We start from the raw sequence: 71,282 nt of genomic DNA, 5'->3' as shown, positions 1-71,282 counted from the left end.
TCACATTTATGCTCCAGAATTGAATATGTTTGAGTCCCTCAAAGTCAGAGCAAGAGATTGAGGTCAAGAAGCCTTCTGTCCCAGAGCCCTTGTGTTCCATACCCACCTTCTCCATGCTGGAAATAACTCCTCTTCTTCCTGCAGGAGTCCCATAGAGTTTTGGGCATCAGCGACGAGGAGGGGTCTGGGATCTGCCCCCTCGTGGTGTGCCAGCTGGTCCCATGGAAGTCTCTCTGAACACACTCTTGTGGCTCAGTTCTTCATTCCTTCTGTTTGGCACCTGTCTGGGCTGGAAGGGGCCTTGGCTGGAAGGCTCAGGGCCTCTGTCCTCAGCCAGGATGACTCTCTCTGCATCTCATCCTCCCTGTAGTTGACTTGGAAGAGAATAGAACAGGCCCCAGACCCATCTTCTAGCAGCCGCCCCATCAGTGGGAAAAACTTGGCTCCCTGTGCCCCATTGCAAATTCAGGAAGGACGCTGTCCTTCTTCAGCCTGTCTTTCTGCTCTCTTGTTTCTCTGGGTATAAGGCAGTTGATGATTTTTGGGGGGGGGGTCCGGTAGTGGGCCTGACCTCTGGGTCTGGGCGCTGTCCCTCAGCTCTTCAGCTCAAGGCTAGCGCTCTACCACTTGAGCCATAGCGCCACTTCCGGCTTTTTTCTTTTTGCTTATGTGGTGCTGGGGAATTGAACCCAGGGCCTCAGGCATGCAAGGCAAGCGCTCTACCACTGAGCCACCTTCCCAGCCCGATTTTTTAAAATTGAAATATGCCCAGCAACTCTGGGCGCCTCTCAGCTCCTGAGAAAGTACGGGGTTTGTCAGTTCTGCATCTGTGGGTTTAGCCAAACTCAGAATGAAACTACTAGAGAAAAAACTTGCCTTTCTGCTGGATACATAGACCTTCCACCCTTGTCACTATTCCCCAAACAAAGCAGTGGACACACTCGGCCCAGCCCTTTCAGTTCCCTGGGCGTCACACGCAACCTGGAGATGACCTCAGGTATCCAGGGGTGTAAGTCACAGGCAAATACTCTGCCACATAACAGAAGGGACTGGAACATCCCAATGTGAGCCAGGAGACTGAACTCCACCAATTCCAAAGGTGACCAGCAAGTCATTCAAGAGACTCCACTCCACCATCTGTCTCCACTGCTCACCTCCTGGAATTTCTCCTCTCATACTACCTACTGGCAAAGGATCTCAGAAAAGCTCTATACCCTGTTCTGAGGCTATGCTTGTTTTTTTCTCCCCCCCCCCCAGACACCTTTTTTGGTAGTTCTGGGGTTTGAACTCAGCATCTCATGCTACATAGATGCACTACTACTTGAGCCACATCTTCATATCCTCAGTTTTCCTTCCTCCTTCCCTCTCTCCCTCCTTTCCTCCTTCTCTTCCTTCCTTCCTTCCTTCTTTTTCTTCCCTCCCTCCCTCTTTTTCCCCTCCCTCACTCTGTCCTTGCTTGCTTTATTTTTAAAGTAAGATCTTACAGTTTTGTCTTCACCAGCCCAGGATTGGACTGTGATCCTCCTGTCTACCCTTCTCTAGTAGTTGGGGTTACAGGCATGAACCACTATGCCTATGCCTGAAGCTCATTTTTCTCCTGGAAGGTCTCTATCAAGGCAGGGTTATTACTGCTGGGTTTCAATGCCATGCCAGCCATTTGTCATCCTCTAGGAATTGCCTTTTGCTTACACAGAGGTCCCAGCATGCTGTTTGCCTGCTCCTGGCTACAAGTGCCGGAGATCGCATGGGTAAACAAGTCAATACCAGAATCAATGTACCACTCCTCCCCTTGTACTCAGCAGGGTGAAAGTTCATGACCAATTTTTATCTGACCGAGAACCAGCCACCTTAACTCCCAGATGGGAAGGTGCACATCTATCTCTGCAAAGCACATAGGGAATGAGAGCTGAGCTCTGACAGGTAACCAAGGATAGCAAGGGAGACCCAAGCCCTCACCAGGACTGTGATCCACCTATTTTAGCTGGGATGGTGGGTATACGCCTCCATGCCCAGCAGTTGGTAGGGAAGGGGTCTTGCCTGATGTTTTCCTGAGCTGACCTCATATGGTGATTTTTTTTTCATCTCAAGTAGCTTGGATGTCAGGTATGAGCCTCCGCGCCTGGCTACTATTCTTACATTTTCCACTACAATTTCAAGAGAGTGAGTTGGTCCTCATCATCTTCAAAAAAATAAGACAAATAGGTTTCTACAAACACTGTGAGCACCAGTGTTTAAACCTATGTTATACGTGTCAGCCTGTGCCATCCTACCGCTCACACCCGGGCTGTTGTTCCATAAGTGTGAAGTTGGCACTTCTAGAACTTTTCCAGCCAGTTGTGTTTTGAAGCATCGGCTGGGCAGAGCTGCCAAGGGGGCACAGGTTGGGGGTCCTGGAGGCATGCTTGCATGAGCAGCTGGAACACACAGCTCACTGTGGGGAAGCTGGGTTTTGAAATAAGACAAGGGTCTCAGGAGTTCCAGCCCATGGCCAAGGAGTTTATAAGAAAATGCAGGTAGCTGGGGCAGGGGAGTTGAGGGGTGGGGAGAAGCAGCCCTGAGACTGTGAGGGAGGTGCAGGGGTGAGACAGGATGGAGGAGGGAGAGAGAGCATCTGGGGAGCGGAGGGGTGGCTCGGCGGCGGTGGAGGCCCGCTCCTGTTCAGGTACTTCCTTCTCACCCGGAATCATTTTATGGCACATTTATGATGTGCCTTACTCCATTAAACACTTTCATTCCCCTAAAAGACAAATTAATATACTTTGCTATGTAGATAAAGAGGATATTAAACCTAATCATGGCTTTAAAAGCAGTCTCCCCTCTCGGAAACTGTGCTGGACACTGCCCGGCAGCTGGCTGGGCCTCCCCAGGACCCCCTGAGCCCTGGCATCCAACACACAGTGGCTGAAGGAGGCCGAAGGAGGGAGGTTCTTGCCCCTTACACTGGCGTTCATCGGGAGTCATCTCTGGAGCTTGGGAGACTCCTCAATGGGCCCAAGAGAGCCTCGGGTGGAGATGACCCCAGAACTTGACCTCTTTCTTTTAGAACGTGCCCCAAAGTGCTGGCTGATGCTGCCCACTGCGGGGCTGGGGGGCATCTGTAGTGGTGCTGAGCCTGGGGCATCCTGATGCAGGATGGTACCCACAAAGCACTCACGCAGCCCAGGGCAGGGTGGAAGGGGGCTAAGGAGGTGGGCCGTGGGACCAGCCTTCTCCACCATCTTGGCTGACACAGAGTGTGGAGGGGTCTGAGAAGTGTACATTCAAGGATTCACACAGCCCTTTCTCAAGGGAGAGTTACAAGAAGAAGGGCAATATCCACTGAATTCTTCATACCTTGACCTGACTCCCCCAGAAAGCCTCCATAGCTCTGTTTGTGCCTGGAATGCCTCTATCCTTGTGAGCCTGTCACCTCGACTTCACTGAAGGTAGAAACAGGGAGAATCGAGGTATCTGCTCAGCTTGGCAAAGGTATGTTTGTGAGACCCCCCCATCTCCATGGAAGAAACGGGGCGTGGCGGGGCATGCTTGTTAGTTACCCCAGCTAAGATGGGAAGAGAAAAGATGGAGGATTGCAGTCCAGGTATATGCCCCAGCAGGAAGTGAGACCCAATCTTAAAATAACAGAGTACAAAAGGCCTGGAAGCTTGGCTCAGGGGGTGAGCACCTGTCTAGTAAGCACAAGGACCCGAGTTCAAACCCCAGGGGTGCCATGGGCAGGGGCAGGAAGTTGTAGAGAAAGAGGAAGGAGTGTGGTAGCCATGGGATGGCAAATGAAAATTGAGACAGTTCAGACTTGAACCATGAGATGGGACTCAGGAGGGAAGAGGGGAGGAATGCAGCCGAAAGGGAAGAGCTGTACCACATTATCCGGATAGGGCTGGGGGCTGTCCGAGCTGGGAGTTGGGAAAGCCCCTAAGGGTGGTGGAGGAGAACACAACCAGAGAACGAGAAAACCATTGTGGACACAGATCAGGAAGTAGATGGCCCCGTGTTCTGTGAGACATGCTGCAGGGACATTTACGTCACGCTGAACACGGGTGCTGGGCTTGCTGAGTTGTGGCTTACTATGCCTGATAAGCCTTGATGTGAAATAATTATTTTCTGAAATAAGCACACAAGAAAAGGCCTAGGAGCACAGGTAGGAAAGTGTTGCTTGTGGACATTTGTCCCTGTGGGGCACAGGTGGGCAGGGTCACACATCCAGGGCTTTCTTCACAGGTTGTGGCTAAATACTTCCAAGGTTCAGGCCATCGATCACTATTGATGCCACTGTGTTTCTTGTGGTGCGGGAGCATTGAGGTCCTACAGAGAGGCATCCAGCATACTACCTGGTGAGTGACTGTGAATGTATGTGTACACACACACACACACACACACACACAGAGGAACAGACACACACAGGAACAGACATATTAGCAAAAGGCTCAGTGTTGTCTGGCAGAAGGGAGAATTCAAAGCAAAATGAAGAGCAGTTAGTGAAGAGCAGTTAGTGTTCCTGTGAATTCATCTCTATCTCTGTGTCATGCTGACCTCGGGAACTGTTACAGGTCCTAGAAAAGAAGAGGAAATGAAAACGAGTCATGTTACCTAATCACTGTGAGCTTGAAAGGGAGAGGGATGGGAGAAAGTAGGACAAGCCAGTTGCTTTGCTGCTGCCCTTGGCTTTGACAGGATGGTGTGTGTGTGTGTGTGTGTGTGTGTGTGTGTGTGTGTGTGTGTGTGTGTGTGTGTGTGTGTGTGTGTGACAGGGTGGTGTGTGTGTGTGTTTGTGTGTCTTTATTATGTAACCTAACTTTTAACCTGGTAGGTTCCCAAAGATGTGCCCAGTGTGGATCCCATTTACATAACGATCTCACGTTCTTTTACTGTGTGACCTCTTGTGATGGCTCTTAGAAGACAGAAAGCCACCCAGTGCTTTCATCAAATGCCAGGACAGGCCCAAGAACACACTCAGAACTCAGAACAAATTCCTCATGGTCTGCTTGTGGAAGAAGCTTGCAACCTGTGGCCAGCCTAGCCCCGGAAGCGAAGGGCACAGTGTGGCCTCTGAACTCCATCTTTGGCCATGTCCTTCCAGTGCGGGACATGACTCCAGTCTGGAAGAAAGAGAACTTTGATTTCCCACATTCTGGAGCACCAGTTACACTGCCAATAAACTTCCATTTTTGTACAACTTACCGAGTTGTCCTCCTAGTGCCCAATATTTTTAGCAATTGAAGTCACTCGGTTAAATTCACTTTATTTAGTGTTACCATCTACCTATTGGTGGGACACAGACCGACACCAGATGCCATCTGAAGAGCTTATATAACTTGCTTCACAAACACAGCCTTAAATTCAAATCCTAGTACTGCAAACACATACATGAGTATACATATATACAGTAGTTGTGTGTTTTCTCCAAGAGAAAAAATAGGAAATAACTATAAAACAAGGTTTCTAGATTGAATTCAAATATTTGCAAACTTCTAGTTTTTTTTCATTCTGGAAGGTATTTGGATTATATTATGAGTACTAGTTGCTATTAAATGCCTTGTAAGTTCATGTTATACTTCCAAGTGAAAAGAGGGAGAGTCTCTAGGAGACAAAGGAGGAAGTGGGCAGGAGTTCTCTACTTTGTTGGGGGGGAGGAATATTGCCTTAATTGCCCCAAGGAAATCTCTGTGTTGATATAAACATCCTAAATTAATACAACTATCCTGATGCAGCTAATTATGAGTTTGGGAAGCAAGAGTCTGGGTTGTGTGCAATAACTGGCTTCCTCTAGCAATCAAGAGTGGAGCTGGGTGCTGGTGGCTCACACCTGTATTCCTAGCTACTCAAGAGGCTGAGATCTGAGGCTCACAGTTTAAAGCCGGCCCAGGCAGGAAGTCTGTGAGACCCTTATCTTCACCAAACTACTGAGAAAGCTGTTAATAGAGCTGCTACTTAAACAGTACAGCAGTAACCTTGAGCAAAAGAAGCTCAGCAACAGTGCACAGACCCCGAATTCAAGTCCCAGGACTGCCACACTTTCACACACAAAAAAAGTGTGGCTGGGACCTCTGCTGCCTCCACCCCTGAATTAACCCACAGAGTCCACAGGTTTGTCTCCAGCACCAAAGATTACACACTTCATATTCGTGGAAGTGAATTCCAGATGGCTGGACCTGCCATTGGAAATGGGCTGACTGTACAGGATATGAAACTTCTTCCCTAGAAAATGACATTTCCCACTGGGAGCTGGGAGCTCACGCCCGTTATCCTAACTACTCAGGAGGCTGAGATCTGAGGATCGAGGTTCAAAGCCAGCCCGGACAGGAAAGTCTGTGAGACTCTTATCTCCAATGAACCACCAGAAAACCAGAAGTGGTGCTTTGTGGCTCAAGTGGTAGAGCACTAGCCTTGAGCTGAATTGCTGAGGGACAGAGCCCAGGCACAGAGTTCAAGCCCTACGATCAAGAAAGAAAGAAAGGAAGGAAGGAAGGAAGGAAGGAAGGAAGGAAGGAAGGAAGGAAGGAAGGAAGGAAGGAAGGAAGGAAGGAAGGGAAAAAAGAAAATGACATTTCCCCCCTTGTCTCATTGGCTTTCTTCTCTTTTCCTCCTCAGCAATGGCTAAAAGTGAAACCATTCTTTCCTGAATAGCAATATCATTTATGTCCTACTGATGCATCTGCACTGTGCTCTTAGTGTCCAGAATGCTCAGCATGGTCTGGGATGGGCCTGCTTCCGTCGTAGGCTTCCCTCCACCATGGGCTATGACCCTCTCACTCCTGTCCACTCTGGTCTCCAGGAGATGCCAGCAGTGACTTCCAGAAACTGGAGGCTGATTCCATCCCCACATCTGTAGCCTGTGGCCTGGCCATCTCTTTCCCCCATCAAACTTGCCTGTATTGTTTCTTCTAAATCATTCCGTGGTACCTTGTAGAAATTTCACATGGCAGGTGTGAAGTAAACTCTCTTGCCACTAAGATATCAACTCTCTTCTCCTAGAACAGACACTTCATAAGGCCCATGTCATATGGCTCCTAGGATTGGAGAGAGAACAGAAAACGCTGACCATGTAAATTTGCCAGGCAAGAGACTCAAAGAGCTTTCATGTATCAGTTTAGCTCACCTTTTGAATAACCACAAAGAGACACTTAGCTTTAAAAAGTCAGGCATGACTTCAATGATAAACACACTCTTGTAACCCTAGCTCTTTAGGAGCCAGAAGTAGACAGATAGAGTTCAAGGCAAAAACAAAATCTGTCAAAAATAAAACAAAAGGGCTAGTGGGTGTGGCTTCAGAGTTTGTGCCCTGCCTAGCCTTAGACCGATCTCCAGCACCACAAAAATAAGGAGTGAGAAGGAAGGAAGGAGGCAAAAAAAAAAAAAAAAAAGGAATGAGGGAAGGGTATGTTTAAAGAAGAAAGAAAGGAGAAAAATATACAGAAATACAGCCCCCTAAAAGCAGGCACACCCTATCATTTCAAGTCTGGCCATGCCAGACAAGACTGCAGAGAGCATGTATAATCCAGTGCATTCCCATGGTAGCAGGATGGACACCTGTGAAGAGGTCCTTTCTCACGTGCATGAGCAGGTGAAACCTAGGGCCTAGATTCCTGGGCGTTGGGGCTTCAGAGGCTGTGGATTGCCACATGGATAGATGCTGCTTTGGGCTGCACCAGCAGCAGCCTGGGAGGGAGACTTATTTTCCAGTACCCTGGTAAGTACTTCCTCATTGTGCTAATCTGATGGTTAGCTACTGTCCCACACTGTGGTTTTAATTTGCATTTATCTTTTTCCAAAGAAATTGTGCAAGCAAACTTTCATGTGTTTGAGGCTTTCCTGCATTCATTTCCACTACTGGAGACTTTGCGTTCAGATAGCCTGGTTTTGCAATATGCTTTGGGCGTATTTTATTATCTTGAAGGGGATCTTGAGATAATATTAAAATAACCATGACATTTGTACTCCAACCATGATACACTGGCTGCAATTTCCTTCCCTTTTGTAATTATACTTTACCTTTGTTTCTGCTGGTCCTCATACAGAACTCTATTTTGTTTTTGTCTGTTTAAATTTTCAAATGATCTTTAAGTGACTGTACAAGAGTTTCAATTCAACATGTCAGTCTGTGAGTACTATGCATCTCGAGCCATGTTACCCCTTCCAACTCCCCCCCGCCCCCCCCCCCCCCGCAATATGTTCCAACCCTGTCCACCCCGTCCAGTACAGAATTCTGTTGTAGAATGTCAAACTTATCGATGTTTTCTTCTTTTCTCCTAAGTGGGGATAGGCTTATGTTTTAATAATTATTTCATTTACCTGACACTTCAATGAAAGCAGGACCAAATGCCAGTGTGTGTTTCAGTTAGAATGACCCACTGTGGAAGCTTCTGTCTGATCAGTTGATGCAATGGCACGCCGACTTTATGACATGTCTGCCTTCTTGACTCATGTTTATTTCTGTGCTTTCCATTGGCCTGTGATGTTATTTGCTTGGAAGATCTCCCCCTCTCACTAAGATTGTGTACTTCCTGGGCACTTTCTGGGACTAAGAAGTCATCCACTTTCTCCTGAGGGAAAGACAGAGCGTTGTGAGCTGGATGACAGCAGAGGAAGTCTCCTGCAGCCCAGACACTCCTGGGCAGAGCTCAGCATGACTTCCATGGCTCCTGTGTCCCCAGCTCTGGGATGTGATATACTAGCACAAGGTGCCCCACCATCAGGGAGCGCCACAGCGAGGGCCCAGTGCAGGCATCTACCTCAAATAAGCAGGCAGCCCCTTGTCCTACAGACCCACCTCATCCCATAGGGGGACTTCACTGCAAGTATGTGACTCCTAGTACTGTGGCCAAGTGCCTGAGCAAACAAGGAATGGAGAAACTATTTCTTTGGGCTGATGGTTTCTGAGGTTTTGCCCACCACAAAGAAATCTAAAGAAGCACATCAAGACAGTCAGGACACACAGGGAGAGAATGGCTATGCTAGCTGGTACCCCCTTTTCCCTCCTATATTCCATCCAGGCTCCAGCTGAGGCATGGCTCAGATGACATTTAAGGTAGATGCCTCTCCCTAGCTTCTGGAAAAATCTCTCAAACATACCCAGAAGCGTTTCCTGAATACCAATGCAATCAAGTCGTCAGTGGAGATTAAGCATCACACCTAGAAATGGCTTGAGATTAAGGAAGTTCAGGCTCCTGCATGTTTAACCAAGGGGCAAGAGGAGCAGAGCCATAGAAAGTGGGGAGCTCTGCCTCCCCATGGCAGAGCTGTAGGCTGTTATTATTATTATTATTATTATTATTATTTTGTCTGCAGGACCAGCATCCAGCACAGATGATTGCTCAAGGCAGACTGATGACTGATAGCATTCAATGTCATTGAGGTATTAGGCATTTATCATCCGCTAACCACTAGAAAGTGCATCTTCAGTATGTTCAGGAGACAGCTTCTGGTACTGGACTCCTAGGAGGTGTCTGCAGTGGGAGCTTTACCTTTGAAGAATCAAACATAAACAATCATTAAACAGAGTAGCTCACGTCTACTCCTTTAAACTAACTTGCACGAAGGGAAAATTTCAGACTGTACTTAACTATCTCGGGGTCAGCAGGTATCTTGAGAAGCAAGCACTGGGTTGAAGAACCCTGAATTAAATTGTTTTCAAATGGATGAGCCTTGTTTGTGAACTGTGCTCTCTGTTACTGCAGAAAAATGCAGCATGGTGCTATAGAGGATGCATTATTATGTATGACACCATAATCTTGTGTGACCAGGAAACATCCAGAAAACAAACCTCCTATGAAATCAACCAGAGGTGTCAATGTCATTTGCAAATGAGAGGAGCAGACTTGTTTACCACCTTCACAAGCCAACACCACAGTGTCACTTTAGTTATACTTAAGAAATATTTGGAAATGGAGGACAGAGAACGCAGTATCATTGAAAATACAGGGTTGCTGCTCGTCATTTACACGTTGAATAGTATTGCATCTTAAGAATACTATTTCCCCAGAAGCTTTCTCTCCTGTGTGGGTAGATGCCTGAGAACCTTACTCCCTCAGAAACCGGAGTTCAGGGCCATCTCCAAATCAGTTTAAAAGTTAACTGCTCTTTTTAAATGCCAGTATATTTAACTAAGATGGCAAGTAAAACAAGACTCACCTCAAAAGATGCTCTCCTGCCCCATCCCCTCCATCCCTTTTCTTTCCTTTAAATACAAACATAATTTTCCTCAGAAGACAAATCCACTTGCTCAAGATGGAGGTGAGGTTTTGTTTTCTTACTATGTCTTTCTGTTTCAGATTCCTGGAACTTCCCTGAATGTGAAATCCAAAGTGATATTTAACACTGTGTAAAAACCTCCAGGCACAAAGGTGAAATCACTTTCTCTACCCTTGGTAAGAAAAGGCTAAAGCAGCCATGGCAGGAATTAAAACCTCATACAGTTAAGGAAAGGTGAGGTGATATCTAACATGACAGTTTCTGTTTCCAAATTGTGTGGCATACTATTATAATAAAAGGCACTTATAGAAAAGAAAATGGAATACGTCTTCTTTGGTAGAAAGGAAAAGGAGGAAAGCTCTGCGTAATTGCTGAGGTGTGAGATTTAACAAATATCAACCACATGTTCTGTAATTTACCCACCGCTGACGGTTGTGTTTTGAACTGTAGAGAACATAAATAACAGTCTGTATGCTAATTTCCTTTTAAATTTATATTGGAAATACATGGGTGCCATTTCGAAAGTTTTAGTATGAAACAATTTTAAAATGAGGTAAAAAAATATACAAACAAAGCCCCCAAAGTATCCACCATCCAAGCATCAATAAACCTCAATATTTGTGTGTTTTTAGTAACTCACAACATGGTTCTCTAAAGTCTTCCCTTAACTGAAAGAATATTCTTGCGGTATAAAAATATAATTTTAAGATAGTTTTACATCCTTGAGGCATAAGGTAATTTTGAGACAGTTTTAATATAGAAATCTTAGTTCTCTCTCTTTCAGCAGGAGGGCATGAAGCTGACATCTGAAACTTCCATGAAGAAAGAGCAAGCACTGAAATACAGGAGGCTGTTTACCTCGGGAGTAATTCTTAGAATGTGTTTATCTGAACTGAAATCTCCATTCAGGGAAAGTGGACTCTGCTTCAATTTCACAAGCTGTTGTTTTACTTTCTTGCAAATTTCATTAATGCATATCTCTTGTTACTTTAGTAACATTGTGTTACAAATATTTAAAGCAAGGCAAAAAGTATACTATGTATGTAATTAGTTTCTTTTTCAGAGATCTGAGGGTTGAACCCAGGCCTTCAAGCCTGTTAGTAAAGCAGGCTGCCACTGCAGGTACCCTCAAGTTCTAATTGACTTTTTAACTTTGTATAGATATGGAAGTGTGAACTCAGGAAGCAATCTGTTGAGAAAAAGAGAACAGAATGAATTGTCTTCAGATTAACTCCCAGTTGTATTAGAAGTATACATTTATGACATCTATTTCAAAGGGAGAATGATATATGCATACATATATATGTATTTATACTACTTATTACTAAAATTGGATGTTACAGTGTATGTGAGTGCAGTCATATAGTCTTCTCTCCTGTTACTACTATTCTTGATACTTTATATGTCTGTTTTGGTTATGTACATCGCTAAGGTACCTAGGGATCGTGGCTGACAAGACAGAAATCAAGCTTTGGTGGATTCCTTCACTCTCCTTAAAGAACAGTTTTATCCAAACTGCCCTTGCTGGACCTGACAGCACCCCCAGTATGCAGCACTATTGTCTGTACACTTAGAACTGCCAAATGCACACAGGCCTAAATGCTTTTATTTGATTAAAAAGACAGTCATTGGGGCCACTTATTAACTGACATTTAGCATGTATAGTTTTAAAAGTGTTTTTTGAAGTGTTTTGTTGCTCATCTATCCTTCTACTAATTGTGATTTTCATTATCTTTCAAAATGATGTTTTTAATCCTAAAGAATGTGGGGTGTCAAGGCCAATGTAAGATGTGGGGTGGGGGGGAAGGGGAATATAATGTGATCTTACCTTGTGTTGGAGCTAGAACACATACCAAACACTTCTAGGTTTAGATAAGTTTTTCTGCTGGCTTTTTTTTTTTTCTGTTGTTAGTTTTCTAAAGTTCTAAATAAACAATGATGTTCATTTTTTGCTTCAATTGTTCTTGGCAAGTAAGTGTGCAAACTGAGAAACACAAAGTGGTAACATGTGGACACATTATTCAATCATAGGAAGAAAGAAAGAAAGAAAGAAGGAAGGAAGGAAGGAAGGAAGATGTTGTCCTTCCAAAGTGCTCATACTGCACCTTGCCTGGCCATCTGATACTGTTCTTGCTCACCCCTTGTGTTTTTCTGTTTTATCCCCAACAGTTTCTATCAAAGTCCTTCAGGATCTGTGGAAGCAAATTGACATCAGGGCATAGGTCCCTCTGTATAAAATCAGCCAGCGCACCACACAAGCCAGCCAGCGGCGGTTTCGGAAAGAGGCCTTTCCAGTAGGTGGCAGCATGGCCCGCAGTGGGTCACATTTCCTCTGTTATCTCTAGGTTGGGTTTCAAAACAACTCCAGACTCTGAAGGCAGCCCAGGAGGACTGCAGCAAAGTGGAAGGTTTCTGACTAACAATGAGACAGCTCTGCAAAACACCAGGGCACCTGGCAGGAAGCTGGGGGCTCCTGTTGGCATGGTTACCTCCTGAGCACTCTTCCACACCAGGGAGGGCAGCGTGCTCCGCGCTCCCGGAATCCACAGAGGGACGTTGGACACAGGCTGACCTCCCCCTCCTGTGACCCTCGGACTCCGCACAAGGTCGCTCCCAGCTGGCCTTGCCACACACCCCTCCCTCTCCCAGAAAATCTAGCTGTGTCATTTCACTGACATTTTTAATGCCATCCGCTCATGATGTGCAGACAGAGAGGCAGGCAATTTTGTTCTGCTCTGGCAGAAAAACAAAACAAAAACATTTTAGCACAGTGGCCGTCCACAGAGCAGCAGTGTGATCCTGCAAGGTGGGAGAGACTGTTACTTTCTCAGCCAGCCCTTCCAAGAAAACCGATGGCCAAGAAGGAGCTTTTGCACCATTTCCCACTACTTCCTCCCGCCAGCCATCATTTGTTTGGGCAGTGCCTTAGAGAACCCAGCACCTCTAAGGTGCCAGGCGAGTGCTCTACCACTGGGCTACACCCGGGCACTCATGTGGAAGGCTTCACTTCATCGACAGAAAGCCTTGCTAAGAAAAGGCTTCTTGTGGCTTTTTAAAATATGGAAATGCATTCTCAAAATTCAAATGTAACCAAATTTAGAGGCTTGTCAATACATTTTCAATTCTTACCTGCAGTCGCTTTGTGAGTGTGTATAATTGTTGACGTAATGGTATTCAAAATGATTATCTTTGGGATGCTGAATTAGCTGTATTTGTACCTATATATTTTCTAAAGAGAGCAGATTTCTCAGAGTTCTTATTTTAAAGGTAACTACCATATCTACGTATTAAATAAGGGTTTATTTTAAAGAAAAGATTCTTCCCCAAACGAGCATGGAGAGCTGTTAGGAATATATAACATTCTTTAAAAATTTTTAAAAATCATGTGTAAGTAGTTGTACAAAGGGGTTTCAAGTGAACATGTCAATTTATGAGTATAACGCATCCTGATCGGTGGGCAGATTAAATTTGAAAGTGGAAGGAAGTCTTTACAGTTTCCAAGTAACTGATAGAATTTGTTGGCAAATCCTAATTCTTCAAACGTCTGCAGTGCCATCCTCAGATAGTGAGGCTCTGAACAGCGCTGACATTCTCCAATGTAATCATTGCATTGCACACACAGTTAGCACAGTTGCAAAATTCTTGTGCAATGTCAGTTGAAGCACATTAGCAAACAGATCAGAGCAGCAATAAGCCCCCTAAAGAATCCTAGAGGGGCAGAACTCTCTGTGGAGCCCAGACTTTCCCCACATGGAAATTTATCCAAGGAGCTACGGAACCCACTATTTAGCACAGTAAAGTAGGAGGAAGTGTTGCCATTCTTGCTAAAGATTAAATATATATCTTCTGACACCAACCAGGAAGCTCAACTCTGTGCCTCTGAAACACATTTAGGCCACTCTCATGTAGCATTTCCCTTAACAACTTGTTTAGTCAGTTTTAAGGTGGACACAAAACACTGTCAAACATCAACAGGGGAAAGAATTAAAGAGAACCAATGACTGCCAAACCCTGGCAGACCATGTGCCTTTTCTTCTTGGACACATGCCTGTCTTCCATGAAATGAAACAAAGGCATTGGTGTTTCCTATTAGTTAGCAGTATTTGTGTTAGGGATTTGGAACATATTTTACCTTTCTATAAAATTAATTCCTTTCTGAAAAGTAATTAAAGTATTACAGAAAGAACTTTCCCTTTTAGTGAGAGGATCGTTATTGCATTAGTCTATGTTAAAACTCCAAATTAAAAACCTCCTTGCTAGAAGAGATGGCTATTTTGTGAGCTCTGAAAGAAAAACAAGCTTCCCACCCAAAGATCTTGAATCACAAGGGAAAAAACTGCATTAGGCTGTCTGTTGGCAAAAGGTCAGGAAAGAGGCACATAATTTTGGGTGCCAAGCCTGTCTACAAATGTTATTAGCTAGCATTTGCTGAAAGAAGTACAGGAGGACAGTTAAGAGAATCACAAGGTGCAGAAGAGGCTTTCAATAAATAAATAGCTTATTTGGAAACAGAAGAGGGGAAAGTATTCTTGGGTGAGGAAGATTGGGGTGCTTCTGGTGAAAAGGGGTACCCTCCACAGGCTGACTGCTACAGAGAGGTGACAGGAAACCTTCCACGTGGGTGCCCACAGGTCCCAGGACCTCACAGTTACAAATGGTGTGCAGTTGGCGGCAATCTTCCTGAGACGAAGCCGCCACTCATTGTGATCATTCTTCACCCTTCCTTCTTTGGCCTTTGGCTTGGTAAGGAAGGCAGTACCTGGGAGGGTGCTGCTCCTGACACATTCACCAAACATCCTGTCATTCATTCTAAAGAGCTCCAAGGGAAACACAGTGACACATGTTAGCATCCACTGGCTATAGCAAGTCAACTCTCAGTGCATACATGGATTAAGTTTTCCATTAAAAATCCATCACAGGGCTGGAGGTACATTCAAGAGGTAGGGTGCTTGCCTAGCAAGTGCAGAGCCCTGAGTTCAAACCCTAGTGCTGCAAAAATAAAAGAGAAAGTCCAGAGCCAAGAGCAAAGCAATCACAAAAGAAAATCTGGCACATTGCTGGTGAAAGGTGGTGTCAATGTGGCTCTGTGATATTTAAGGTTGTAAAACATGGAGACAGGCCCAGTTGGCCCCTTAGAGAGCTACTGAGAGGGATGAGAACCATCACAGAGCAGCGAGCTACCTTTCCTTCCAGCTCCAAAGTAAGATCTTCTGGTGCTATGCCCGTCTGTCTGTCTATCTATCTGCCTACATATATATGTATAGAAATGGCAGCAAAACCTTATAAAGACCAGAGATCCAGAGCATATCGTCCATAAAGACAGTGCCCCAACACACACAGCCAGCCACACACTGTTACACACACAGGTGCACATATACATTGAAATCCATTACGTATTTTTTAAAATTCTGGCTAAAATATGTAGGAGCTCTTTGAAATAAAATGTTTACTTTTCACTCAGTCCTATTTATGCTACTCATAACTGTATACACACACACACATATATATACTAAAACCAAAACTGCCTTAGTTCTTAAGTCACAGTGAAAATACATATATATATTTATATGTATATACATACACACATACATATCCTTTCAAGAACTTAAAAATCTAAAATGCTCCCCTTAGACTTAGGATTCTATTACAAGAGAAATTTATAAACATGTGCGGGACATTCTGAGACAAACTTCAAGGTCTTAATAAGAAAATAACCAACACTACAGTAAGACAAACTATTCTCACACGTATTTTTTTCACGAGGCCATGTTTTTGGGGCTGTGGGCTTGCTTTGGTTTGCGGCTCTGTTCTGAACTCCAGGCCCCCCGACCTCCGCGGGGCCCCCTGTCTTCTAGGAGATGCAGTTGTTTTCAGTGCTGACTTGTCATCCGCTTCCCCAAAGCTAAGGGGATCCCAAATTCCCAACTGTGGTTCAAGGGCACCACCGTCCTCGGGCCCAGAGGCGCCTGCAGGTCCGGGAACGCCCACCCGGAGCCAGGGCGCGGGCGCGGGCGGGCTCGCGCCAGGCGCACGCCCGCCACGGGGACCCGCGCCCCGCACCCCACGCCCCGCGCCCGCCGCGCCCAGGCCCGCCTCGCCGCGGCTCTATGGAAACCGCATTTTCCTACGCCTCTTCTCCCTCCCCTGACATCCCAAACAGACGACTTCCACTTCCCGGGAGCCAGACAAGTGAATGGTGCTGATGACGCCCCGGAAAGAGCCCACGGCCGCGGGGTGCGGGGGAGGGGCGCCCCCGGGAGGGCGGGGCTGCGGGAACCGCGGGTGCGGCTCGGGTTCCGGGGCGCCGCGCCCGCGCCCCCCATTCGGGCATCGATCGGGAGCTCGCGGGCGGCTCCGGAGATGCTCGTAAACAACTGGGGCCGCGCGCCCGCCCGCCACCTCCGCGGGCCCGGCGGCGGGCACCGCCCAGTGCGGAGCAGCCGCAGGCGGGGCGCGCGCCCCCCGAGCCTGGCGCGGGATCCGCCCGCCGCAGTGGGGAGGGGAGGGGAGTGGCGGCGGGCGCGGGGCGAGGACGAGGGCCGCGCCGCCCCCGCCCAGCCCCGGCCTGAGCGCGCCCCACAACCCCCGGATCCCTGCCGGCCCCCACCCCGCCGGCCCGAGCCCCGCCGGCCCCCGCCCCGCGCCCCCTCCGCGGCGGAAGCTGAGAGCCCAATTAACTGAGTCAAAGGCGGGAGGGAAGGGCCCTCCGGGCTGCGGCCCGCCCCCGCCCCTCCTCCGCGCCCCTTTTCCCGCCCTGGGTGGCATCTCCTCCGCCCGCATCCACAACGAGCCCCTGATTAATGAAGCCGGCCCGGCCCCCGCGGTGCAGGGCCCGGGCCTCCGCGGGAGCTGGGGGAGGGGACGGCGGGAAACACGGCCCCGGGGAAAGGGGGCGGGGCGGGGGCGCCGGGCCCGCCTCCCCTAGAACGCCGCGCCCATTGGCCGCGCGCGCCGTCCGTCCGGGGCCGCGGCGCCAATGCAGCGCGGAGGGGCGGGGCGTCCGCGCCGTGTGTGCCTGCGTAACGCCGAGTCACATGTTGTTTTGCTCTTCTTAGTTCAGTCACTCGGTGCGCGATGTGTTACTCACTGTGCGGCGGGGACCGCGACGAGCCCGGGTCGCCGTTGGCAGCAGCAGCAGCCTCAGCGGCGGCGGCGGCGGCGCAGACCCCGAGTGTCCGAGCGCGCCTCGTCTTCTCTCCGCCGGGCACGGCGACAGCACCGGTGCGGCCGCGCGCGCCCTAGGCTCGGCCCCGCAGCGCAGAGACCCCGACTCTCGGCCCAGCCAGCGAGTCCCCGAGGCAGCGATCGCGGGCGGACCCGGCCGGGGGGGCGGCCACCGCCCGCTCCCGGCATCCTCGGGACCCGCGGAGCGCGCTGCGCCACCGGAGCCGCGCGGACCCGCTCCGACCCCTCCCCGCTGCCCGGGCCCGGAGGGACTCGTGCTCGGCCGGGCGGGCGACGGGTGGCGGGGAGCTGTCCCCTCCCGCGCCCCTGGGCCTCGCGCCCCTCCGCCTTCCCCCAGCCTCTCCGGGCCGGGCCGGGCCGCGCGGCCTGAGCGGCCGGCGATGGCGAGCCCTCCGCCGCCTGGGCCCCCCGGGCAGGCGGGCGGCGACGGCCCGAACCTCAACAACAACAACAACAACAACAACCACAGCGTGCGCAAGTGCGGCTACCTGCGCAAGCAGAAGCACGGCCACAAGCGCTTCTTCGTGCTGCGCGGCCCCGGCGCGGCCGGCGACGAGGCCCCGTCCTCGGCGGGCGGGGGGTCGGCGCCGCAGCCCCCGCGGCTCGAGTACTACGAGAGCGAGAAGAAGTGGCGGAGCAAGGCGGGCGCCCCGAAGCGGGTGATCGCGCTGGATTGCTGCCTGAACATCAACAAGCGCGCCGACGCCAAGCACAAGTACCTGATCGCCCTCTACACCAAGGACGAGTACTTCGCCGTGGCGGCCGAGAACGAGCAGGAGCAGGAGGGCTGGTACCGCGCGCTCACCGACCTGGTCAGCGAGGGCCGCGCGGCCGCCGGCGACGCGGCCAGCGCCGGCTCCTGCAGCGCCTCCCTGCCTGGCGCCCTGGGGGGCTCGGCCGGCGCGGCGGCGGCGGGCGACGACAACTACGGCCTCTTCGCGCCCGCCACGGCCGCCTACCGCGAGGTGTGGCAGGTGAACCTGAAGCCTAAGGGCCTGGGCCAGAGCAAGAACCTGACGGGCGTGTATCGCCTGTGCCTGTCGGCGCGCACCATCGGCTTCGTGAAGCTCAACTGCGAGCAGCCGTCGGTGACGCTGCAGCTGATGAACATCCGCCGCTGCGGCCACTCGGACAGCTTCTTCTTCATCGAGGTGGGGCGCTCGGCGGTCACGGGCCCCGGGGAGCTGTGGATGCAGGCCGACGACTCGGTAGTGGCGCAGAACATCCACGAGACCATCCTGGAGGCCATGAAGGCGCTCAAGGAGCTCTTCGAGTTCCGGCCGCGCAGCAAGAGCCAGTCTTCGGGGTCGTCAGCCACGCACCCCATCAGCGTCCCCGGCGCGCGCCGGCACCACCACCTGGTCAACCTGCCGCCCAGCCAGACGGGCCTGGTGCGGCGCTCGCGCACCGACAGCCTGGCCGCCACCCCTCCCGCCGCCAAGTGCGGCTCCTGCCGGGTCCGCACGGCCAGCGAGGGCGACGGCGGAGCGGCGGCGGCGGCCGCCGCGGGGGTCGGGGTCGGGCCCGCGGCCGGCAGGCCGGTGTCCGTGGCCGGGAGCCCGCTGAGCCCCGGGCCGGTGCGCGCGCCCCTGAGCCGCTCGCACACGCTGAGCGGCGGCTGCGGCGGCCGCGCGGGCCGGGCGGCGCCGGCGCCGGCAGGGGGCGCGCTGCAGCACAGCCGCTCCATGTCCATGCCCGTAGCGCGCTCGCCCCCCGCCGCCACCAGCCCTGGCAGCCTGTCGTCTAGCAGCGGGCACGGCTCGGGCTCCTACCCGCCGCCCCCGGGCCCGCACCCGCACCTGCCGCACCCACTGCACCTGCCCCCCGGCCAGCGCCCCTCCAGCGGCAGCGCCTCCGCCTCGGGCTCCCCCAGTGACCCCGGCTTCATGTCCCTGGACGAATATGGCTCCAGCCCCGGCGACCCCAGGGCCCCGTGCAGCCGCCGGAGCAACACGCCCGAATCGATTGCGGAGACGCCGCCCGCCCGGGACGGCAGCGCGGGTGAGCTGTGCGGCTACATGACCATGGACAGGGCGCCGGGCCCCTGCGGCCGCCCATACCGCAGGGTGTCCGGGGACGGGGCGGACCAGGACCGCGGGCTGAGGAAGAGGACCTACTCGCTGACCACACCCGCCCGGCAGCGGCCTGCACCGCAGCCCTCCTCCGCCTCCCTGGACGAGTACACCCTGATGCGGGCCACCTTCTCCGACAGCTCCGGGCGCCTCTGCCCGCCCTTCCCGGCGTCCTCGCCGCGAGTGGCCTACCACCCCTACCCCGAGGACTATGGGGACATCGAGATCGGCTCCCACCGGAGCTCCGGCGGCCACCTGGCGGCGGATGACGGCTACATGCCCATGAGCCCGGGCGCCGCCCTCCTAGGGACCGCTGCCCTCCCGGGGGTCGGCCGGCCGGCCGGCCGGGGCGACGACTACATGCCCATGAGCCCCACGAGCGTGTCGGCCCCCAAGCAGATTCTGCAGCCCAGGGCCGGCCCCGCCGCCGCTGCCGGCCTGCCCCCCGCGGGCGCTGCCGTGCCCGCGCGCCCCTTGGCCGCGGGCAGGACCTTCCCGGGGGGCGGCTGCAAGGCAGGGTCCCCCGCGGAGAGCTCCCCGGATGACAGCGGGTACATGCGCATGTGGTGCGGGGCCAAGCTGCCCGCGGACCACGCTGACCCCAAGCTGCTCCCCAACGGGGACTACCTCAACATGTCCCCCAGCGAGGCAGGCCCCGCGGGCACCCCGCCTGACTTTTTCGAGGAGGCGCCCCGGGGCGCGCCCGGCGGCTTCTGCTACAGCTCCCTGCCCCGCGTGCACAGGGGGCCCTGCCCCTGCGGCGGCGGCGACGGCGACCAGTACGTGCTCATGAGCTCCCCCGTGGGGCGCATCCTGGAAGAGGAGAGGTCGGGGCCCGCGGCGGGGGGCCTCGGCCAGGCTCAGCACCCCTCGGGGAGGCCCGGCGGGGGCGGCGGCCGCGCTGAGGTCCTGCCAGGCCCGCGCTGCCGGGCGGTGCGCCCCACGCGCCTGTCCTTGGAGGGGCTGCAGACCCTGCCCAGCATGCGCGAGTATCCCGCGCCCCCTGAGCCCAAGAGCCCCGGCGAGTACATCAACATTGACTTCGGCGAGGCGGGCCCGCGTCTGTCCCCGCCCGCGCCGCCGCTGCTGGTCTCGGCCGCCTCCTCCTCGTCGCTGCTGTCCGCCAGCAGCCCGGCCTCATCGCTTGGCTCGGGCACCCCAGGCACCAGCAGCGAGAGCCGCCAGCGCTCTCCACTCTCCGACTACATGAACCTGGACTTTAGCTCGCCCAAGCCCGGCGCCCGGCGCGGCGGGGACCCTGCAGGCTCCCTGGACGCGCTCCTTTCCCCGGAGGCAGCCTCCCCTTGCCCGCCCCTGCCGCCTCGCCCGCCAGCCTCGCCCTCCGCCCTGCAGCCGCCGCCCCCGCCGCCCCCCGCCGAGCTCTACCGCCGGCCTCCGCCCGCGCCCGCGCCCGCCCCCTCGGACCCCGGCGCCCCCGCCGAGCCCCTCGGGGACTCCGCCGGGGACTACACCGAGATGGCCTTCGGCGTGGCCGCCACCCCGCCGCAGCCCATCGCCGCCCCGCCGAAGCCGAAGCCCGACGGCGCCCGCGTGGCCAGCCCCACGTCGGGCCTGAAGCGGCTGAGCCTGATGGAGCAGGTGTCAGGCGTGGAGGCGTTCCTGCAGGCCGGCCCGCCCACCGACCCGCACCGGGGCGCCAAGGTGATCCGCGCCGACCCGCAGGGTGGCCGTCGCCGCCACAGCTCCGAGACCTTCTCTTCCACCACCACCGTCACCCCCGTGTCACCCTCCTTCGCCCACAACCCCAAGCGCCACAACTCGGCCTCCGTGGAAAACGTGTCTCTCAGGAAAAGCAGCGAGGGCGGCGGTGGCAGCGCCGGAGGGGCCCCGGTGGACGAACCGGGTCCCGCCGCCGCCCCAGGCCAGGCCCCGCCGCTCTCTGGGCCCCAGGCGCCCCCGGCCCGCGCGTGGACCCCCGGGCAGCCCGGGGCCTTGGCGGGCTGTCCCTCCGGGGCCGGCGGTTCGCCCCTGCGCCGAGAGACCTCGTCGTCGGGGTTCCAGAGCAGCCTCAACTACATCGCCATTGACGTGAGGGACGAGCCACCACCCGCGCAGCACCCCCAGTCCGCAGACAAGAGCTCCTGGGGCCGGACCCGCAGCCTGGGGGGGCTCCTCGGCGCGGTGGGTGGCGGCGGCCCGGGCCCCGGTGCCCTGCCCGCCGCCAGCGCCTACGCCAGCCTGGACTTCCTGTCCCATCACTTGAAGGAGGCCACCGCGGTGAAAGGTGAGGCTCCGGGGTGAACGGTGAGGCCAGTGCGGCGGGGGGGGGGGGGGGGGGACAGAGGCTGCCCCTGGGCCTCCCTCCTGGCTGGACGCCGGGGCACGGGCGCGGACACAGGTTCACGCCCCCCCCCAAGAGCGCAAGGTGGGGGGGCGGGAAACGACACTTAGGTGGGCCCTGGGTTTCAGTTGATGCCTTCTTCCCCTTGGGAGGGAGACTCGGCCTTGTTTCAGCCCCATTTGTCTTGAGTCCCTTCCCCACCCCTTGGCTCTGAGGAAGTTCACCAGCTAGGCCCCACTCGAGGTCGAAGGTGAGACATGGCCAGAGGCAGACCGTTGGGGGGGCTGCTTCCTCGTGGGCCTGGCCCCACCCCAGGTCGCTGTTCAAGCCACAAGGCTTAGGAGAGGCCTTGGTACATCGGTTTGGGTGGCTGCTGAAAGGGAGCATCCCAGATTTGCAGGAAGCCGGAGGAGCCTGCCCATGGGGGTGTGGTTGTCACTCGGAACGCTTGCAGCACCCTGCATGCTGTCTGGGAACCCTGGTTTACCACCCAGGGTGGGGTGGTCAACTAGGTGGGGCCTAGCCCAGAGCCCGAAGGTCTTTTTATTGGGTTTGGTTTTGTTTTCGTTTTTTTCTTTGAAACACATCTCATGGTAGCCCAGGCTCTCTTCAAATTCTCCATCTTCCTGCCTCAGCCTCCTGAATGCTGGGATTAGAGGGGTGCATCACAGAAGGTGCAACTCTAGTCAATCCTTAGGTTATGTGTGGATGATGGAACTCGGAGAAACCAGTGGGGCAGTTTTAGAATTACAGACCCTGTGATAGTCAATCATGGGCTGACAGAGATCAAATGCTGGTGTTTCTCACAGTAGCCTGGTGGTTTAAAAGTGCAGCCAGGTCTCAGGATCAGTGCTTTAAGGAAACAGGGCAAGACAAAAACACAGGTCTTTCCAAGAACAGCTGGACATGAGGCTGCTCAGCGCTCTTCCCATCTCATTAACTATCCATGAGCAACCAGAGATGGGTTTGCGCTCTCTCTGCAGCTGGCCAGCCCTTCTGGCTGCCTTGGACTGAGAATGGGCTGTCAGGGGAGGCAGGAGGAGCTGGAGTGTTGTTAGAGTCAAGTGTTGTTAATTGTGTAGCTGTTGGTTCGGGTGTTAGCAGGCTAGGCTGAGGGAACCGTTCCCTCCTACTGGTGTGGGTAGACCCTGTACTGGGTGCTGGTGTGAGCTGAGCACTGACTGGCAGAGGGGATGATGGGATGTTGCGGGGGATCTGCATGCCTTTTGTTTGTAAACTGAGCAGACCAGATGAATGCTGCTGAAGTCCAGCGTGGATGATGTGAAATGATAGCTGCAGGCGGAGTACCCTTTGTTCTATTTCCTTTCCTATTACGGCCGTAGAAAGGCAGAGGCAAAGTCAGACGGAACGATCAGATTCAGGGCCTGAGAGGTTGCTGCCATGTTCTAATTCAGGGGACTTCAGTTGAAGGTCACTTTGCTTGGAGTTATATTAAACACTGTGAAATTGTGAGGGTGCCAGGGAATCAAAGTGCTAGCTGCCATCCAAGCCATCAACCATGTAAACAGAGCAGCGTGGAAGGGGATGCGGAAGGAAGATGAGGGCTCGCGCATGCGTGCACCCACTTACACGCAAACATATGGTGTGTCCACGTGGGTATACATCAAAGTCAGATGGAGGGAGCCTCTTTTTGCCCATATCTGCTTCTAATTAGATGTACAGCCTGAGGATGGAACACCTCCCTGTCTTGATGAAGGGGCAGATGGAACCCACAGAGCTGAGGTGGATGGGTCCAGGACTGTGATTTTTTTTTCCCATGGAAGCCTGGGCTACAACCCAGCCCACAGCCAAGAGGACTCAAGGCCTCTGGAACCACTGTATTTCAGCTTAAAATTCCATTGTAGGTGGCCTCTTGTAGAATAGTGACAGTTCTGATCTATAGCAGGTGAGTTTGCTTAGACACCTGTCTTAGTCTGTCCTATTTAAGGTTTCCCATAGGCGTAAAATTGCTCTCCACCTATAGGATTCACAGTTCTGAAGTCTAGGCAGCAGTTTGCTTGCATGTTCCATGCTGAATAGAGGTCATTTTAGGTGCTGCTCTTTTTCCAAAGTCTGTGGTTATCATGGTAAGCAGCCTTATGAGAAGGAAAAAGACAATGCTAAAGGAAAAAGATAGTTCCAATTTGTCCAACTGCGCCCAAACCACATGTTAAAAAGAAGGCACATAGGCCAAATTGGATTTCTAGAAAATGACTTCAGGGAACAGGAGAAAGGGAGAGGCGAGCTTGCGGTCCTTGCTAGGGAAGCCTGTTCCCTGCTGTGCAGTACATACTGGACTTCATGGAATGTTCCTTTCTATGGAACTGAAAGAGGATGTTTAGAAACTCAGAATGGACATTGACTTTCATGAAACTCACACGTGCAAGTAGAAACTTTATTTGGGGTGCTTACAGATTAAAGGTTTTTCGTAGATGACTGTCCTTGGGGAAAATGATTTATAAAGCTGGATTCAAGTACTTCTTTAGGGGGTGTAGCAGGAAATGGGCTTCGTTTTGCCCGAACTCTTAGAAGCTTCCAACCAAATCAGCGGTAGATCAGACCTTGTCAGTGCCTGGGAAGCAAAATAATGGGGTGGGGGCTCGGGGTGTTCTGTAGTGTTGAGTGTTTGCACACGTGGTAACCGATATGTTTGCGCACATGGTAACCAAGCCGCCCAGTTGCAGCAATGATTGGTAATAGCAGAATTGGGAACCAACTGAGAGCAGCACTGACTGGAAAGCCAGCATACCTTAGTTGTGTGTATATACATATGATGTACATGTGTGTACTAATTTATGCTTATTATCTTACTGGTCATGTGTTTCATGTGTGTGCACAGAAAAACGTGATTGTTCTATAGGATTTTTAAATGTTATGTGTTTGAAAGCAGCTCCTTAAAATTAATTTTATTTCTGTATGAGTATGCTAGGTTGATGTGGCCCCTCGCGACATGTTGGTACATCCTTACTAAGGGGCTTTTTATTCTAAAATTGGTTTGTGCATAGCAAACAGATTAGATTAGAACTACCACTACAAAAAGCATCTACTTTTAAGTTTTCCTGGTATAAAGACCATCCACTCCTATCTTGGAGTAAAAAGAGTCTGAAATTAAAAGTGTTTCCAAAGGAAGAGTAAGAATTGGAACTCTTGTCTGGAAGGTATTGCCCCTCAAAGTCTTAAAGTAGTGCCATGAGCCTCAGGAAGGCTGCATGGGCCGGCTTTGCTTCTGGGAGGTGCCCTGGGCTATGTGGAAAGAAATATGGTGCAGGGCGCCCCACCCTCTTTGCACTAGGAGACAGCCAAGGTGCCTGAGAAAACACACAGGCTTTCGTGAATGAAAGTCACGTGGCTTGTTCTGATTCCTTTATTGAAAGAGAAACCTTTACGAAAATAGTACTTCAGAGACGGAAGAAGCAGAGTGCGTGGAGCCAGGCAGCCAGGTTTCCGGCTGCTGCTCTTGAGTCTGCGTGTGACTGGGCAGGCTGCTTCACCCCTGCTTCTAGGTTTCTAGCTGCTATGGGGTGATGCTAATCTTTCTCTCTCCCTGTCTCAAGGCCCCATGAGAGACAGCGAAGATTATAAACACCAAATGTGTTGGAAGACCCTCTGATGCATGCAGGCAGGCTGTGATGCTGAGCTGGTGAAGATGGGGTTCTGGGAGTGGCAGGGCACCCCCACCAAGCCCTTAGTAGGCAGCATATGGAGGCAGTGCCTCCTGAAATGCTTGCCTTGGCTGCTTCTCTGCACGAGTCTCTACGTTCAATGAGAACCAGTGTCCCCTCCCTCTCCCCCCTCCTTTAGCCTAAGGTTTCATCAGAGAGCTAGGTGTAGCCCTGGCTGAGTGGTAGATTCTTTACACATGTGAGAGGTTCTGGGTTTGATCACCAGCCAGCAGAAGAAAACAAAACAAGATTTGTTCGTAGAAAACTCTGGAAAGTAACAAAGTAGTGTTTTACATTTCATGGTAGAATAACAATGCAGGAAAACTGCCTGATTTCTGACCCATCTTCAAAGCCCACTTTGGATTCCCTTTGAGAAGTTGTTCCCCTGTGGAGAGCTCTTGACAAGATCAGAATATATCATCAGAATATACATTTAGGAAAACTTGGGTGGGGCTTCATGGAGGAGGGCAGAATAAAGGCTAGCAGAGCCCGGAACTTTCCTGGCTTTGTTGTCTGGGGGTTGGTTTCACTCTGTCTTCACTGACGGGTTACAAGTATAGTTTTGATTTGTAGCACTGAGCTGTTTGGTTGTCAAAGTAGAGGAGGAAGATGTTTGGTTGTTTTGTTCTTCTACCCCCCAAAGAGGAATTTTGGTAGATAGGTAGTGTTTGGTTTTCTTTAGCAGGATCTCTGTTGTAATGGAGCTCTTTTGAGAAGGGCTGGCAGAAGGCTCACCGACAGTATGGGCATAATGGCTTTCTGTTAAAATTCCTACTAACGCGATTCTGTGCAAGCACAGTTCCAGGAGCTAGGTAACCTGTGGTATCAGATCTGGCAAGTGGAAAGGCTTTTTTGTCTTGTTTTGTTTTGTTTTGTTTTGTTTGTGGGGTAGCATAGAATCCATTGCTCCCATTTCACCTTAGAAACTGAAGGGGAAATGTAACTTTACTCTTATCTGCCTCGCCAAGTGCAGAGCGGGAAACAGGCAGAGGGAAACGGAGCCCAGCCTAGCACGCCCCTCTGGGGCTGTGTGTGTGTGTGTGTGTGTGTGTGTGTGTGTATGGGGCAGGAGGTGTCTTCTCTGCACTTTGTTTCTCTAGACCAGCAGGAGTAAAATATGTCTCTGTAGACGCTGTCTAGATGAGCTAAGTAAAATTTCTAAATTTTCAGAATTGCCAGTTTTTGTAAAAGGTGAGGGGACTTACCAGTCCCGAGTTCTGTGACCACCCTTTTATCCACCTGGGTTGGGACACTGGGTGGATTTTCTTGTGTGCGCGCTTATCCGGACAGCAGCGGCGACTCGGATTGGTGAGGGTGGATGCTGCTGGCGGATTCAATGCCACTTTGTTTCTGGAGAGCACAGGAAGGCTGTGCGGGAGGAAGTGCTGAGGTCAGGGGAGGTCACGGGTTACTCCGTGTTGTTCAGGAGAGCTACTAAGACTGGTGCTGAAAGTGTACCGAGATAATGGACGCAGGTGGAGGCTGGGTAGGGAAAGCTAGGAGAGATGTGCCTGTGCCAGGAGCTTGCTCTGTAAATAGTGCAAAGGATGCCAGGTAGGTCTGTGCCTGATGGTCTTCCTTCTTAACTGAACACTGTGTGCGAATGGTAAAACAGCCACTTTAGTACCTCTGCTAGGCTACAAAGATACTAAGTGTGCAAAGAATCATGGTTACTTTTCCAAAGACTCCGGGTCTTTAACCTTGGCATGCCTTTCTTATACCATATGTGATGCTTCTGCCTGGAGCTCTATTTATCACTTCTTGTGCTTTTACTGCAATTTGGAATACTTGGTCCAATATTTTGATCTGTGGACATATACTTTAGAGATAAATGGTTACATGTATTGTGCTGTGTCAATACTGGGTCTTTAGTGTTTGTTTTATAGAGTATTGAAGCTGATGGTGTATGTATGTGGGGGGGGGGGTGCACATGCATGCATGAGTGCGCACAGTACTTGGGGGTTGAACTCAGGGCTTTGTGCTTGCTACACAGGCAATCTGCTACGGAGCCACACCTCTAGCCCTTTTTGTTCTGTTTAATTTTGAGATAGGGTCTCCTGTTTAGGCCCACACCGGCCTGCATGTAAGGTCCTTTTACTACAATACATAGCTATTTCTGATGAGATGAAGGATCTCTTAAACTTTTTTTTTGCCTCAAACCACGATCCTCCCAATTTCAGCCTCTGAGTAGCTAGGATTTTAGATAAAAACACCAGCATTTGGTTTGGGGATGGTAGGTTTGTGAGAATGTGTGTGAGTGTGTGTGTATGTTTTGTCTAATCATAGTCCAAGTGGCAACAGTTATTTTTCCTTATAAATGAAACTCAAATACTAATGATAGAGTTTGTGACCCATTTGAAACTTGACACGATACCTTAAGCATAATTATGATCTTACTGTTAGATAAGTGATCTATTTATATGGAACTGGTACTTATACTTGAGTGAATTTTTATGCTACATTAAGTTCTGGGTTTCTCAAAGCATAAAAATAGTTATTATGATATGATTTTGTTACCTTAAAATTCATGTGCTTGAATTAAGAACAATTCGTGCTTTTTTGTGTGGGAGAATGCACAGGGCAACGTAGAGGACCTGAGACCGTGAGATGTTCTCTCTCTGTGAACTCTCTGGACCTCATCTGTTGCCGCCAAAATGTGTGTCACGAACAATCCTAACACTTGGTGCACAGTTACTGGTTTTGAAAGAATGATCTTGAAGTTGGGTGCATTGGAGCCAGTATTTTGGTCAGTTATGAAAGGTAATTCCATAGGGCAAAGAACTGGGGTAAAATTCAGAGGTTCTTTCCCTTGCTTCATAGTGTGAAGATATTTCTAAACGTGATGTCACGCAACATTACAAAACATCCCACGATGTGAGCAGGGCCAACTAAGTTCCTATTTGCGGGGGAGAAAAGACGCTTCATCTCAGAGAGGACAGAGACCTGCCCAAGGTCACTGAGCAGGAGTGATGGCTCCTCTCAGGTCCCAGTGAGCCCTGGGGAATTTAGAGACCACAGGGGCATGAGGATTTGCCATGGGCCTGAGTCAGACAGGCACAGCCAAGGGGGGAAAGGCAGCACTGGAGGAAGCCCTTGGTTTTATAACCACTTCAATGCCTGCCAGTGTGAAGAGCTTAGGATTTGCTGTTACTACCGTGGCTCCTGTGTTGCTGCTGGTGAATTTTAGAGTTCATGACTGAATTGTTGGTGGATCCGTGATGGTGAGGGACCCAGCTCCGCTCCTTGGAATTCTGTTGTCTGCAGGGGGGAGGCTGTCTGTTCCTCTAGCCGTTTTCAAAATGCATTTTAGTAAAGCACACTGGATATTTGGCAAGATGCCTCCACCCCCAAGTCCATTAAAACTGCTCCAACTCAGTGTGGTGACAATCTGAAAAACACTAACAAACAAATGCCAGGGTATCTGAGGGCATGGGGTTGGAGGCGCTGACATAATGTACCTTGCTTATTTTAAGGTTATGAAAACAGAGGCCCAGGAACTTGGTGTCTTATTCAAGGTCAGCGGTCTCATGAGGGCAGTGTTGTTTGTAAATATTGCGAGAAGCGTTGCAGAGCGCTCCTTGGGTCTTCTGTGACCCTGGCTGACTCTCCTCCAGGATGTAGCCTGCTCCCTTAGGACAGACCCTGCCCTTCTGTGGATACCAGCTGAGATAGCTCCCTGGAAGTCAGAAACAGAAAGGAAGGTGCTCACGCATGGGATAATTGGGGTGAAAGGCAGTGGATGGAGGAATCAGGAGGATGCTACATCATGTGCTCGTTGAGATAGTTCAGACCTGAAGGCCAAGCTGAGGCTGTCCTCCAATCCCAAGTCCTGTGTGCTGAGGCCAGGGCCTGCCTGCCCTGCTCCCAGGGATGTTGGATGGGTGGGAATACCATCCACTCTTCATTACAAACAAGTCCACTAGCGGTTTCCTACAATATGGGTCATTCACCTATTTAATGACAAACTTATCTGAGAACTGACTAATTTAGAATCTGCCTAAGGACCAAATAAATCATCAGTTGTTACTGGGTGCTATCTTCAGAGGAGTTCAACCTTTTTTTTTTTTTAAGATCCTTTGAAATCTTAATTAGGAGATTAAAAAATGACTTTACTGGATTTATACATAAGAGAAATGGTTTCATACAGATTTAGTTGGACCAAGCTGCTCTCTCTTTTGCCCCATTTTTTTTATGTGACTAGGAGTGCTTGAACTCAAGATGTCCCATGCTTCAGAACACACAACAGGTGAATGTGTGCTGGTGCTCTGGGCGATGGGATGTGTGGCCAGCACTGGCTAACATTTTGAAGTGTGCTCTTCTTCTAGAAAGTGGCAGCATGCACAGCCAGTCACCCAGTAGCACCCTAGCTCTAGAGGCGGGGGAGGGGGCACCTTCCACAGGACAGAGGAAAAGGGAGTGGTTTTCCTGCTGGGGGTGAGGCACCAGCAACTTCTTTCCAGCTAAGGGCAAATGTCAGGTTCAGCTCCTTCCCCTCCCCCTTCTGCATAATGAATTTATTGAGCACTGACTTAGTTGAGAAACCTAGGATGATCTGGAATTGGGAGGAGGGGGTCTTCCTCCTGCCTCAGTAGACCCTCCTGTGCCAGCTTCTGAGTCCTCTGGGAATATGTGCCTCTGTGGGGGGGCTAAGGACCTAGGAATGCAGTGCTTTCATTGCCTGAAGCTGTGGACATAAGGAGGTGCTGACGTCAGTGATCCTGTAATCCTGTGAGTTTCCAGGTGTGAGAGAAGCTGCCAGATCGTGCCTTTGAGTTCGGCCACACTCCCCTCTGTACCAGGCTTGGCCCCACCCAGCTCTTGCCTGGTCTCTCTCCTTCAGAACTTGGGCTGCCTCTGATGGATGGGCAAATGGGGGAAATTGTGAATCAGGGAGGCAAGTCTTGGAAATAGGCCAAGATGTCCTTACTAAACTTAAAAACTATGCAAATAGTGCTTTGGAAAGTCTGAGCAGTGAGCAGGATTAGACAGGGAAGGGATTATACTGCATGAGCAGCTTGTTTTGTTTGGAGATCAGAAATGGCGGCACTAGGACCCTGGGGCACACAGACATCACCAACAGCACTGCCTGGAAAAGGAGGGCCTACTGCTTGTACCTTGACACACTTCTGAATTGACAGTAGGCATTCCTTGTTTCCTGTCTTCCTACATAAAAGTGACCTAAAATAACACCTGAAGTGGACAGCTGGAACACGCCCTTCCAGTTGTTTTTGCCAAATGAGTTTGGTGAAACTACTAGAAAGGACTTTGGCGTCATTGTCAGGTAGACTTGTGATGCACAGTTCGCTGGAAGAAAGTGTGCTTTAGAGGATGCAGGAGCCACAGCACTGTGGAGGCTGCCTTTTCTTTCTGAGAGTGAAAAGGTACTTTAATTGAAGTTGGCTTCAGAAAAATAATCTAGCTCATAGGATAAGAAAAATAATTAATTGGAAAAAAAAGTCACACATTGGTGGCTTGTAGCTACAATCCTAGCTACCCAGGAGGCTGAGAGTCACAGCTCAAAGCTAATCTGAGCAGAAATGCCAGCAAAGAGCTGGAAGTAGAGCTGTGATTCAAGTGGTACAGTACCAGCCCTGAGTGAAACAAACACTAAGCAAGAGCAGGAGGCCCTGAGTTCAAGCCCCCATACAGACACAAAAGTAAAATTTAAACTTTAATGAGCTGGGATGCAATACTAGATTATAAAAAGCACACAAAACCAGCATAAATAAATGTCAACACATTTGCAAACACTTGTGAGGTTTTGACAAGTAGTTCTTTTTGTTGTTTTGTTTGTTTGTTTGTTTTTTAGTGGGAATTACCTTGTAAAGGCAGCTTCCAAACAGAATGACATTTTGGCATTTGGGGTCCAATTAAAATGTTAAAGATAGCGTGGAACCAACTCTTTCTGGCATGGTGTTCCTCTGATGCCACCTGTAGCTTAGTTTATCAGCAGCGCTGGCTGCGTATGGTCTTGGTACCAAGTGTATAATCACTGCAGCAAAGTACCTATGATTCATCGTGTCCTGAGCTCTAGAACTCAGGCTGTGAGCACTGACTTACTGTTACCTGGGTCCTCTACTGACCGAGGGAGGCAGAGTGCAGTGGACAGTCCAAGTCTTAAATCAGTTCACAAACAGAGGAAGTGCACTGGGTCTCCTGAGAGTCCAGGTAGACAGCATTGCCCCAGAGCTGACTCTTTGTACATCCTGGTCCACCTTGCCAAATCAATGACTGAAGAGGCAGCCAGAGCTGGCCTGGGGTCCACCTGGCTGGGAGTCCTGCCCAGCCCCACCTTTTCCGGCACTGGAGCTGGGTGCTACTATGTGGAGGTTTCCTCTCTGAGAAGGCATGATCTAATCACGCTGGTCCTCCATCCTAGATGCTAGCTCGCTCCATGCTGGCTTTAAGGCCCTCCATCTTCCCTTACCTCGTGGCAGGCACATGGCTGCATCCAGGCCCTTGGGTTTGTTGGTCCCCTCTCCCACCCTGGGGTCTCCTGGCTGCCCTTAGTTCCTGGACTGCAGGCTGCCTCTGACCTCATCTGACCTTGCTTGTCTCTCTCCCTCTGTTCTGGCCATTGAGTGCTGCTGCGTCCAGCTCAGCCTTGGGCAGAAAATGGAGACATTTTATAGTTCCTAGGAGAAGTTATAAAATTAACCTGCTGCTCTGTAAGCAAACTCAATGAGATAGAAATCAGCTCTCACGTACACCGAATATCCAGAATGACACACCAGAAAGTTCCTGGTGGTCAGATCCACTTCCAGGGCAGAGCTTTGGGGGAGCGGATGCCCTCAGCACACATGGAGCCTGCTGGTGCCTTCTCCCTGCTCTCCTCGCCAGGTCATGGCCTGTGCAGGCGTCCAGGAAGGTACGGCCCTGCCAGGACTCCCACACAGCTTTGAGGCACAGGGACTGGGGACATGGTTCCTTTGCAGTCCAGCCTCTTCCATGTGGGCAGTGTCCTTTCTCTGAGTTGATAACTTCCCTTGCAGCTTGCAGTTGCTGGCTCTTGTCCTCTGGGGCTCATGCCATATGCTGGGTGGGTGGGGACGTGTCCATTGATGTGGCCACCAGGGGGGCTGGCACCGTCTCCAGGCCTGAGCGATGTCATCCTTGCTCTCCAGTCAAGAAGCCAGGGACCCTGGGCGCAGCCTTGCACCCTGATGGCCATTCCAGGAGGGTGAGCCCCGTCCACCCTTTCCTGCAAGTCTGCTTTGAAGGTGTCCCTAGAGCTGCCAGCGAGTCTCCGAAGTCCATGTCCTGGGCCTGAGAGTCCTTGTGCCTGGAATGTATATGGATCCCCGCCGTGGGGTGCTGTGGTCGGGGTTCTGAAGCTGGTATGCCGCTGCCATGCACCTGCCTGGCGGTTTCTGATTGGGATGGGGTTTCTGCCTTGGCAGAGGAGTTTAGTGCACACATTCTGTGTGAACCAGAGAGGCCAGTGGAGCTGGCTGCCCATCCTCCACCCCCTCCCACTCCCAGCCCCCTGGTCCTGTACTGCCACACTGCTGCCGGAGATGCACGCAGCTGCCCTCTGGGGACCAGGAGAGGGGCAAGGAGTCTGCCTCCTTGGAAGCTCTCATTAGGAGGAGTTCATTTTATGCCAAGGCTTCTTGGCCCCTGGTTAGTCCTGTGATGTCAGCACGGCTGTAGTTTGGATGGAGGGGGCCACGTCAGCAGGTGTGCTCAGACACCTGTGGCCAGGGCACTGGCCGGGAGCCGTGGGAGCGGTCAGCCCTCGGGCAGCTCTGGGCCGCCTGGCCTGGAGAAGGCTTTGTAGTTCAGAGTCCAACATGTGGCTGCATGTAACAGCGTTTGAAGGTACAGGAAGAAGCTGAGGGGACTGGGCATGAGTCACACGGCTAGTATGTGTTACTTTATGTGTGAATTGGCATCCATGTATCATTTGTCGGTTGCGATTATGTTTTATATTTAGAATCTCATCTAGTGATTTTACAGTGGCCTCGCTGGGGGGGGGGGAGTCGGGGCAGGGAGAGAGTCCCTCATGGAGAGAGGGGCTCCCGTATGGCTGAGGATTGCGAAGCTAGTGGGTGTGCTTCCAGGTCCTGGGGCTCCAGCTCTGCCTGAGTCTTCCACTCAGGAAGTGTACGTGGAAGGCATGTGGTTCTGGAGTGTCAGCCAGGCTGCACTGAGTCACCCCAGGGAGCAGCTGCGTGTGTCCAACACAGCCACAGACCCCGGAGCCTGGTGGGGAGAGACCACTACTGTGTGTGGCTCCTGAGCTGGGCTTTCAGATACATCTCAGTCACAGGAGGACTGTGACATCACCAGCTCCTCCCAGAGAAGATGAGGCACCGTCCTCTCTTGCCTAGATCCTCTTAGTCTGGTTGAGAATTTACCTCCAGAGTTGTGTAAGTATTCTCAGGAAAGACAGGTTCCGCTTCAATGGTATGTAAAAACAGGTCACATGCCAGTAATCCTAGCCACTCAGGAGGCCGAGATCTAGGATCACAGTTTGAAGCTAACTACTGGCCAGAAAAATCCATGAGACTTACCTCCCCTTAACCAGCAAAAAGCCAGAAGCAGAGGTATGGCTCAAGTGGTGGAGTACCTACCTTGGGGGAAAAAGCCAAGCAAGAATGTGAGACCCTGAGTTCAAAAACAAAACAAACAGAAATCCCAGCCCTCTGGAGATGGACCTCAATTAAACATTGATTTCCATGTTTTCTTAACATGACAGGAAAACTAAAAACATTTGTATTGCAAGTGTAAGATTTACCATTTATATGGCTGTAAATCATACTTGCAAAAAATGTGTTAAGTCTGGGAAAATAATTACATGGCTTATAGGTTATTGGTAATTTTAATGCAAATTTTATTACTTGCCCCCCCCCCCCCCAATATTCTTACCAGAGCTGAAGAATAGTACTTAGAATGACATGTTCAAATGACCTGGCTATGAATTTCAGAGCGGATGTGTGCAGCTGTACCCTCATAGAATCAAGAGCACCAGGGTCATGTGTGTGTGGTGATGAGCAGATGTACTCAGTGCCTCTTGTTATGAGTGGAAGAGCCAGAGATGGGCTGCTTTGCCACATGATCTCTCCATGGCTTCCTCCATGGTCTTCGGTAGGGTCTGTAACAGGATAGCGTGGTATTGGTAGATAGTATCAGCTTTCTGAAGGACATAGGCTTGCAGATACTTTCTGAGGGAAGGATATCAGTTAGACTTAGGTGTAACACACAGATGGAAACACACAGTCTTAATTTTGACAAATTGCCCATCCTGGCTGACAGGCTCTCTGTCAAGGGAGATGATAAGTGTTTGGGGCTTCATTGTTATATAGTGTCTGTCAGAGCTATCCAGCTATATTCAAGGCAGAAGTGCTGTGGGAGTAGGCTGTGTTCCAATAAAACTTTATTTGTAGGGACAGGCTGCAGGCCAGGTTTAGCTATGCTTTTTACTGATCTCTGCTTTGGAATATCATTCTCCTTAAGATGAAAGGGCTCCTACTTCTGGGTCTTGGTCCTAAAATTTTGTTTTCCTTTAGGAAATTGTGTTCAGCTTTCTCCTTCCCCCAGGAGCAATGGCTTAGACCACATGAGGTGTTTTTTCCTAGTTAGGCATAGTTTGGTTAATAGGTGCTGGGAACACAGACCAGGAAAGCCTGGCCAGACTCGTTTTAGCAAGGAAGACGTCTCTAAAGCATACATGCAACAGGTAAGTGTCATCTGGGAAGCAGGATCAGATACCATGGTATTATTTGTGGTGTCCTTTGAGGAGAGTTTTATAAAGAACTAATGAAGGAAACTAGCATTACATAATCCACTTAGACTTAGATTCTTTAAAAAAAAAAAGTACCTAAGATGGAGAGGAAAACAGGTTACTCTGGTGAGGAAGGAACAGGTGGTAGTCACACGGACAGGTGTTGAGGTCTGAATACAGCCACATAAGGGAACTGGGGGTTTTTGTGAAGCATTTGAGCTGCTTTCTCTTTCCATAAAACTTAACTGTGTGGCTCTACTTGACGGTAGCTTTCTTACTATCTGCATGTTCCCTGGTGCTGTGTTCTCCAACATGGCATGACATACTTACTGCAAGTAACATTTATTTACTTTTTTTTTTTTACAAAAAGCTGGTGATATGGGGTAGAAGTTTAAACTTTTGGCCCACGTTGGACACCCAGCACACCCTTCTGTCTCCCATGGTGCTCCCAGGAGCAGAGTGACTAGTCCCCAGTCAGCAGGGTGGACAGGTTTAGGCTAGAGCCAGCACATTTCCCAATTGAATGAAGTCCACCAATGAGCCAGGAGGCATTTGGTGCCCCAGGTGTTTGGGAAGGAAGAAAATACCATCTCTCCTATAATTTTGCCCCTGTTCCTGCAAGAAAGGAGGATGGGTCAGAGAACGAACCCAGACATGACCCTCCACGGAAGGACAGCTGTCCGTGGTGGGGACTGTGCAGGGTCTGCGGGGGAGATTGGGGTGTAGAGTGGAAGCTTGAAGCCAGTGATTCGTGGTCTGGGAACCAGGAGCACCAAGTCACTGGGTCTCACGCAGAGGGTTAAAGGGACAGATACCTTTTATTCATCCAGCCTATGAGGAAACTAGATTTTCTCATCCTGTCCCGGATTGTGTCATGAGCAAGTTGCAACTCGACATCGGGGAATGTCTAACAGCAGGTATGGGGAGGGCGGCGGCCTGCGGAGCTTGTAAAAGTGCCGTCCCATTTGTCACAGCTTGCTTACTCACCCGGGTTTTCCTTTTAAGTTGCTTTTCCCCCCCCAGTTTAAAAGAAAGTTTAATGACCGTTTTTCTTAGAATCTCTGGCTTACTTGTTATCACACCCAGCAGTGCTTATTTTCCCCTTCTCATGAGAGTTTTTCACCTTCAGTGAAGTAAGGAGATACTGAATTATCAGGCTTACTTTTCAAGGAATTTCTCCTGTGACTGAAGTCTTATGTCCCCTCCTAATTCTATGTTTAGTCTAAAAGGTCTAAATGGGGCACTGAGATGACCTGAAAAGTATTAAACTTACCCAAGAATCTATTTTTTTCTTAAGTGTATTTGTGACTAGAAACAATATATAACAATATAACTATATATATAACTACACACACACACACACCCACACACACACACACACGCCTAACAAGTATTTGGTTTTGTCTTTGCTATGAAAAGCAGAATCTTTCTGCACTATGAACTCAGAGATGCCCTAGTGTGTGGACACCACACTACTCTCTGAATTCAGGGGTTGCTTTGCCCTCCTCCAGCTCTGCCCAACCTGGGACAGTGGTGGTGGGGAGGTTGGGGCGGGGACAAGCAGGGCTCTTCAGAGAGAACCCGGTGAGTAGAATTGCTGTGATCCAGGCATGTGGACTGGGTTGTGAACACTGGACTATAACCCTGAATTCAAATGTGTACAAACACAAATTGAGAAAACCATAATGAAAATATAGGTGTGAGTCAGAATGACTGGCCACAGTGACGCCTGACCTCATTGGCTAGAACAGACATGCTGTGTGTATTGCTGGCACAATCTGGTCTTGGTATTTGCTTGGGTTTCCCCAGTGTAATTGTGGTTGTGGCACTCTGCTCTCTGGTGCTGTGACATCTCGGTATTCTGACACTTCCTCCACGTATTGCATGTAGCCTTTCTGCCTGTTTAATAACAGTGCCTCGGTTTTTTCTTTTTCCTTTCCTTCCTCTCCTGCTCCCTCCTCTCTTTTAGGGAGCAGGGCCAGTGGGTTGAAGCCTTGAAGCCATGGTAGGGGCATTCTTGCTCATTTGCATTTGCTAGCTGTGTTCAGCGGATGAGAAAGGGTGGGATTAGAACTGGTTTGTAGGGATTACGTTTATTGCCCATGGGACCTGCAACCTACAGCAGAACGACTTCCTTGGCTATGCTGCTCCGAAGGCTCGTCCCAGAGCTTCCCAGAGCAGTGTCTGAGGTGAAGGTTGCTCTGGGGTGTGTTTGTAATCCCAGTCCCAGTCATACCAGCTCTGGGAGCAGACTTGTGTGTGTGTGTGTGTGTGTGTGTGTGTGCTTGTGTGTGTGTGCGTGTGTGTGTGTGTGTGTGCTTGTGTGTGTGCGTGTGTTTGTGTGTGTGTGTGTGTGTGTCTTCCATTGTCTGAGCAACACTGGGAGTCTCCCAGGTTTCCAGTATGTTCTGTTTCGCACCTGAGTTCCAAGTCTGCCTTCCTTCCTAAGCACATGCAAGCAATGGCTGTAAATTACTTGTCTGCTGCTTTTGTGGAGTGAACAGAGGTAATGGATAAATAAATACCTGCTACAATCTCAGCCTCAGGAAGCATGAATATTTAAGGCTGAGGATGTCGGGGCAGTTGTGTTAGAAAACACTCTCTTGTTTCTTGTGCTGCATGAACCAGGCCCATAACTTAGCTTAGGAATAAATAATGAGCATGAGGCCCAGCCCCTTGGATCTGTAGCCCGGTTATCCAGCCCCGCCTCTCCTGGCTAGAGCAGGGGAGTGGATGTGGCGGGGTGGCCAGCATGCCTGGCTGTGGCCGAGTCCACCTCTGGAGTTGGGTATCTGGATGTCACTTCGTGGCATCCTGGGCCAGGTGCCTTCATAGCTTGGGCTCATTTAGTGCCTTGGCCGGCATGTAGAGCACAGTCTTCGCCACTAACTCACAGTGGGGAAAGGCAGTTTGAATATCAGTCAGAGCAGCCAACTTCTGTCTCAGGGTCTTCTTTCTATGAGAAAGTAACAGAAAAGTACCTGTGTTTCCCAGGGCTCCGTGGCGTCCAGATCCTTCTGCTGTGGCTCAGAAAGCTGCCTCTGGTTTCTCTGTGTTTGCTCCTGGGGTTGCGTCTGTAGGGTCAGTCTGGGTACAACCGTGGGGATTTGGCAGGTGCTGTGGACTGTCTGTAAGTCAGTATGGATGCCTTGAGAGGCCCTGGGAGGGAACCGGGGCAGACTGGCCTCTCTGCTAGTGCAGAATGCTGGGGAATAGCAAACGTGGACTCAAGTCCCTTAGGCCAGGAGACTCAGGTCTCTCTGCTCTCCCCTCGTCGCAGGGGGCCCGTGGGAAGCAGGAGTGCTGTACCTGTGTGTATACGAGAATGTGTGCAAAACATCATATCCCAGGCTCGCACACGTGTCAGCTGGGGACCGTGCTGGGGGTGGTGTCCTGCTTCTTTCTCCGGTGCTGGAGGCACATCTGTCTCCCTGCCAGGACACGTGCTTTAGTCAGTGTCTTCTTCCCTCTAAATCTAGAGGAGACCCTGCACCAGGATCAAAGCCAAAAGGAAAGTTGTTGAAGGGCCTTTGTATGAACAAATACATGGGTGAATTGTGTCCTTGCCGCTTATTGGATCTTAGCCAGTACCATTTAAAACTTAAAGTTTTGGAATGGGCACAGTGTCTTCCACCTGTGATCTGAGCTATTCAGGAAGATTGTGGGTCAAAGCCAGATCCCATCTCAACCTGTAGCTGGTCTCTGGTATACACCTGTCATCCCAGCTCTTGAACACTGAGATCTGGAGACTCATGGTTCCAGTCAATCCTTGGCACAAAAATTTTGGAGATTACATCTCAAAAGAAATATGCTAATCATGGGAAGTAGAAATAGGAGGATCACTGTCCCAGGCTTTCTATCCTGGGAAAAAAGACCCTTTTTCAAAAATGACAAGAGCAGAAAGGGCTTGAGACATGGAATCGGAGTCCGAACTCATAATGGACAGAAAAGGAACTAGATCCACAAAGAAAGTGACATGCATCTGTGAGTTGAGGGCCAGGTTGGTGTGTCTAACATGGAAGATAGGTGAATACATCTACCAGGAAGGAAAATTTACCTGTTTAAGGTAGAGCATGGCCACAGGGCTCATCTGAGACCTGGCTGTCATCACAGTGAATGATAATGTTCTCCTGTTTCTTGAGGAGGGACAAAGTACCTCCTTCTGGGGAGGGACCCATATCTTGCGGGTTCTCGCACAGAGCTGTGGAGTTTGCTCTGTTCTGGGAGCCATGACTGAGGTCTCTGCTCTCTCTTTCAGAGTGAAGCCCTGGTGGACCTCCACTGCACCGCAAGGTCGCACGTTGAGAAAATTGTGCTCCGAGGAGATGCTCAGCACGCCTCCAACCCAAAGCTGCTTTCATGTTTCGTTCCCATCTGAGTAACTCTACATACATTTTGAGACATCTGTGAACTGTGTTAGACAAGAAGCCGACACCACGATCGCCTGCTGCCTCCCTTGCTGCCCCCTCCGTGGGGCATCCATGACTGTGCTGTGTGTGTTGCATTTCGTTTTGTTTCATAACTAAATTAGCAGATAAAGTTCTTCTCCAGCAAATTGGATATTTCCATTGGCCTTAAATTGTGGCCAGAGTCTTAACTTCCTCTTCCTTTCGTGTTTTACAAAGCAGGGTGTACCCCTCAGCATGCTGGGAGATTCTCCCACACCCACTGGAGTGGTAAAATCTGGTATTGACTGGCTTACACTCAAAACTACCACAGTCCTACCTCAGTTCAAGGTAAAGCTGGGTTGCGGGCTGATCACAGCGGGACCTTCTGCGAATCCATGTCCAGTGCAGCCCCCGCCTCCGGTGCCCGAGAAGACGCGGAGTCCAGCCAGGACCTGCCAGGATCGACTGTGTTCATATGCACACAGAGCCCGGTGTGGGACTGATGATTCTCCACCGAGTGAAATCTGGGACTGGACTTTGAAGATGGATTCTAAGAATAATTATTAAATATAACTGAAGCAACCTACTTTTGAAGCTCATCAATCAGCTGGGTGGGGGCGGGTGGGGGCTAGAGGGCATGACTTACCTCTTTGTATCTTTGACTGGTGTATCTAACCTTCTCTGTGTAGATGTTTGTGTAGGTACTTCAAATCGCAAAAGCCTTTTCTCCTATCCACAAGCTCAGATGTCTCTGCTGTCCTGAATCTGGGCCTGCATTTCTCTAACCAAAAACTCACGTAGGCATGCTATTAGCTCAGAGCTGGTCTAGGTTTGGCAGATTTAACTTTTTAAATGCATTACCTTTAATATAATGCTATTTTGTTGATCAGTAAGGCTGCCCCAAACAGAGAGAGAGAAAGAGAGAGAGAGAGAGAGAGGGGAGTCATTCCAGCCATTGTGCAATTAGAGAAATGAGAAGAGAAGCGGTGCCGTCTCTCACAGTCTGTGTTGCTTGATGAGGCTGAGGCTACCCTTGTTCTGTGTTTTCAGTGTTTCGAGAATGTTGGCGTTGTGGCGATTGTCACAGATGTCACCTAGGACTGCTGAGCTTCCCCACAGAGTGTCTGTCAGCCTGCCACCCTGACACGTGGCAGGAGGCACCGCCCACCCCAGTGCCTGTCTCCCCGATCGTCCTGTAGAGGCTGCACTAATGCTTGGAGATTGAGTTGTTGGTTTTTTGTTTTTGTTTTTGTTTTTTTTTATTGGTTTTGTTGTTGTTGGAGAAAATATATATAAATATATAGAGATATATCACTATAGAATAATGCATTAATTAAATGAGGCTTTTTAGAGGAAGACCAAAAAATTCAATGTCTTAAAAAAATATATGTAATGGCAGTGCAAAAGTCTTCCTGCTTCTGTGTGAACCTTAGAACAGAGGATTGTATTGCAAGACAAAGTTGAATGTAAAGTGATCCCCGAGCATTAAGGTTTTACTTTGCTGAGATGACACATCATAGCAGTGCGTAGGCCATACACACCATGTCAGTTTGAAGGTCAGTTTCAGTGTACACTGTACTTTATTAAAATGTACAAAATCTCCAGTTTTATTTCGTTGTGGGACACTAGGAATCGGCGGATGGTACTTGCTCAGGGGCAGAGGACTGAACACAGGCCTTCCTGGTTGCAGTGCTAGATGTGTAGGTTTTGACTCAATCCAGATGGCTCATGTCCCTACTGCACCTGAAAATGCCGATGCTGTACTAAATTCTCCTCTATCCTGTACATTTCAAAAAACAAAAGGCATATGCAATATTTACATTTTTAATTTAGTTTACAGAAATGAACCAAAATGTATAAATGTTATGTTTGCTAAAACTTCACACTGTATATTGGGTCTTTGTACATTTTGCCTGACTTACCTTAAATTTAAAATATTTTTTGCTATATAAACTTTAACAGTTAGTAAACAGTGTTTTCTTTTGGGTACGTATTGTTTCTGGATACGAAGATGTTAAATATATTTCTTGCTATCGTGTTAGGAAGAGACTTGACTTCCCTCACCCTGTCTTCCATGAGCGCTGTACATAGGGCAGGTGTGGCGCTGCAGGAGACGAGGATAAACTGGACTAGGGTAGTGCGTTGTATTTTAGTCTGTACTGACCGTGGGTACCCTCCTTAATAGCCATATGCAATAAAATAAAATACATTATTTATGAAACAATGAAGCTTGGACCTTTGGTGTCTCTTCTGCATGGGTCCAATTTACCTTTGAAATACCAAGTTAACACAGACCCGGTCTACTCCTGAATTCCCAGTTGAACAGTGTGGAGTATCAAAAAAAAGTTTAGATTCCTAAAAAAAAATACTTTGATACCTCTTAAAACCTATACTGGAAACAGAAAATGTTCCTTTAATTATGAGATTTAATGAAAAATAGATGTGTTTAAAAAACAACCTTCCAACTCATGAGAGTCCTTCTAAGGGCTCATTCTCCATGCAAGTATGAATTCCTTCGTGGCCGCTAACAATGTCAGGTGGTAAGAATCGCCCTCTCTGGCTCGAGTGTGAAGGAGCAGAGGGGATGTGGCGGCTCTGAGGCACGCAGGCCGGGAATGGCAGTGCAGCCTGGAGTCCACTGCCTTCTGTGATGGGTTGTCAGTGTGTGTCGGGGGCTTTGTCTTTGTGGCTGTGGGTCTGTGCTGTGAGACAGCCCCCCTGAGCCCAGACAAAGCCTTGACTCTGACAGAACCTTCTGAGTGCTGGTCCCTCTTCAGCCTCCCAGAGTCAAGGAAGCGACTTGTTTGGTGTAAACTCACAACTAGAATGGGTGGGCTTTGTGGGAAGTTCTCTCCAAAGACATGAGAGAGGACAGGCCAGCTGCCCCTCTGCTGTGAAGGTGGCTGCCGTTGGGTGGAAATAGGGGGGATGTGGTTCACCCCTATGTCTGAGAGACTTCCCCCAGAACAACTCCTTTTCTACTGTTCAGCTGCTCTGCAGTGTTCCCTGTGCTTTTCTCGCTCCTTGTGATAATATTGTGGCACTGAGGAGAGTGGAAAGATCCCGAGGCCCTGCACCCCTTGGACTTGCTTTCAAGGAGAAGCAGATAGCAGAGGAAGGCTAACAAATGGCAGGGAATATGAAGAAGGTGTAACAGCTACTTTCCCATCGCTGGCAAAACACGTGACAGAGCAACTTAAAGGAGGAAAGGTTTGTGTTTGCTCATGATTTCCTTGGCCCTGGGAGCTGGTGAAGCACATCATGGTGGCGGGAGGGTGTGGAAGAGAGGAGCTTCTTTACCTCAGGGTGGACAGGAAGCAGTGACCTAACTTCCTCCGGCAAAGTCCTGCCTCCAGATGGTTCCAGACCATCTCCAAAGAATGCTGCCAGTTGGAGGCTAAGCACTGGTACAGGAAACTTGCTGAGGACACTTCAGATCCATACCGTACTGGTTACGGCAAGTTGGGGAGTGGGGGAGAACAGTGAGAGTGCCCCCTTTATGTAGGTTGATTAGGGAAAGACCTCCCAGGAAAAGGATGCTTGAGAGGTGAAAGCCAGGAAGAAATGGAGTTCCACTGTTAACAGAAGACATGACTGAAGGGCTGTAGATCCAGAGGACAAGGGCAGAGGTGTGCATGGCACGGTGGAGAAACAGTAAGGAGGTAGCCATCTCTATTCTACTCCGAGCTGTCATGTAGAGTTTCCTTTTAGGTGAGAGCCAGTTACACAATCATCTGTTGAGGTCTTGCCATTTTAGAGTGTGGTCATTAGGAGCTCTCTCCAATTCCTAATATATAGCGAGCTGGGAGAGATGGAAAGAGATGGAGCAACAGCAAAATCTCTCTGTGGCTTTGTGAGTTTTTTGTTTGTTTGTTTTTCTGGTGTGGGTCTATCCGGAGGCCTAGCACAGGAGGGCTAAGGGGCAGCGTCCCTCCCAGCGGAGGGCATGTTCCAAGTCACTGCGGGTGGAGAGCCAGACCCTGGTGAAGGGCTGCTGGTGGGCTGTGATGGTGGGGGTGGGGTTGGCGTGTTTCTCAGTGCTGCTTTTCCCACAAAGCACTTGGTTTCCTTGGAGACTCGGCTGCTGCAGAGAATACAGGAAGCAGGACAATCGGGCCTCTTTCTGCCCACATCTGAGGACAGGACAAGTAGCCTTGTTGGTGGGCTGTCCCCAGGCACATGTCCCTGTGGCCACACCCTGTGTGGCCATGCGGGTCTCTGCTTTGGGGTGATGAGTGAGCTAGTTATCTCGGACCCAGGTGGAAACACATTGGCCAGCTTACTCCCGCTACAAGTATTTTCCACAGTACCAGGCTGGGGGAGTTCTTTTTGACCTACTGATGCAGATGTTGCTATTTGTTGCATTTTAATCTCGATCATCATCGTCTGTCCCACATCTCCACAGAGGTCTGTGCTGTGAATAGAAAGGGAAAAGCCAGAGACCAGTCCCTGACCTCGTGTGTCCCCCAATGAGCACTGGCTGATCCTGTACCACCACCATCACCAGAGATAAGGTTAAATGAAAATCCTGTCTCTCCAGCTGTATTACTCAAATGAATCAGAGGGTAAAGTCCCTCGTGCCTGTGGTGACTTTGAAGGCTGGGATCTACCCCTAACTCTACAGCAAGCAAGGCGAGTCGCCTTCTGGACCGGGTGCCTAGAGGAGAGGTGCTGAGTGTGTACTCAAGGTCGGTCAGCCTAGCTTGCTCGTTACAGGCAGGAGGTGAGGCCTCTACCATGAACCTTGCTTACCACCACTCTGCAAACCTGTGGCCTTAACTTCAGTGGGCACTCCTTAGCTGTGGGGCAGAGATGGCAGGACACATTGCCAGCAGGACACTGCTGGATCCCCTCCATTGTCCCCTCTAGATGGGCACCCTCGCTGGCTGGGCCATCCCCCCTGGCTGCTCCTCCCTGGTCTCCTGGAGGGGTAGGGTAGTGCATGGAGGCTGGAGGCTGGCTGAGAGAGGCCGAGTAGCAGGGCCTTGAGGGCGTCCTGCTGGAGAGGGTTGTGTGTGCCTGCTGGCTGGCCAGCTGCCAGTGTTGTTTACTCCTCTCAGCAGACACTCATACTTCCTCCCCAAGTCCATTTTCTAAAGATGGCACTTGGCTCCCAGTCCTCTCCTACCTCCATCTGTGCTGCCTGGAGCCTTGGTGTCCATCAAATGGTCAGGCCAGCCCCTTGCTGGGCAGCAAGTCCAGTGCAGGGCATTCTAGAACCTTCTCTAATGCTTAGTACTTTCCTGGGAGGAGTTGAGATGCCTTCCCTTTTCTGGGCTCTGCAGGAAGGGCAGGGCAGGCAGTCACTGGCCGAGCTGATGAAGGGAGGACACCTTGGGGACTTTAGCAGGCTCCAATCCTTTTTGCATGAAGGCAACCCCCTAGAAGCCACTAAGTACTAACATGTCAGCCTAATTGAACATCCCTCCTGGCATGTCCCTGGAGGCTAACTGAGCTCCACAGGAAGCATTTACACCAAGCTCCGCTTCTCCCTGCCTCCATTCACACTTTCCTGCTGGCAGCCAAGCTGCTTCCCCGGCCAGCCACACCCACAGCACAGAGCATGCCGTCATTGGCAGGTACCTGGCTTCCCTGCTCCTCACGACCTGCGGGCGTCAGGGTGTGGCTGAGCAGGAGCTCAGGAGTAAATACCCACACCTATGGCCAGAGAGACGCGGAGCCCAGCCCAGGTCACACAACCTGGAACTGCTGGCGACTTAGACCGGATGTGGGGTCACAGCATCTTGCAAAGGCTACCAACGCTTCTCACTGAATGGGCCTGCTCCTGCAGCAAACACCTGCAGTTCCAGGTTCGGTCAAGGGGCATCATACACTGGTAGGTGGGGGAAGGAAGATACTTAATTACATCTCCTTTCTATTCAAGGCCAGGTAGACTGGTGAGAGTGTTATTGACGAACCGCATCAAGTAAATGTAATATGCGTTCAACGAATTCCTGTGTTGTTCTCTGGTTTTTATTTGTCAAATGCTGTCTGTGGACATTGAAATAACATAACAGAACTCTCTGCTTCAAAGTCAAAACCAGTGGACAGCAAAGACCAGATCTTGTTCCTCTTGCCTGGAAATAAGCCCAGGGGCCATGGGTCCTAGGCACTTGGCACCAGGCAGACAGCTGCGCTGTTGGCTTTGTGGGCTCCAGTAGGCAAGGAAGCAGGGACCAGCCAGGAGGGAGCTGAGTGGTGAAGTGATGGATGGCTAGAACCTGCCGCCTGGCTCACCTGGAGATTGCTCAGTGTCTCTGGTCCTCTGAACTTAGAGTCACAGATGCATCTGCATTCTCATGAATTTGACCTCTGGAATTCATGCTTTCTGCCATTCTATAGCATGCAAGGCCAGCACAGGGGAGGACAGACTTTAGGACATTATCTGTGGTGGAGTTTCTGGTGGCACCCAGTGGATTGACAGCAAGGAGGTCTGGCACCTCAAATTCTCATTAGTGAGTCTCCTCGTCTGTCCATCATTGGTGCCCTTCGAGGTGCACAGATAGATAGATGTTAGGGAAGAAAATGAGGAGTCAGTATGTTTACTTTCAACAAACAGTGAAATGTACGCCTAATGGTTATCTTTGTCCACCTGTACATGCCCTGGTGATAAACATTTTAGCATAGTCTCTCCTTTGGTTTGTAAAGTGAGATTGCTTTCATTATAGATTCCCACTTGTCCTTACGTTTTGCATTTTCTAGTTTAGATCACTTTGCACTTTGTTTTATAGGGCACAAAGAGTTTTCTATCATCTTCCAACAAAAACGTTTGTTTAACGTAATTCTAGGGAACTCATGGGTAAGTTCCAAATGAGAACTCAACACTGAAAAGTGTACAGTGGTGGCCAATGTCCTGCAGGTACAGAAGTGATAGATGACCTTTGTTATCTGAGGTCCTAGCTTTTTGTCAACTATACATACCTAATCCTGGGGTGTCTTTTACCCACAGCAGCACTGCACATCTTTCATTTCTGACAGTGATATGCTAGGTTTATGGTTGGGACAGAGTCCGGGGTCAGCCGGGCTCCACGTATCCAGCCGCCAGACCTGTCAAGGTCTTCTTAAGCCACAATTTCCCCGAAATATGAAATGAGTCAACATATACATGCTAAGGAAACTAAAGCTTCTCCAAATACTGCTGAAAAAAAAAGAAAAGAAAAGGGTGGGGGGCCCGCGGGGGGGGGGGGGAGGGGGAGAAAGAACTAGTAGGAAACTAAGATTACACCTGTAATCTTAGCTATGCAGGCAGAATAGCTATTCAGGAAGGAGGCTGAGATCTGAGGTTTGAGGTTCAAAGCCAGCCAAGGCAGACAAATCTGAGAGACTCACCTTTAACCACTAAACAGCTGGACATGGAGCTGTGGCTCAAGTGGTAGAATGCTAATTTTGAATGTAAAAGCTATGGGACAGTTCTCAGACTTTGAGTTAAAGTCCTAGTACCTGCCCCTTCCCCCCCCCCCCCAAGAAAACAGAGAGAACTAGACTCGTGACAGAGGTAAGAACGCTGGGAGCAAGTACTGGGGTATTTTCTCAGCAGCTCATTTTGCAGGCCACTGTTAGAAGAGGTCACAGCCAGCCATGTGTGTGTCCTGAACAACACAAAGAGACGGAGACGGCAGGTTAGGGGGGCTGTGGGGGGCTCACAGAAGGGGAAGTTCTGATCTGTGAACCATGCACCCAGTGCTGGGCAGGAAGAAGCAGAGAGTGCTGTGCGGTGCCTCAGCTGAACCGAGTGGGCCTGCAGGCATTCTAGATTTGAGGAAAACACGGTTAATTAATATGTAAAACAGCAGTGGGAAGAAAAGCTAGGTTAATTTCCAAACCACAACACTGAGGGTGGGTTCAGGTTAGGAAACCTTGGAAACTTACAGACAGGCTTGTCTGAGCCACAGAAGTGCTTTTGTGTGTGAGGGCTCCCAGGGCGCTCAAAGGCCCTTTCACTCTTCCCCTCTAGCATTCCTCTCTCAACCCTTGCCCTGCCTGGCGGCTGTTGTCTAGCAGTGGCACAGCTCCTCTGCTTGTGTTGGGGACACGCCTGCCAGCCATGATCGAGAGAGAGAGAGAGAGAGAGAGAGAAAGAGAGAGAGTAGATGGCTTTCCCTTCTCCTTTCTCACTGTTTGCTGTTTCCATGGCTAGCTACCATTGGCTTCCTTCTGCTCTCCCAGAAAGTGGCCTTGGGGGAGACCGCAGAGCATTTCCTTGGTCGATGTCCTGATCCTGCCCAGGGGTGCAAGCATGGTGCTCAGGATGGGGGTCTGGCTCAGAGGAGCCTCCGAAGTCAGACAAGAGGGAGCAGAGGCTTTCCCCGAACCGGACAGCGCACTCGGTGCTGGAACCGAGCAGTCGCTTCCTCAAGGCCCTGAGACGGATGCACGCACGTGCCTCCTTCACTGACCTCTGGCCTGGCTGATGCCGGAGAACAGCTCGTGGACACCTCTGGAGGAGAGGCCAAAAGCACGGACATGGCTGTCTTCCGCCTGTTGTTTCCCTGGCCCAGAACACCAAACTCCTATTGGTTCACCAGCCAGGAGACCCCAGAGTGTCTTTAAAACAGGGCAGGCAGTAACCCTGGACGACAGACTAGGGAGAGGGAGGGCTTCTCTCCTTCCCCACCCCCCTTCCGCCCCACAAGCTCCTGAGAGTCCTGAGAGGTCCTTGGAGGACTCTGACTCAGCATGTCCAGTGCTCTAGGGTCCAGCCCTCGCACCACTCAGAATACAATGGAACAAAAATCCGAGAAAACGTCTCCTGGAGAAGGAACATCTACACCTACAGGAAATAGCCTCCCTAGCTGCCATGGCTCCCCTCACTGGCCCAGAGCCCCTCCCTGCTCTGTTTTTCACCACACCTTCTACAGGAGCCCCATTCACCTCCTGGCCTGGAGAGGGGCATAGGCCCCCAGAAGTCCACGCCCATTTCCTCCCTCAGCATCTTCCCCTTAGAGGAGAGTACAAACAGTGGTGCAGAGCTCCTGAGTCCTGCATATGCCTCTCCCACTCTGCCTGCCTGGGTCTGTACACACGCCTCTCTTCTGCCTGTCTGGTGTTCCTTGCATGCCTATTGGCTCCTGGGTGAATAGAGTTGCTCAGGCCTGTCTGTGAATGCTCTGTCCTGTCCTCTGAGCATGCCTGAGTCCAAATGTGCGGCCTCCCAGTAGCCCCATGGGAACACCCTGCATCCCCCAGCACGTGGTGGTATCAGTGTTGGCTAAGTGTCTTTGAACTTGACCTTGAGTTTCTTCTACCTGAGGTGCCATCTTCATCTCTCAGCCTCCCAGGGTGGCACAGCTCCTTGAGACCCACCGAGCCAGTCAGGTCCTAGGGGCCCAGCTCCTCAGCAATATGGGCAGATGTCCATCATTTCTCTCTGTAAACTCCTCCTCACAGATGGGCTAGTACTTTCAGAACAAGATTTTCTGACATCCGTATGTATGACTTGCCCACATGGTTCAGTCACCAAAGTACCTTGGATAACATGCCTGTGTTCGATGATGATCTTTTGGTGAGTGGGGGTTACTTCTTGATGGGAGCTCTTCTGCCACGCTCTCCCCCCTATTCAGGATCCTATCTAAAGAATCAAAGAAGGAGGTGCAAACAACATGTTGAGTATCACTGTTGGCATAGTTACATGTTCACCTCAATAGCTGTCTACCTAATGAGCCGGACAAAGCATCAACTCTCCCTGAACCTCAGTACAGTTATATATCTAGATAATTGGTTCAATAATACATACTTCTTTGTCAGGACTAGAAAATCATCTGTTCACAACAGTTGGCATGTTGGTTACCACGCAGCCTAGGTGAAGCAATGGCAGGTGGAGGCTAAGGGGGAGTCACTCGGCTCTGTTTTCTCTCCTGTAGTAATATAAGTGGTGTAGTAGGTTTCTGGTGCCGGGTCAGGGGAGCCAGAGGGAGAACACTTACTTCCTCTATTGTCTCTGCTTCTTCTGCTCCCAGACAGTGGCCAAACCCTCTCTAAGTACTTACATGGGCAGTGAAGTGCTCTGTTTTACCAATGAGGTGTATGTGGCAGACATACCCACCAAGTTGGCTGTCTTCAAAGGACTGCAGTTCTTGAGTTACAGATACGGTGTCCAAAACATGCTTGTGTCTCCTGCAGGAGCTCATTCTGCACAGCTCTCGCTGGTCCATTCTTGTCGATAGATGCAGGTCTGTCTTAGCTGATCATGGAGCTCTGTGGTCCTCTCCTGTCTGCTGGCCTGTCCTCCAAGCTCCAACAGACAGAACAGCTCCCTTGGAGCTGGGGAAGTGGTGTACCTAGTTTGGGTCCCCTGCTGCCTAGCCAAGAGCTCTGATTCTACAGTAATGATGAGAGTAACTGTACTTTACTGGGTCTGTAGTATGTTAGATTTCATAGTCTTTCCTACAAGAATCTTCCTAAAGCACAAGAGACCAGTGTTCTGTGAACTCATGAGGGAGCCAAGACTTTGCACAATAGAGGGCTCCTCCAAGATCAGCGGGCAGTACAGGTATTGCAATGTGAGGTAAGCTCTGGTTCACCTACCACCCAGCACCCATTAGGACCGCTGTGTGCCGACCTGATTTCATGACAGACCATGAACATGGCGTTGTTGTTGTCGTTCTAAATTGGATTACTACAAATCCTCTTTCCCTCCAATACGCAATGAGGCTTTTGGCAGTCAAGTAAAATTCATTGCTTAACTGTTGCCATGGGTGATTTTTCTCCAATCTCGGCTCTGGGCCTGGGGCCATCACCCAGAGTCACTGGCTGAAAAAGATGCCTTTGTTAAGGCAAAAGCAACCTTAGGCGATCCCAGTCAGACCCACCTCTGATTTTAGTACTGAGTTCATGTTGGAGGTTGTGAAAGGAAAATCCCAGCCTCTGTGTTTTCCTTGGGCTGGAGGGGAGTAGGGCTCTGCCTTCTGCACACGTTGTTAGCTGCAGCTGCATTGGGCCTGCATCTGGGTTTTCCAGATCCGGGGACAGCATGGGACAGCATGAAGATCAGCACCCTGAGGTTCAAGTCTCCAGGAGTCCCCTGCACTTCCTGTCTTGGTGGATCTATTTAGGGACATGATTTATATCTTAGTGATTTCTAAAAGTTAAATACGGTCGCAATTTTGGTTTTATACCTTCCCTGCCTCCTGCCCGCAGCTACTGAATAAACCTAATGAAGGAATGAATCAATGCTTGACTTGAGAGCAATGAAATGAAACCAAACTCTTGACAGTAAAACTGATCATAAACACGGAATCTAATTTCGACTTGGTGCCAACTGGCGCTTCTTCAAAGTCTGGGGCTAATTGAGAAGCTTTCCAATCTTTGGAGAAAATAGGTTGGGCTGTTTGCATCCTTGAAGCTGTGCTGGAAACCCAAGGCCGGTCCTCCAAGGCTTGAAAGGATTATGTACAGCTCCTGGGTGACTTGAGGGAAAAGAAGACATCCTCGAACAAGGGCCTCAGACTCCCAGGAGGAAGAAAGTGTAGCTTATATCCCGGTCGGTTGCAGTCTTTCTAAAATGCTTGTTTTTCCTTTGGCCCCTTTTCTCCCTTGTGATTAGGGTGTGGCCATTTGAATGTGTGGGAAAGAAAGGACGTTAGAAAGAAGAGGACACCTAGCGCTGCATTGTGCCTGTTATTGAGAGTTCTGTGACCTGCTTTCCTGTGAGCCAAACTGTCCCTGCAGGCTGGAGCATGGGCCTTTCCCTGTCTTCATGATCTGCAGGTCTGTTGCTCAAGGCTGCTGCCCAGGTCACCGCTGTGGAGGTGCAATCCCTCTGCTTTTTGTTTTCTCGAATCAGAACAATTCTCTTTATTTTCTCTGATAAACCTCTGCCTTCAGTTTTGGTCAGATTTACAAAATCACTTGAGCAATCCAGACCCTTAGTTTGGCCAAATACTTGACTACAGTCCAGCATTCCTTATTTTCTCATCCTGATGTCTTAGTCCATTGCGGCCATTGCAGCCAGACCAGTCACAATCGTGACATGGGACCGACATGGAGTCCTCACGGGCCCTGTCAGACCTGCACATGCTGTGCCTGCTGACCAGCCTCGGAGCCGAAGTCCAGGGCTCTGGTTCAGTATAGGCTCTGGAAGATTCCATCCATTAGTTATTTTGGCTTAGTCCCAATCAAACCGTATTCATGACCTGGCCTGACAGGTATTCAGGGCATCCTGGAGGGAGATTTTTCTTTCAGACTATCTTATCAACCAGGCAGAATTGTCTGCAAACTCATCTGCTCAGCTCTGCAGCCCTCAGCTCTTCTTGGAAGCAAAAAAAAAAAAATTCCATTCCACTGTGGAAAAATCAATACACTTCGCTCTTATTTACCAAGTTGCAGGAATAGATGCCGAAGTAATGTCTGAATTGATCACTCTGATTATATCTCCATTTGATGGAGAGATCTTAGGTGAAATAAGACTCAGCTCAATTTACAGTCAGATTATTTAGGTGGTTGTTTTAATAACTAACTCAGTAATGTTAGAAGTAGGAAAAAAAAAGCCCACCCATAGCATTTCTTAAGGAAAGAAAAAGACTAAGCCTCTTTTACGGAGGAAATATCTTGTTCAGATTATTTTTCCTGGTGTTTTGTGAAACTGTGGTTCTATTTGTACTTTCAGAAATAAAAGCTTTGAATTTGGCTTAGCAAATTTGTGCAGTTTGTTCTGCTTTTTTTTTTTTCTTTTTTGAGGCTCTATTTGGTTGGCATCCTGACATTGTGCCATGTTTGTGAACAGGGCTGATGTTCAGCTGAGTGTGTAAATAACAGGAAAACCTGGGTTGGCAGGAAGCCCCATCATCCACCCCACCCCAACCCACATTTAGGGCACTACTCTGCCTTTCAGACTGGGAGGTAAGAGTGGCTGGCTGGTCTAATCCAGGTCTTCCCGATAGTGAGGAGAGAGGCTGACCTCCACTTTCTGACCTCTCACACCTGCTGAAGGGACATTGCTGAGACATGATGTCAGTGCACTTGACTCTGCCACTGGGAAATGCGGGAGGCATGGATACCACCCACTAGTGTGAGCTCTCCAGGCCCAGTGCTTGGCTAGGCGTGAGCTCTAGGTCCGGCAGTTCTGAGGTCTGTGCTGTAAGTGATGTTGCCCCTGGAAATCATGCTCAGAAAGGACTCACACTGGAGGGTCATATGGCCTTTAGACTTGGAAGTAATACCGATGCCTTTTGCCTCTCCAGCGGTTCTGCTTTCTATCTCGTAGCCGCCATAAATACAGGTATCTGGCAGCATGTGAATTGTGAACTTCAGCATTTTCAGACTGCAAACATCTGTGAAAACCACAGTAGTATAATTATAAAAGCCCCATGTAAGTCTAAATATTTTAATATGGTAAAACCAGACAGCAATGCCTTTTATCTGCATACAGCCATATTATAGACCACGCAATATTTCTCTCAAACATAATCATTACGTCTAGGAGACCTGTTATTTCCTGGAAACAGCCTCCCTCTCCTTGCTACAGGAATGGTGTTTTCAGGCTACAAAACAAGACTATAGGGTCAGGATCTTGGTTTTCTGTTCATCAGAAGTGGGCTGACACAGGGTGGGGGTGGGCTAACACCTTGAGATTGATTCATTAAGTCCCCCTCACACATCACAGATAAGACTTGTTATTGCTCATCCCATAAGAATGAGCTCAGTTAATAACCCCATTCCAATGTAAACATACAATGAAAGTGATGTGAAGCTCTGGTTTTCACTTGCTCTGGATGAGGTGAATGGAGCAGGTAGCTGGAAGAGTTAGGGGCTGGGTTTGTAGATTTAGTGCCTGGTGAGACTGCTCAGGGGAATCCTGTGCCCTTCTCAGTCTTGTGTGTGTGTGTGTGTGTGTGTGTGTGTGTGGTGTGTGCGCAGGCGCGCACACACATACATGCACATGTGTGCATCTATGGAGGTAGGTACTTGTTGGCTTTTGAGTTGACAAATGCTATTTTCTGTTTCACCTTCACCTTTTCTTTTGGCATTTGGTGTTTTGACATGTAGGCTTTCCTGCCAGCCGTACCTCACTCCGAATCGTCCAAACTCACCTTCCTTGGCTGAATATATCATCACACCAGTGCTTTAAGGGAATGCAATGACACCTTTGAACCATGGACTTTTTGAACACACACACACACACACTATGGTGCAATGCATCCAGGAAACTGAGTTGACCGCTGACACTCAAATGATTGGTCAATGCAGACACACCTGCCAGTTCCTGCCTGCCAGCTGGGAGCTCCTGCCATTTTCCTCAGCATCTGGTACATAAAATACTGAGGCTGTGCATATCAGTAATAGCCATTGTTCTGAGCCTTAAAGAGCCTTGTGTTTTGTTTTATATATATGTGTGTGTGTATGTGTGTATATATATAATTTCCTTCCTGGAATGGAGAATCAAGAGCCCAGTTTATATACTGAAAGAAAGAACCCAAATCAAAAAATCAAACAGTGACTTATTCTTTCAAGTGTACAGAGCAAAGGCTATCCGTGGCGGATGGGGCTAAGAGCGGGCTCTGCAGACAAAGAGGAGATTATGAACACAAAGATCTCTGCCACTGAAATAATTGTCTTTAATTATGGATCCAGAAGCCCCGTGGATGTTTGTCATTAGGCTGTCAGGGCTGGGTGGTGTTGAGCACAAACCAGAACTGGATTGTCCCATGAATCTGCTGGTGGAGGAAGCTGAGAGTCTCTCCTTCCCTTCCTTGGCCTGCTTGGGCCCTGCCTCACCTTTAAAGTTAAGCAGAAGCCCCCCCCCTTCCCCTTTTCAGGGCCCCCTGCCCACACTTCCTCTCCTCTGCCACTCTGAAGTGCACACACTGGTTTTCTCTGTGGCCACACCTGGTACCTGCTTTGGTTCTTTTCTCTCAGCGGATGCGGGGAGAAGCGAAGGCTCACACTAGGAACCCTCAGTAACAGAAGCTGAGCTGCTCCCACGAGCTCTGTGCTGCCTGGCACGTGATGTCACTGCCACCTTCCCTGGGCACAGCGCTCCTCGCCTGCCTCCTTCCTTCCTGAGGCCCCAGGGTGCAGATAGGCAGTGGGTCCTGAGCGGTCGGCAGATGTTCAGGAAGGGGCAGGGGTGGGTCAGGTCGCTGCACCACTGCAGATGTTTGGAAGAAGATCTTTGGCTGCCTCTAGCAGGTAGTGAAGCTCCGTCCTGCCTCCAGCCTGAGTAAGGACAGCGGGACCATCTGCTCTAGCCATCCCACTGCCAGAGCTGGTGCCCTTTGCCAAGAAGCTCAGCCCTCTTTGGGGTGAACTGTGTGTCCTGGACATCAAAGCTGATGTCGGAAAACTAGAAGGCCTTCCCCCATGGTTGTTGTTTTTCATGTCTGACCCTGGCGAGACCATTCCGTGTCTAACAAGTTCTGCATCTATGCAGAGCAGCCGAGTGTGTCTGTGCGTGCTGTGTGTGTCCTGATGACGTCGCTGGACCCCTCAGATTCTAGGACTGGCCTCATCACACATAGGTCCTTCACCAGAGTCCACCACCGAACTAGGGGGCAAGCACCCTTTCTTTCAACCATCCAATGCTTGCTTTGGACTCCACCAATACTTACATGTTACACAAAGTACTACTTTTGATCTATAAAAGTAGTAATAGTTTCTCTCTCTCCCTTTCTATTTTTAAATGAAGTTCTACTGAGAACTGTTGAATATTCAATTCCTCCTGTGTGTGAAAAGCCAGCTATGAATTCTAAGTGAAACACTGAACTTGGTCTTGGTGATCAGTGTAGTCTTCAGCCCTGGTGACAACCAGAGTGACAATATGTGTGCTTGCGTGGTGACAGTGTGGGCGTGGCGTCCCAGGGTAAGGAACAGATGGGTACACATGCAATGGTTGTTGACAAGTGTGTTGGGGACATATATGAAACATGAATGAACACACCACTCCCATTGGGCTGTGTATTTCTGTGTATACAACCACCATCTCCTTTCAGGCCTTTTAGATGTGCTGTCGATTTCTTTGCAAAACATGTTTTTTTCATTACAAGAAAATATTTGTCTTACAAGGAAAAAAATACTTGAAATATTTAGGTTGTTGATTCCACAAGAATTCTATATAAATAACAACAACAAAAAACCAACCCCATCACTACCCCCATGATTTGTACACAGGTTCAGTGTGGTCTGCTTCCTTCTCATGCCCTAAAGAACTGTATTTAAAAGAATTTTGCCCTTTTGGCCTTTCCATAATTCATTATCAACTGGGAATCAAGTTCCAGGAACAACCCAGGCTGTTTTACTACATCAATAGACTTTATTGCTCTTTTTTTTCTTCTTCCAAGACTCTCATTTCCCAAAGTTCCGCCGTCCTAAATCCCTTTCCATTAATCAATTGAGCCCCTCATCTGTTCACAGAGCTCACTGGGGCCCAGAAGAATTCCAGGAATTCCTTTATAAAAAGAACACCAGATTTCAAAGGAGAGGCCCTAAGTGGCTCCCAGGCTGGGGGCTGTCAGTGCTACTGGGTACCTGACTTGGATGTCCACCTCATAGGAAGCTCATTCCTCAGTTTGGAACTGTAATTCAGTCACAGCTGGAGAGCAGAGGGTACAGATGATCATTAGGATTTCTTAGGAGATTGCATCTGGGCCTGGAAATCAAGTGGACTTTTCTAGTAGAAAACAAACCGGACAAAATCACCAAGTGTTTCCAAATCTCCAAGGGGTCTTCCCAGATGAAGTCCATTTCTCCTGCCTTGCTGTTAATATGACCCCAGTGTAACCAAAGTTGAGGTAGGGCTGTGCCATCTGGGTGCCCTCTCTGCCTGGCTTTCCCGGGGAGATCCTTGGAAGTGAGGGGCAATGGCTTCATGGAAGGGCCCTTTCTCTGGAACTCACTGTGCTCTGCTCGGGCTCAGTGGTTCTCCTAAGGGGTGCAGCGTCACCCTTGGAGCTCACACGGAGCTGGGAGGAGCTCCTGACTTTCCAGCCTGTCTGTTCTGTGTGCATCTCATCTCCAGGAGTCTGCTTTCTGGCCTGCGGCCTCTGCTCATACAGAAAGAACGTGACATGCCTCTCCTCAGATGCTGGGACTCAGGTCAGTTCAGCTGCCACCGTCTTCCCCTCTCCATTCTGTCTGTGACAATGCTCCCGGAGCTGAAGGCTCTCGCTGGGCTTCTCTGCCATGTCTGCTACTTGTCCCCACGGGTGCTGGGAGGTCAATTAGTCACTGACTCCACACACACCCACTGGACAGAAATCCTTCATGAGGCTCACACCTGCCACCCACCCCCACTCATTCATTCATTCATTGGCCATTTACCCACCTCTCAGGCACTTACTACATTCAAGACACTGAGTAGCAGTTTTCAGATCACAGATGTCCCTCATTCTCCAGAGTAAATGACCTCTGCCCCAGCCATGATAGCAATGCCACCCTCATTTCTAATGACCATGCTGTGGGGTGGGTTGTGTCCCCTCTGATTCCTGTTCTGAAATGCCTCATTGCTGGTACCTGGAAGGTGAACTCATCGGGACGTGGGGCTTTGCAGGGTCAGTCGGAGGGGAGACAGGTCTTCAGGTGTACTTGTTGACTAGTATCCTTGTAGAAAAGGGGAAAGTTCACACAGACAGACGCACAGAGGGGAGATGTGTGAAGGGACAGGAAGAGATGGCCATCAACATAAAGAATGAGAGGACAGAGCAGGCTCAGAGGAACCCAGTGGTCCATACCATACCTTGGATATCCAGCCTCCAGAACCGTGAGATAAGAAACAGCATGCAATCTGTGGCCCCTAACACAGCAATAAGAGCAGCAGTAACTTGCAAACCTACCCTAGTCCTCTCTATGGGCAGGTCCCAGAGGCCCTGGAAAAGCTTTGTATGCAGAACCTCGGTGAACCAGTCCCGCATGGAACTGCGCATTGCATGGAGGTTTGGAGCTTCAGAAACTTGCCCCGAATTGTACAAGTGAGCAACGTAGGAACACACACCTCTGACTCTATGACTGCCCCCTTCAGCCTCCGACTCCAGGACCATCCTGGCTGGGCCTGAGTCCCACAGATCTCCTGTCTGACTTGTCCTGTGTCCCATATGTCAACAGTTTGGTCACAACAAGTGTTTCTTCAAGCCCGTGTGATATTCAGGGGGCATGACCGTGTCTCTGAGCAGCAGAGGATCTATTAGTGTTAGCTCACCCGTCAGCCATTGCCTGCCAGGGACCGGAAGTGACAATCCAGCTCTTCCTTCTGGAAGCAGAGGATTTAGATTGGGAACAAAGCCAGAATGGTGGCGCGTGGAGCCCTTCTGTATGAATAGGTCGTTGTTTCCAGTCGAACGTGGCCTCTGCACTAGCCTGGCTCCTCCTTGGCCGGGCGGAGCGGGGGCAGGAGATGGACATGTGGTAGGTCTCTGAGGGTTTCTGTCAGGATGAGACACTGACCCAGCCAGTCTTGGGGGCAGCCAAAGCTCTTTTCCTCATGCCACACCTGGACACAGTTTGCTGGGGGCTTCGAAAAGGAGACATTGTAGACTCTGCCTCATAATGAAGAACCCCTGTTCAAACAGATCTGCTCAACACCCGCACTGCGGGCCGATATCCACATGGCTTTCTGTGAGTCACTGAATGCAGAGGTTGGGAGATTCAGGAGTAGGTGGATTTTGTGTCTGGCCCACCTTGGATACCACAGCCCCTCCGCCTGGCCTCCAAGCATTCCCTGTAGAGCCCTCTTTCTCTCTGCAGGCAGACTGCTAATCTCTGAGAACATGTTAACTGATAACTTAAGGTGTGACCACTCTCAGGAGTATTGCATTTCAAAAGAGGCTCCAAGACAGAAAAAGAAAAAGCTTCAATTAACAGGCAACAGGGGGAGGGGGGCGGGGGGGCCAAGGAGGAGTGAGGGGGGAGTGGAGAAAGGGTTATTTTTTAACCTAGTTGTAAACTGAGTTCCAGGCCATTTCACTTGCTCTCTGGTCATACCGCCGCCTCTGAGAAGCCTCAGTCCCAAGTTTCCTAGTATCCCAGAACATCACAATAATTCCCACCTAAAATGTAGTTTCCTCCCTTGTGTCTTAGCTGTGGATCATGACTCTCTAACCGGTGGATTCACCTGGGACAGAAACACAGCAGGTGTGTTCCACTCACCTTGGCAGCATGGGAGATGAAGAGGCTGCACCTGCCACAATTCCTGTGGACCCCGCTTCCAGAAAACTGCGACACCGTTTTGTGTGGAGCTCAAAATAGCGTTGCCAGTTCTGTTCCCAGTTCCTCAGACATTTGGATGCATGCCAGTCAGAAGCCACCAGCGTGCCAGGGCTTGTTCAGGAAGGGTTTATTCTGCCGGGGTCTATGTGAATGATATGCAAGTGACCCACAGAAACAAAGGCAGACATGTATATCCGTTATGCCAATGTTTCTAACCTATTCTCATAAGAGTCATAATAACAATGATTGATATGTATAAAAGTAAACATTTCTTCTATGATCAGCCAACACTGGGCACTGCATATACATATACTAGGGATGTTCATATGAAACTACAGAAGTTAATAGACCTCCTAACTCTAGGCTTATAGCTGTCTGGATTTTGTTGGCTTGGCTAAAGACTGCAGCCACATTATAAGAATATGCCTCTTAGAGTTGGGTGCTGGTGGCTCACGCCTATAATCCTAGCTACTCAGGAGGCTGAGATCTGAGGATCGTGGTTCAAAGCCAGCCTGGGCAGGAAAAGTCTTCTAGACACTTATGTCCAATAAACTACCAGAAAACCAGAAGTGGCGCTGTGGCTCAAATGGTAGAGTCCTCTCCCCTTGAGCTGAAGAGCTGAGGGACAGAGCCCAGGCCCAGAATTCAAGCCCCACAACCAATTAAAAAAAGAAAAAAAAGGAAAAGAATATGCCTCTTAGCTTGTACTTTCTGTCTACACATGGACATTCACTTAAACATGGCCAAATGTATGGAGTGCCTCGGAGGGAGGGGTGGGCATCTGGAAGCCATCTGTCTTCCAACTTGGTCCTGTTGATTCTTGGCAAACTTTATACTGCCCTTCAGGAGATGTGTGTTGGTACAAAGCAGAAATAAAATGAGGTGTCTTGCATTTGTAAAATTTGATGAATAATGGCTGATAATTTAGTTTCAGAGATGGACACCTCTAGAAATTGTCTTTTTTTGGTGGTTCTGAGGATCAAAACTAGGGCCTCACATTTTCTTCAATCTTCTCTGAATAATAATCTTGGCTTTGGAATTGGCTATGGAAGAAAATGGCCAGCTCCAGGAAACACTGTATGTGTTTCTGTATCCAACAGGTGCTGAAGAGCACTGAATACTTCTTTGGGCCCCTGAATTAATTGAAGGATTGTCGTTCATTCTTTGTTTGAGGCCATTCACTTTGCCTCAAATCCAGGAAGGAAAGGACTAAACAACAACGTTTTTTTTTGTAACAAGGGACTCAAGCCATCCCTGGGGGAACAGCGCAACCCTGGGAGAAATCCTCCCTCTGGTAAGGAAAGTCACCTACAATGGGGGCTGTCTCCAGGTCTTTGTCTACTTAAACCTAGAGCTCATGTCAGAGCCTGAATATTGGCCAACAAGCTTATTTGTTCTCTTGGCTGCCTGCGATGTGTGATCATCTCCTTTCTCTCGCCTTCACCATTATTTATTTAATTTGCCTAGGAAGATGTGGCCAGGTCTGAAGCCTCTGAATTCCAGGAGTTTGGCCCTGAGGCTGGAAGTTCTGATCTCAAGTTCCTAGTTCCTCAGTGGGAGAGAAGAGAGGGCAGCAGCTTCCAGAGGATGGCCTCCCACATTCAAACCTTGTCATCCCAACCTCCATCTTGGGAAAGTAGACCTGCAAGTGTAAATCACCATATGATTCTTCTCACCTGTTTGTTAAGCCTGCATTGAACAATGACTTTCCACTGGGCATGGAGAACACAGGAGCAGCATCTTTCTCCCTTTGAAGGGCTCCAGTCTGTTGGAGAGTGTGGTCGGATATTCTTTACGATCCCTTCAGCTCTGTCTATACTATGGTATTTCTTGAGACAAGGCCTTCCTATGTAGTTCAGTGTGGCATTGAACTCTAGATTCTCTTGCTTTCATTTCCCAGGTGCTGTGACTACAGGCATGCACTATCACCTTCAGCTGGTAAGATGTTTCAAATTAGTGATTTTGTGTTGTTTTATCCACCCTCATTCAGTGTTCATTTGTACTTATACTTTAAAACCTTTAGTCTAATTGTGACACTTATACCACCTGCAAATCTACCTTTGTAGGTTACATTTTTCACTCTCCCCTACTGTCAATCTTCAGTAGTAGTGGTTTATTAGATAGGAAGTGTGGACAGACTTCTTGTAGAGAGGAAAGTCTTCCTCATTCACCTTCTAGCAACCCATGATGTCTGGTGTCATGTAGATGGTCAGTAAATGGTATGGGCAGGAGTCTAGTGTCATTTGCCTGGTGTGTGTGGGGGAGGGTCAGGGTAAAGGCTGGGCTTCCTTCCATATGTTAGCTCTCTCACAAGTATCTGGTGTGTATACTATTACACTTGCACCAATTACTTTGATAACAAGCTAATTACTAAGAGCTAGCTTTGTGCAAAATCTTACCTAGGTATCCTTGGTTCAGTTTATTCATTTATCTATAGGTGAAATAACCATCTCTCCTTGGGTGTTCAGGAGCATTCACACACCTACCCTAGTTACTGAGTGTGTCCATTCTTTCTTTCCTCTCTGGGCTCTGTTAGGTGGGGGGGGGGGGGGAGGGAGGTCTTGTCTATCATTTTCACCAACTTGTCCCCTCTGGGGAACATCACCTGGACACAAGCCTGGGGAAGTCTTGCACTGCAGAAAGTGTCCATGTGTCTTACATCCTTTCTAGGCAGATGCTTGCTGTGGGTAGCTCCTCTGCAGGGCGTTCAGGGACGGGTCTCACTTCCTGGGAAGCCGGGAAGGGAGACATTCACATCCTTGACCTCCTGCCTGGGAAGGGCACTGTAGCCCCAGTGTGGCTCCCATCCCAGTACTCCTCCCTCCCTTCCCATGGATGCAGAGCATTTTCTCAGGCCTTCCCAAGTGAACACCACCCCTTTTCCCACCGACCGACGCTCTGTGCACACTAATTTCCCACTCTTTTCAGTAGCCACTGGAGCCTGACTTTGGTTCAGAACCACATTGCTTCCATCCACATCCCAACAGGTCTCCACTTCCCTCTGCAACTGCTTGCTCCCCTCCTGGGCTTCTCTTGAGGGTTTCCAAGCCAGCTGCACAATTGCTCCCTCCTCTTTGCACATATCTCCTGTGACAAGATGTGTATCGCTTTGCATCAGGTTGCATCATGTGATGTCAGATGCTGGAGGAAAACAAAGTGCTTTCCCTGGGGACCTGGGCCCGAAGGACTGCAGCAGAGACCTGGGGGAGAATGGGTCTTGGGTTTCCACAAAGAGTGTCTCCCCCTGGTTTCAAATAATCTTTCAGCAGTCTGCCTTCCATATTGTTGGCCTTGTTTGTTTATTTCACGGGCATTAAATTGACTTCAGGAACTAGAGGTGCAGCTCAGTGGTAGCTCATTTGCCCAGCCCACATGAAGCCCTTGTTTCTGTCCTTAGCCCTGAATAAGTAAATAAAGTTTCTTAGTTCCCACCCACTTGCTGGGAGACTCCTGGTTGGTTTTGTTTGTTTAATGACATTCAAAGTTCAGGCCACTACTTTTGTCCATCCTCAGCTGAGGACGTGTTTAGATCACCGCCAACAATGTATGGCACCTGATAGGAAACTTCAACCTGGGGCTGATGATTGTCCCAATTTGTGAACCGTGTGCTTATTTGGATAGACTGTTCAGAGATCAAATGTCCTAAAATAAAAAATTATTTGTTGATATTGTTTTGTTTAACATAGAGGGCATAGTCTGACTTCTTAACAATTCATTTTTCATATGTATTTGTTTTGGACAGGGTCTCACAGAGTTGCTCAGGCTGGACTTACACTTCAGATTCTCCTGTTCTCACCTCCCAGGTCCTGGGGTTGCAGCACATTGAGCTACTGCTCATTTCTGCTAGAATTTATTCTGCTGGTGATCTTTAAATTTTATAGAAGAGCTCCTGACTCCCCTCGGCACTGGACTTTTCTCCAAAGACATGTGGGTCTGAGCCCTCAGGCGACACAGTGGGAGATGCCCGCAGCAGAGCTGGCTGGGAGCCTGTCTGAGGACGTCATATGACTCACAGACCAAGAGTCTAGTTAGGCCGGTGTGGGCTCTGGTCTCTAGGATGGCTTCCAATGTGCTGAGCTTGCACAAAGTTCAGAAACTCATCCACTAACACAGAGTCATCAGTCACACCGTGTGCCGAGTCTAACCTAAGTCTAAGGGTCAACAAGATGAACTTGGTCCACCTTCCCTTTCTGCCCATCATTTTTTTATTAGGCGGTCTGCAGCTGCCTGGACCTGGGCTGCAGTCTGCCCATGGTTTTTTACCCTGCAGGAGACCACAGACCCTCAGGAGACCAAAGGCAATGTAGGATCCATTCCTGCTTGTCATATCTGTCTACCCCGGGGACATCTGGAGGGACACAAAGATGGGCAGGAAGGGTTGGGATGGGGATTCTCTCTGATGCTGGGTGTTCCCCATACACTCTAGCATTTTTTATGCACTTGAAGACTGTGTTTTCTCAGCTGCATCAGACACTCGAGGTGGAGGCCATGCTGACAGGAGTTTCCGAGTAGCTGCCCTACGGTGGCTCTTAGTGGCATCCCAGGGCTCTGAGCTTGTCAGATGTGTAGGACACTGATCCCACTTGCCTTTGGGGCTATGCAGAAAAAAGTGACAGACCTAGGGGTTGGTGTGGAGCATCCCCACATAATCTTGGCACCTAGCAGGTCCTGTGTGTCGAGTCTTCGGTCTGTGAATGGCTCGTGAGTGGGATACAGATAGTCAGACAGACCCCGGCAAGTGTCAAATGTCACCCTGCATCATTATCAGCTTTCGCCAGGCAGGGCTGTGGGGAGAGTGCTCTTGTGTGGCCCTCCTACCTCACCCCTTCCTGTCCTGTCTGAGTGTGCAATGAAGTCACACCCTCCAAAGGCGAGCAGGCCCCTGCCCTGCCTGTAGTCCTGAGCGGCCCGCTGTGTGGCCTTCCGTCCTGTTCCTTTGTGCCCACGTTCTGTGCCTCCTGATCTCTTTCTATGCTCTGCAGCCCCCGGGGTGCTTTGGCAAGTGGAATGATGATCACCCCAGTTACCTCGAGGCTGCTTGGCCTTCCTCTGGCAGACTGGCATTTTCCCTTTGCTCAGACACCAATCACTTCCCTTTGCTCAGACACCAATCACTTCCTGTGGACATGGTGATGACCTGGAGATCTTCACAACTTGCCTCAAAGTTCCTCAGTTCTCTAGGGAGACTACCCAATCCCCTCAGATCAGGGGACTCCTCCAGATTAGGCAAGTGCTTTGCCCCACCACAGTGCAAGGAGCGTCTTTCTCGATTGTGACAAAGCAGGACCAAAACATAAAAGATATGCCAGTGGAATCCCAAGATTTGCATTTCCTGCAGCTAGTGCTGGTGGGGTAGAGCTGTGTGATGAGTAGGAACGGCACGGCCTTTGTTCACACTGTGCTGTGGGCACAGGCTGCTCCTGGCAGCAAGCTAGGGTATCTGAGTTCACAGAGCTCACAGCCCTGAAGGCAAAGCTTTGTGAAGTGGAAGATTTCCCAATTTGGGAATCTCCCTGTTTGAGAGATTCAAAACTAGGCATAGTGTGTGTGGTGGTGGATTTTTCTGCCAGGAAGGTGCTGACAAGAGGAGAGAGGAAGAGAAAGAGGGCGGTGGAGAGAGCAAGACTACAGAACTGTGCAGTAGGGAAGAGAGTATTGTGTTGTCCACTCCTAGTTGGGCCCTGCCAGGATGGATGGGGCAGGTCACCGAGGTGCAGAGGGGACACACTGAAAGTCCATAAAGAGTCACGAATGGGGACAGGAAAACGCTGATTTGACTGTATATTTTACTAAGATGTGCACCTATGGCGCCATGGCTCTCCTTACTCGCAAACACAGGTGGAGTTCAAGCTCCGAGCACCAGGAGTCTCCTTCAGGTGTAGAAGGAAGGACGTGGGGAGGGGGAGAAGACCCCAGGTCATTTCCATAACAAAGACTCAGGGCCTGGTACCCTGGGGGAAGCACCGGCCACTTTGGAGACCTGTGGCCCAGAGGCTGCGGCAGTGTTGGGGAAGTGAAAAAACTTCCCGAGTTCTCTTTAAAAAGGAAATTGAAGCTATAAGAAAAAGTTGTTCAGAAGAGTTTTAGAATGAAGGTTGTGCCTGGGAAAATGCTGTGACTTTCTGAAGTTTTTGATACATTGAAGAGGGCTCAGGCAAGACACACCTGTAATTTCAGCTACTCAGGAGGCACAAGTCAGGAGGACTACGGTTCCAGGCTAGGCTGGGCAAAAACAACAAGTGTAAAAGACCACATCTCAATAGAAAAGGCTGAGTGTAGTGGTACAAGCAAGTCATTCAGGTGATGTGGAAAGTGTAAATAGCATCCTGGTCAGCCCAAGGTGCGAATGCTGGACCCTATGCAAAAAAATAAACACAAAACAGCTGGGTCAAAGGCTCAAGCGGTACAGCATCTGCCTGCCAAGTGTAAGCGTCTAAGTTCCAACCCAGCATCACAAAACAAATAAAAGCATAAATACTCTGATAAAAGCATAGATAAGAAATTAATAGAGACCATAATTATAGAAACTTGTGTGTCAACACTTGAAACTTGTACTCAGTGTATTTGATTTGTTGGGATGGAATATCAATGTAGACAAATTGTTGGAAAGACTGGGATGACACCAGAGAGAGTGCAGATATTGAGTCCAAGGGTTGGGACCTCACCGGAGTAAGGCTGCCTAGAGTGAGAGCAGGGAGTCTGGTCCTAACAGCCCAAACCCAGCTCCCTCCTGGCTGGGCAGCTCCAGGAAGCATGCATGACCTCAGATCTTAGGTTGGTGTGCCTGGTAGTGATGTTAGGAAGACTAAGCGAGCTTCCACTTGTGAAATACTCAGAAAAGGATTTTTTTTTAAATGAAAGATACGTAAAAAACCAACTAGAAAAAGAAGTGTAAGAACAATGCGCATCACATAGTAATGCACTGTCATATGTCAATGGAATGGACACTTTCTAGGAACATATATTTATCCACTAGGACTGAGGGAGAAATAGACAACTTGAATTTGTTATTTGGAGGTTTGAACTTAGCACCTCATACTTGGCTGGTCAGTATTCCGCTACTTGAGTCTCTTCTCCATCTAGCCCTCCTTGCTTTAGTTACATTTGAGATGGGGTCATGAGGGTTTTTGTTTTTTACCTAGGACTGACCTGGAGTGTGATTCTCTTACCTCTGCCACTGGTGTAGCTGAGATTGCAGGCACCTGTCACCGCATCTAGCTCATCTTTAAGATAAAGTCTATTTAATATTTGCCCTTGGATACCCTCAAACTAGGTTCCTCTCATGTCTACCTCCAAAATGGAGGTGAGATTACATCCCATTAGCAAATATGGTCCAATTACCTACCATGGAGCTCAGGCTGCTTTCAGTCTAGAGAAGGTAATATCTAGTTTATGTCTATATTATATAGACATACTCTATATTCCTTGTTTTAAAAAAACAAGGAAAATATCTAGCACAAACATCTCCCTCCTTTTTTTTCTCTCATTTCCCTGTCTGCTGCATGTCCTCTTAAATATTTTCAGGGTTCCGTCTGTCTATGTGTCTGTCCATCAGTGTGGGGCCATCAGCTCTGTGTGACGAGCGCACATTTGTTTTAAGGTCATTTTCTTTTTACGGATGTCACTCCCTGTCAGAATCAGTGTCACGATTATACACATGTTATCCTCTTTAAAACAGGGGTGGATAAAACTGGGCACTCTCTCTCTTGGTCCTCCAGCACATCATCCAAGACCAAGGTCCACTGGATTCTTATAAGGTCTGCCAGGTTTTCTCCCGCTGCCATCAGCTCATGTGCCTCGTGCTGTCTCTCCTGTTGGTGCTAGAAGCTTCCAGTCACCCTTGCATTTCTGGTGATCTTCCATGCTGTTAGGAAGTGTGGAGATGTGGAGATGTTTGGCTCCCTGCCCCCCTCCAGTCTTCAATTCTTGGTCAACTTCAGTTCTGCTCCAACTGTTTATCTTCTTTATTTCTTTTTCACATTTCTGTTCCCTATACCTTTTTTCTGTTTTTTGTTGGTTTTTTTTGGATTGTCTTGGGGCTTGAACTTGGTCTGGGCACTCTCCACGAGCTCTTCAGCTCAAGGCGAGCACTTTACCACTTGAACCACAGCACCACTTCTGGTTTTCTGGTGGTTAATTGGAGAGAAGAGTCTCACGGAGTTTCCTGCCCGGTCTGGCTTTGAACCGTGATCCTCAAATCTCAGCCTCCTGAGGAGCTAGGATTACAGGCATGAGCCACCAGCGCCTGGCTCTGTTCTTTATTCTTAGAGATCAATGTGGTACTGTTAGACTCTCCTAGATAGATCTTGTAAGAGTTAAGTTTTCATATATTGATTTATCTGTTTACTTTGGCTTTTAAATATGCCCAGTTTCGATTTCTTCATCTTCAGTGGTTTCCACAGGGGACGTGGCTCCTTCCTTCTCTTCTGCGATTTTTATTTCACCAGTCATATTTTAATTGCCGCCATCTCTTTCCTTCCTGGAAGAGTTATTTTCTCTTCTACTTGCCTTTCCCCCTTCTTATTGTAGCCACTTGCAATTTTATGGGGGCAATTTGCTCTCATCTCTCAGGGTTAGATTATTATATATATATATATATATATATACACATATATATAATTTTATTGTAAAGATGATGTACAGAGGGGTTACAGTTACATAAGTCAGTGAGTACATTTCTTTTTGAACAATGTTACCCCCTCCCTCATTTTCTTCTACTTTTCTCCATGCCCTCAAAGTGGTAAAATTCATTTCCAACATCGTATCTAGTGAGTATCACTGTTGAATTAGTTCACCCTTTGCCCCACCATTTCTGTGATTCTTCTTCCCTTCCCCAAATCAGAAAACTTATATACAAGACAAAAGGTAAAGAAATCAAAAGCCAGACGCCAGTGGCTCACACCTGTCATCCTAGCAACTCAGAAGGCTGAGATCTGAGGATCACGGTTCAAAGCCAGCCCAGGCAGGAAAGTCCACAAGACTCTTATCTCCAGTAAACCACTAGAAAACCAGAAGTGGCGCTGTGGCTCAAGGGGTAGAGAACTCGCTTTGAGCTGAAGAGCTGAGGGATAACGCCCAAGCCCAGAGTTCAAGCCCCATGATGACAGAAAAAAAAAAAAAAAATCAAAAACAGTGACAACAGGGAATAAAACACACGGAAAAAAAAAAAAGAGAAAAGAAATAACTGCAAAAAAACAACAACACTTGTTTCCATTTCTTGGAGTTCATTCCATAACCATCATTTTGTATGGTCATATGCATATAGCTATCTCCTTTTTTGTGTCACTTGTGTGATACTTAGAGTGTTGTAATTATTTGTCTTTTAGTATCCATTAGATTAACTTGTAGATTTAGATACATATTCTAGTTATTACAAATGAGGAAAACCATGCAGCCTATGTTTCTTTGGGTCTGGCTCACTTCACTTAATATAATTTTTCCAAGTCTTTCCATTTCCTTACGAATGGGGCGATGCACCATTCTCATGATGGAAGTGTAGAATTCTGTTGGTATATATACCACATTTTCTGGATCGCATTCTTTACTATTATTGTTTGTATCCTCTCAGCCAAGTTATTTGAGCTGTTCGTCATCATCATTTTTCAGGGCATGCGGCCCTTCTGTCTCGGGAAGCTCCTTGGTTGGGTTCGTTTTTATGAATGAAGGGCTGGGTTGATTTACACCGGACACTGGGCTTCCTCTGCAGGTATGTGCATCTGTTTCCTGTAGCTGCTTCCTTGAATGGTAAGCCCAGCCCCATAGAAGTGAGTGAGCCTCCCCAGCAGCAGGAAGGGCAGCCTGGGGCCTCTCCTCCTCCTCCCCGCCCCTACTGGGCCACTTGCCAAACCGGGGAAGACTTTCTCTGGTGTTGCTAACTATATACCCGCACTTCCTAGCTTGCTTGGTCCACAGCCTTCTCATTGTTTCAGCAAATTGTCAGGGTAGTTACAGGCCAAGAGAACTTTTTAACAGGGCTGTTCTTAAGGAGTTAGGTCCAATGACAAAATAACTACGTATACTTAACAACAGTTCCTGCTTGAAAAACTAATTTATATGAATGAAAAGATAAGCAGTATTTTCTTTCAGTTTTCATTAGTACTGCTTACTCACCGGCCTTGGTGCCTCCTGGAAACAAAGTGCTTTTCAGACAGGAGCCATGCTCTAAGCCAGAATATCCTGAGGGCTCTGTCTTACAGGTCTCCAGGGCTTCTGGAGACCATTGGATCAGGAGGGTTCAGACCTGGTCTGTGGGACAGGCTACCGGTGGAGTCAAAATTGATGGCATCATTGGGACATGGTGGACCAGAAGGTGGGATTGGCTGAAGGGACTAGGTCAATGGGGGCATGGGCTAAAAAGGCTTATCACCTTTTCCCTTCTCCGCCTGCTTTTTCTCCCTATTTCCTCCTCCTCCTTCTCCCCTCCTTTCCTCTTTGTCTTCTCCTCCCTCTCCCGCCTCTTTTTCTCCTTCATCTTCCCTCCTTCTTGCCCAACCTTTCCTCCAATTGGACCACCCCTCTTTTTCCTCTACCTCCCCCTTCTCCTCCTCATCCTCCTCTCCCTTCCCCTTCTCCCTTTCCTTCATAGAAAAGTCAAGTTTAGGGAGAATAAAATCTCCATCATAGTTATATGAGCAATCTATGTGGGACCAAATTTAGGGTTTATGGCTGCTTCCAAAGCAATAGCTGTGTTTTGCTGTGTGTGGAGAGAAAGGTTAATAAATTACCCACGTGGCTAAAGAAGCTGATAACAAAGAAGGATGATCTTGACACACTCAAGATTGTAATACTAGCTACATGGGAGGCTGAGATTGGGGTGAATGGAGTTCCAGCTCTACATGAGCAGAAAAAATCTGCCACACTCTGTCTCCATAAAGGAGGTCTTGAGTTCAAACCCTAGGACACCCCCAAACTGCAGACAAAAAGAAGAGACGTCTGGTCACATTCTATCTGCCCCATAAAATAATTATGTCGTGTCAGACAAGCCAGCTTGTTCCCCCTCCCAGCCTCAGTTTCCTCCAGTGTTGCCGTGAGTTTGGCTTGAATGAGAACACAGGTCACTTCCAGCGTGCAAAACAGTGATGGTAATTTCTCATGCTTTAGGTGGCTCATTCCATGCTCTCAGATGACAACCACAGACATTGTTGGGCCAGGGTGGATCCCTGCAGATGGCTTCTGTCTTCTACCTGTAGTTCAGAGGATGATGCTTCCAGCAGGGACCCCCAGCCCCACTCCCTTGTTCTCTCTGGCTGCCCGCTCTGCCTCTTTTTCCTCCATTCTATGTTTTTGTGATTCTCTTTGGTTCACATCTCAATCTGCTTTTCTTCTCCCCTCCCTTTACATGGAATTTGTCAAAAGCAACTTCAACTGTCAGATTGTTGCAATGAACTCAGCGTCTTTCTCAAGTGCTTTAGACTCAAATATTCAACCCCCCTGATGTCTTTGCTTCAGTGCTTGTGTATGTCTCTACATTGGAATGTACAAAGCTGAATTCATTACCCCTGGCCCTTAATTGATCTCCCTTGAATAGAATACTAATTGATTGCCTTCCCTCCCACATACCCTTCTCCAATCCATCTTGCCTCTGTCAACAGAAGGATCCTACTAAGCCCAAATCAAACCATGTTTCTCTCATGATTAGAAATCTCCGTTTTCCCTATTGCATTTGGAATTCATTTGGAGGGTCTTTGCAACTCCTCACAGCCCTCTGCATTTTCTTTTTGGGTCTTTGTTCTCTACCACGTGAGCCCTTTGCACACACAGAAAGGCTGGAGTTTGTGCTTCTAGCACTCAATCCTGTCCGTTCTGGTACATGGAGAGATTTGTGCAATCTCGTCATAATCAGAAAATCAGAATGCAGTATGGAGTAATCCCTTCCTCCAGCGCCTTTAAGGTGCTTTAGGTATGCCTTGCCCTTGAGCATCACTAATACATCGGCCTTTCCTGTATTGCCTTTTCTTTGCCTCTTATTTTTAAAAATTATCTTTAAGTAATTCTACAAAGGAGTTGCCATTTAATAAAGCAATTTATGAATACAATACCTTTTGATCAATGTCACTCCTTTCAGTGTTCTAGCTAACCCCTCAACCCACCTCTTCTTCCCCTGCTTTTCTTAGTTCTGTAGGGTATACATTGAATTATTGACTGCATTCATCCCCTTTCTCCTCTTCATATGTCACCCCTTTCTCCTTGACCCTATCCTGCCCTTCTTAAGTACCTGCTTCCTGGTCTTTATTTTGTTGAACTTTGTCTTTGCCTTTCTAAAGGCTTAAACCATTTCAGTTTTCCCTTGAATCTACCATATTTCAGTTAATACATTTGTATACACTTACATTCCACCTAATGTATTTACTTACTAGTTCATAAGCTAATCTAGCTTCTATGTACAGGGGAAAACATGCATCTTTGTCTCTCTGGTCCTGACAACATAAATTTCACTTAATATAAATTCATGTAACATTTTTTTCCCAGGTATTTTCATTTCTTTACAAATGATACAGTATTATTTTTTCTAATAGATAAGTAAAATTCCATTGTGTAGATGTGCCACATCTTCTTGATCCATTCCTCCCTTGAGGGGCATCTGGGATGATCCCATATTTTGGCTATAGTGAATAGTGGTATAAT

At 49.4% G+C, this 71,282-nt stretch overlaps 1 protein-coding gene across 1 annotated transcript; it reads left to right on the top strand.

Annotated features, from left to right (window-relative positions):
• Nucleotides 1-17,753: 17,753 nt before the first annotated feature.
• Irs2 (insulin receptor substrate 2) lies at nucleotides 17,754-41,746 on the top strand. The gene is made up of 2 exons (XM_042697266.1): nucleotides 17,754-21,690; nucleotides 39,395-41,746. Exons 1-2 carry the CDS (start codon nucleotides 17,754-17,756, stop codon nucleotides 39,397-39,399), a joined length of 3,942 nt encoding a protein of 1,313 aa, XP_042553200.1. The 3' UTR covers nucleotides 39,400-41,746.
• Nucleotides 41,747-71,282: the final 29,536 nt, after the last annotated feature.

The sequence above is a fragment of the Dipodomys spectabilis genome, unplaced genomic scaffold (genome assembly GCF_019054845.1).
Source record: "Dipodomys spectabilis isolate Male_0828 unplaced genomic scaffold, ASM1905484v1 ptg000215l, whole genome shotgun sequence".
In the NCBI taxonomy this organism is placed as follows: domain Eukaryota; kingdom Metazoa; phylum Chordata; class Mammalia; order Rodentia; family Heteromyidae; genus Dipodomys; species Dipodomys spectabilis.
The sequence above is the reverse complement of the archived record's forward strand: the minus strand, read 5'-3'. Positions and strand labels throughout refer to the sequence as shown.

Coding starts and splice junctions, on each gene's coding strand:
- Irs2 (XM_042697266.1), top strand. CDS start 17,754: ATGGCGAGCCCTCCGCCGCCTGGGCCCCCCGGGCAGGCGGGCGGCGAC.